At 37.2% G+C, this 54,496-nt stretch overlaps 3 protein-coding genes and 1 long non-coding RNA gene across 7 annotated transcripts; 1 reads left to right on the forward strand and 3 right to left on the reverse strand.

The window, feature by feature from the left end:
• Positions 1-1,032: 1,032 nt before the first annotated feature.
• On the reverse strand, positions 1,033-2,404 carry LOC121735842. Its single transcript, XM_042126799.1, has 2 exons — positions 2,314-2,404; positions 1,033-1,443 (listed from the first exon to the last, which is right to left on the reverse strand). Exon 2 carries the CDS (start codon positions 1,435-1,437, stop codon positions 1,093-1,095), a length of 345 nt encoding a protein of 114 aa, XP_041982733.1. The 5' UTR covers positions 1,438-1,443; positions 2,314-2,404; the 3' UTR covers positions 1,033-1,092.
• Positions 2,405-7,249: 4,845 nt separating this feature from the next.
• On the reverse strand, positions 7,250-8,757 carry LOC121735840. Its single transcript, XM_042126795.1, has 4 exons — positions 8,716-8,757; positions 8,557-8,600; positions 8,220-8,358; positions 7,250-7,483 (listed from the first exon to the last, which is right to left on the reverse strand). The coding sequence occupies exons 1-4, from the start codon at positions 8,741-8,743 to the stop codon at positions 7,302-7,304; spliced, it is 393 nt and encodes a 130-aa protein (XP_041982729.1). The 5' UTR covers positions 8,744-8,757; the 3' UTR covers positions 7,250-7,301.
• Positions 8,758-9,615: 858 nt separating this feature from the next.
• On the reverse strand, positions 9,616-15,923 carry LOC121735845. Its single transcript, XR_006036927.1, has 4 exons — positions 15,805-15,923; positions 15,407-15,447; positions 10,343-10,487; positions 9,616-9,987 (listed from the first exon to the last, which is right to left on the reverse strand). It is a non-coding gene; the product is annotated as an uncharacterized LOC121735845 (long non-coding RNA).
• Positions 15,924-18,013: 2,090 nt separating this feature from the next.
• LOC121735841 (vesicle-associated membrane protein 2-like) lies at positions 18,014-39,558 on the forward strand. Of its 4 annotated transcripts, none has more exons than XR_006036926.1 (8): positions 18,014-18,280; positions 26,294-26,415; positions 26,820-26,894; positions 34,510-34,589; positions 35,996-36,047; positions 36,771-36,841; positions 37,928-37,961; positions 38,174-39,558. XR_006036926.1 is itself a non-coding variant. In XM_042126797.1 (8 exons), coding segments are annotated over exons 1-6 (345 nt in total). In that variant the 5' UTR covers positions 18,017-18,278; the 3' UTR covers positions 36,785-36,794; positions 37,928-37,961; positions 38,174-39,558. The 4 variants fall into 4 exon arrangements, 2 of the variants coding, with proteins under 2 accessions (XP_041982731.1, XP_041982732.1); XR_006036925.1 differs by having other exon boundaries at positions 18,016-18,280; positions 26,294-26,411; positions 26,816-26,894; XM_042126797.1 differs by having other exon boundaries at positions 18,017-18,280; positions 26,294-26,411; positions 26,816-26,894; positions 36,771-36,794.
• Positions 39,559-54,496: the final 14,938 nt, after the last annotated feature.

Consider the following 54,496-nt stretch of genomic DNA (forward strand, 5'->3'; position numbering starts at 1 on the left):
ATTAGAGAATTTTTACTTTTATTATTTTGTACTGGGAAGATCAGCTTAAGAGGATTCCACACCGCCATTTTTTCCATACAAACGTTGTCCCCTGTTTCCTCCCTGGATAATGCTAGTAGAGTTATAATTTTTTTCCTGAATATCTACGGCCACTAATACAATGTCCCTATGTTTTCTTTTTTTTCATAATTTAATTATTAAATAAGATATGAACGTTCAAAAACCCAAAAAATGGCCAGATTTTCCACTGTGTTCAAACGTCCAGAAAACAGATTTGGATAGATTATACAAAAAAAGCAAAACATAGGAACACAGCTCAAGCCTTTTTTTAATCTTTAATGAAAAAAGTACTTAAATCGGTTAAGTTTTGGAGAAGGAATCAGGGGACAACGAATCGTTGATTTTCTGGATTTTCTGCAGTTGTCTCTATCGCGTTCTGCGGTATAGGCTTGAGGTAAGGGAGACAGCTATAGATATTACACGTACTTTTTTTTCATTTCTCTAGCCGCTGTGGTATCCTCTTAATGTCATTCTTGGTTCTATAATGTTTTTTTTTTGGTACCACAAAAACACCGTGATTTATAAAGTTGTTTTATTTTAACACTATAACTAGAAAACAATCTTATTGTATACGAGACAATAACTTACAAAAATGCACTTATTGTTCGAGATCACAGCTTCTTGATAAAAAAACTTAAAAATAAAATTTATAAAAAAATTAACCTAACATCACTTAAAACTGCAGTAGATACTTACGGTTCTAAACTTATTCTATTTCTATTGTTAACTTATCCTACTTAATCAATGTTTAATTTATATTTAGTTAACATTCCATTGTGTAATTTAATTTAAATACAGGTGACGTCATTAATCTTATAAACAGTTACACTTTTAAAATATTACACTTACGGCAAATTATTTACAAAAATTAAAATCTGCAAAGCATTACATATTAAATTTAAATAATAATTATTAAAAAAGTATAAAAAATAACTTATTATATTGTGTGATAAACTTTTTTAATATTTACAATAATATTTACAGGCCTGAAAATGTTAAATAAAAGATAATTTTAAAAATTAAAATTTCGAATCAGTGGTCGAGGAATCCAGCATGGCTGACGAGGTCGTAGATTTTTTGGCGCGGAATCTTCTCCGCCTCTCTTTCTACTACTTGCATCTCTTTCTTGGTGAACCATGACTCCTTGGCTAACCCTGCAGCAATGGATGGGTTACTGTAGAAGTCGTGTGACTTTAATAGCTCTGGAGGCAGCTGCGACTCGCTGGCAGCATTCAGTTCCACTGCCGGATGGGGCTGGACTCCATTGGATAAGGGTTCCGCATATTGGACTCCAGTTACCACTGGCTGGGAGAAGAGGAACCCTGGCTTGGCCTGGGCCAAACCCAAGAGCGCCACGAGAACTGATAAGTAGAGCATTTTGACCTGCAAAAATTGGTTTCATCAACTTTGGCTTTAGAACAAAATTAATTTGCTCTACCTAGTATATACACCGAATCTTTACATTTCCTACTAAGGACCATGTCACATTGAGATGCGACGCGGCGCGACTTTTTCAAGATAGTGACTTAAAATTGAACTTTATTTACTACATAAGAAGTACACTTTTGTTAAACTTGCGCCGATTTTTATACTGTCAAAATTCAACTATTTTACATCGAAACTTGTATCATCTTGTGTAGTAAATATAGTTTTAAATTGCAATTCTAAAAATAATAGTCTTGCTGTAACTTGCACTATATAATACAGGGTATAACAAAACTAAGTGATTTGGGTGTGTATGAGTCCCCTATCAAATTAGCAGCGCTGAAAGAGTAAATTTTTTACTTGCCCATGCTGTATACAAATCTCAAAAACCTTCATCGCTGCTATTTTCATTGTGAACTTTATACAAGGTGTAACAAAACAAAGTGACAATACTTAAGGGTGTGTACGTGTTCCTTGTAGAGAGTTCACTGTGAAAGTAGCAGCGCTGAAAGACCAAATTTTTTTTTTACTTTTGTATGGGGTAACTCGCGACATTGGGGCGCTTGCTTATACAAAAGTAAAAAAAGATTTGGTCTCTCAGCGCTGCTACTTTCACACTAACCACCCTACAAGGAACACGTACACACCCTTAAGTATTATCATATTTTTTATTACACCCTGTATAAGGGACACATTACACACCCTAAAGTATTATCATTTACTTTTGTTACACCCTGTCTTTCTCATTTAGAAACTCTATCAAATCACCAAAAACAACACTTATTGCACTATTGCTCCACATAACCTTGTAATAAACAAATAGATTACCAGCGCAAGTCGTGATGTCAACTGCGCGGGCGCCTGTAGCTGTACCTTTATATAACCATAGAGCAACCTTCCGTTCTGTTCCGGAACTTAGTCGCTACTCGCTAATTATTGTGATTGACAATCTTGTTAAATTTTTTTTTATGAAATAAGGGGGCAAGCGAGCAAACGGGTCACCTGATGGAAAGCAACTTCCGTCGCCCATGGACGCTCGCAGCATCAGAAGAGCTGCAGGTGCGTTGCCAGCCTTTTAATAGGGGAGGGTAGGGATGGGAAGGAAAGGGAATAGGGGAGGGTAGGGAAGGGAATAGGGTAGGGCATTGGGCCTCCGGTAAACTCACTCACTCGGCGAAACTCGGTTTCACGCCGGTTTTCTGTGAACCCGTGGTATTTCTCCGGTCGAGCCGGCCCATTCTGCCGAAGCATGGCTCTCCCACGTATATTCTATACCTGTAGCTTGATAGTAAGTGATGTTACAGACATATTTAAAAAGACCGAGCAAATTGATGACGACCTCTGTGGCTCAGTGGTGAGCGCGTCGGTAGCTCAAGCCGGAGGTCGCGGGTTCGAATCCCGCCGACGGAACAAAGAGTTTTCAAAGTTCCCGGGTCTGGATGTGTATTAAATATGTGTATGATATAATAAAAATCTTAAATATATGTATAGTATAAAAGTATTAAATATATTTCCGTTGTCTGGTACCTGTAACACAAGTCCTTTAGGTACTTAGCACGGGGCCAGACTGACGTGGTGTGAAGCGTCCATAGATATTATTAATTCCATGAGATCCATATTATTTCTAAGTAGTGTCGACACTGCAACGTTAAGGATTTTTGAAGAGTATGTTCAAAATTGAAATAATAAGCCCAATACAAGGTGGAAGTCTGACAACGTAATGTGTGTTTTCTTGTGTAGTAAATAAAGTTCAGTTTTAAGTGGTAGGTACATTTAAAAATGCATCGCCTCTTCACGTTGTAATGTGGCATGGCCCTAATTGTTAGTTTACGCTATTTAAAAAAAAAAAAACTTTATTCCAATTTTTAACATTACACAACCACAATAAACAAAAAATACAAAAGAGAAAAAAAAGTGTACATGAGAGAATGTGAAAACAAAGAAAGCACTATCCTAAAATAAAAGTAACAAAATTTGCATATTTAAACAACATAATATTTATGGCAGTGCAATGCCAAAAAATAAGGAAAAGGGGAACGCTCAGGTTTTGACAGCGACAGTCGCCGCTGTCCCTGGTCTTCCGCGAACCCCTACCCCCATAAATCAAGTTACGGAAAAGAAATAAAATATTATTTCTTTTCCGTAACTATTCAAAATTAAACTTTATTTACGACTCATAAGATGCACTATTCATTCCGAAGTTGGAATTACGAGGTTCACTCTATATACGAAGACTATTTTACCGAGATTAAAAAAGGAGGAGGTTAATATTCAAGTATAAGGAGTAATTTAGTACAAATAAAATTATAAGGCACAATATCAAAATACAATTTCATATTTTTTATTTGCAGAGTTTATTCAATATTCAGTCCAGACAAAAGAGTTTTAAAGGGCAAAGGTTTTCGAACTTTGCGTAGGATAAGATTCTTGTTAAAATAAATATTTAGAGGAAAAATTGTTTTATTGCTTCGTTATTTCTGTGAAATGATTATACGATTATACGGTACGGTATGGTAAATTATTATACCTTTTATCATAGACATAATATATACTGTCGTACGACAGTATATATTACGACAGTATATATTATGTCTATGCCTTTTATACGATTTTATCTAACGACTAGGAGACGTGCGCAACTCTGTTGCGACTTGCGCCGTTTATCGCACGGGGACCGTACATTTTTCTTTAACAAAAACTATCCTATTAGTCAGGGAGCCCTAGAACATTTTTTTATTACTATCAAGCTAATTTTTTGCAATTAAAATATGGAAAGGACCATCAAATCAAAGTATGAAATCCTTTCTATCTCTGTTAGCTACCACTTTCAAGATTTTCCCCAGAGAAAAATGTTGTTTGTGTTAAATCAAAATGAGGCTACTCACAAAAAATTCAATATATTCACAAATCAAAAATAATTTGTTATAGAGCTCCTGACTATATTATGTCTTTTCCACTCAAATACGTTAACACCAAATTTCAGCAAAATCAGTTCAGCCGTTTAAAAAGGTAACATCCAGATTCCAGACCGAGAAAAACACTTACGCGGCACTTTATTAAATGAATGATTTTTTTTCTAAAGTTAAAAAGTTAATTGTCGTAGTAAGGTAAACAAAGGTCAAATTCTATATTATGTTTCAAAACTCATGTTCGCTTTTTAATTGAGAATCTAACGTTGGTAACACCTCAGGGCATACACCTGTACGCTGAGGCAATGAATCATGAACCTTAACATCATAAAAATAAGATTGATAAATATGTGAACTGTCGACAACCATATAAGTTCAAAAGTTGCAGTGAATTATGAACGTTAATGCATTAAACATAAGGTTCATAATGTCAGCTGTCTTCGATCATATGAGTTGAACAGTTGCTTGCCTTGCACCGTTTCCGCCTTTGAGATCACTTCCTAGCGCCCACTTCCGTTGTATATTAGATCCCATATATCACGATTCTTTGTCGGCTTTAATCACGAACATCATTATCATTATCTTTGTGATGGTCAATCAATGACAAATATTCACATACAGCATATTAACCCATATGCAAGAACTATCACCATCAACATTTTTTATTCTTTATATACACCTAGCTTATAAAAACTCTGATTTGCCCCCCCCTGGCCCAGAACCTGGGTAATTTGCCCCCCCCCCTGGTCCAGAACCTGGGTAATTTGCCCCCCCCCCCCCCCTGGCTCAGAACCTGGGTACGCCCATGACCATCAACATAAGTACCTACTATATACTGTACTCGGCGAAACATGGCGGTAGCGGTCATTGACTCCCTGTCAAAAACTTGTCATTTTCTATACAAAGGCTCGATTGACAACATCTGACACTTCATTGTCAATCGCGGTTTATATAGAAAATGACAAGTCAATGACCGCTACCGCCATGTGTCGCCGAGTACAGTATATAATTTATGATCATGATTCATCATCGTTTTGACATCCATACTTCCATATCCTTATTTCCATCCTAATATCCTAAGTTTTATACTTACTTTCACTTTTATAGTGAAAGTGTGTCTGTCTGTCTGATAAGTCTGTCTGTCTGTTTGTTACCATTTTACTCCCAAACCACTGAACCGATTTTCTGAATGTTGGCATAGAGACTTTAAGTCGTCAAGAGTTGCGGTCGTCATCTAGTAAGGTACCCACTTACCTTTATATTTTTGTCCTACTATTTTTCAGAAGACTGCACATTGTAAAAGTGGACTAGATGATGATGATGATGATGAACTATTGCAATTAATAATTGAACGTGGTGTATCGGTTTTCTTCACTTTTCCCAATACTAATTGAAAGCATTGAAAATTGATAAGGTAATACCAATCAACCTTGATCTCAAGTCAGCTGTTACTCAGTTTAATGACATTTTATCTTAACGATTTAAAATTTAAAACAAGTCATTGAGTGAAACCACTTTTACATGACCCTCGGAAATAATCATTTTTCTATGGAAATACTTAGACCTTTGCATCCGTTGTGGATGATTTATACTATATCTTCTGAGCTAGTAACCACTTTTCAAATACTGTGGAGAATTCAAATGTCCGTATGGTTGCCCAAGCACATACGGTACTCTCACAACATAGTCGGCCTAGTCCAGAAGAATAACCAGGTCAATACGTCTGGGACTATACAAAACTATACTAGTCTCATTGGTACACGCGTCCACCCGGAATCGAACCTGCACCCTCTCGAGTGTAGTCTGTCTACCCACTAGGCAACTGACATCTCATGATGATGATGATGACGATACGAATCGCTAACGCAACAGTTTTATAATGGCGATGCGCCCTCATATACATGACTAGAATTAGGGTCACCTGTAATCACATTACTGATTCTCATTCGTTACATCTACTGAATTGTATTATCTCAGTACTATGTAGTTGACGCCTGTAACTCTGTTGCGCCAAAATTCATTTATCACATGGAAACCGTACATTTTCCGGGAGACAAAAGTATCCTATATCCTTTCCCGAGACTCAAAGTATCTCGATGACGATGATGATGGATTTGAAGGGGTAACAGACAGACACACACACTTTCGCGTTTACAATTAACAATATTATTAACATGGATTTAGTACCCTGTCCCTGCAACTTTAATCCCACTTTGATATAACTTGGATATAGTCCGAATACAACAACGATATACCATAACATTAGTAATGGTAACCACCCTGATCCGTTCAGTAGTTTTCGCGTACCAGCAACAAACAATCATTCTCATTTCTCACTAGTATTATTCGTAGTTTGTTGACATTCCTAGGGCGCGTAGGCGTTTTAATATCTTCGTACAAAATGTTTAATCTGAATAACTTGATATTTCGCTGTGTGGGCGTTTGTACATTGAATAGGATAATTGAAAAGGTTTCAGACATTAGAATCTTATTTTATAGTATTTTTCTTACTTTTTGTTGCTTTAATTTCGATACGATCTTAGTGGGTGAGGTAAAATTAACTATACATAATATTTTTATAAAAATATGATCAACTATTCGTGTACTCTGTAGATGACATGTAGATGCAATGGGGACTGTAGATTTTTTCCCTGATTAAAAAATTTATATGTTTATACCAGGACTCAAAAGTATTAATTAAATAAATTCGGTTCAGTGGTTTGGACGTGAAGACGTAACAGACAGACAGAGAGGTATTTTTAATAACTATTGTTATGGATTAATAAAAATTAATAAAAATATCCGTACTTATTTGAATAGTACAACATGTTTTATCATGTAGAAATAATAATGAAAATAGGAAACTTATTATTGATTGAGGCTGTCATCATTTTCTCGTTTCAAATGTTATTTTCCTTCATTATCTTTAATTATTCTGTAGAAATCCCTCGTTTCTCCCTTGGAAGTGGTTAACCATGTCTTAGGCCTGTCACAGTAGCTGGGAAAGTCGCAATCTTCTGGTTTAACATCTACTTTGTCAGTAATTTGCTCAGTCATTGATTCAGTAGTAGTAGTAGCCACGTCTTTTGCTATTGAAGATGTATTTTGTTTTTCTGTTGTAGTAGATGCCATAGCAGTCATATTTTTGTCTTTTATGGTCGTATTATTTTCATTGAAAGTTTTGTCTGTTACATTTCCAGTAGTTGCTGTATTTGATACATTTTTCTTAGTAGAAATTGGAACTGAAGTAGAAGTTACTAAAGTTGTATTACTTGCAACAGTTACATTTTTGTCTACATTACTGTTTTCGTTTTTTGTTACATTGTTTGGAATCATAGTTGTGTTTTGAAATTGAGAATTATTTTTTTTAGTTGTGTTACTTGCAACAGTTCTATTTTTGTCTACGTTACTTTTTTCTTCATTTGCTACATTTGGATAAACTGTTGTAACATCTAATGTTTGAGTGTTATTTTTTTCTGTTACCGTTTCTAAAGTTAAATTATTTTCCTTTGTACATGTTGTGATATTTGATACTGTCGATAGAGAAAATGCTTCTTCTGTTGTATTTTTAGTTGTTATAGCTTCTGCAAATGTAGTCATTTTGATTGTGGTAGTATTGATACTAGTAGTAGTGGTGGTAGTAAGGATGGTACCATTCATATTATATTGTTTGCTATCGCATAGATCGTAGTTACCATCTGACATATTTTGATTGCAATGATTAATTCCAGAAGTATAAAATTCTGAAAAACAAATATCGTTTATGATTTTTTCATCCTCTACCATAATCATCGAATAAATGTTAAAAATTATAACTAAAATTACCTGCTTTGCTGTCGCAATTATATTCGTATAAATCGCACTCATCCAAAAACATTCTGTTGCAGTTTTTGTTCTTGTCAAAGCCACATAAAGGTATACCACTGTGGTTGCACGTCATAGCCATTATGCAGTGATTTGGTGGCTTGAATAAAAAAAATGTCAAATTATAGTCTGTTAAGAAAGTAAAGAAATTAAAAAGTGGCAACATCGTAGTGTCATCCCTTTCAAATCAATCTAAGAAAAAAGGGATGACACTACGATGTTACCACTTTTTAATTTCTTTAGTTTCTTGACGGACTATACCTGGTCTGGTTTCAGATACTATTTTTTTTGGCCTTACCGGTACATAGTGCTCCTGAGTAAGCTTCCAAATCATAAATATTACTGAAAGTTATACAAATTATTTACAAATTTCTAAACTATGCGTACAAAATCTTATCTGCATAATTATTGAGTACCACAGCAAACAATTATTTTCGCGATGTTTCACTATACTCACCGTATAAGAGTAATTGTCGCTCTACCATCTTCTTCTCATAATAATAAAATTATTATTGGTTATAATTTGAACAACAAATCATAAACTAATTAAAAATCCCCCAGTGTTTAATTTCATTTCAAGTTTATAGCATTTTTATTGCAAGTAATATTTTCTCGACTATATATTTTGAACGTAGACCTAGAAGAACGAATATAATACGATGGTGTTTTCACTCTAGACGGCAACACCAGTGTCCAGTACACAGTAAACAAAAAGTTTTGTTCGACGTTTGACAACGTCAATATTCTGTTATGCCCATAAAGTTAATATACCTAGCGGAATAGAGAAACAAAGGCCTGAGCAAGAGAGATGTCACTATCAGTAACACTGCGTGGTAAAAAGAGACGTGTGATACATGATAGCAGCACTCTTTTTTTGACGTCCAGTCGGCACGTGCCGCACGTTGACAATTTAATCTCATAGAATTCATGTTCAATCATGCTTGTGTAAGTATATACGTACACATACTTTTCACTCATATGAAAATCAATTTCGGTTTCGTTTGACAGCTCGAGATTGTTGCTCTATTCCGCTAGGTATATTAACTTTATGGTTATGCCCTGTGCAACATGTCGGATTATTTACTGTGTGTGCTAGTAACGCTCACAGCTGCTCTGGCCTTTTGTAACATTTCTTATTCCCATTACTTTTACCAACGACAGTATTTATTATGTTAAATCCTTACTTAATATTATAAATGCGAAAGTGTGTCGGTCTGTCTATCTGTCTGTTACCTAAACCACCAACCCGATTACGGTGAAATTTGGTATTTAAGTAACGGAAAAGAAAGGATAGTGTATAATAATAGAGATAATTAATATTTTCTTGTTTAGATTATGTTTTGTTTGTAATATGCACTTAAAAAAACAAATGTTTAATTCTCAATGAAATCAGAATCTTTCGAAACTTTGCCTTTCGCTTTTCGTCTTTCGATAAACCCCTTTACTATCTTCATAACCTTTTTCCCATTAACTTCTATCTCTTCCTTTTTGAGTATAACAGTTCGCATAGTAGCTGAAGATTCTTTGTTTCTTCTGTTTCTGGGTTGTGGTGTGTATCTTCTTAATCCTTTCATCATGTGCTTTGGAAGGTTCACTCCTGGGGTTCTAAAGGTGGTGGTAAAGGGCTTATGTCTTCGCCGTTCAGGGCATTTTGGACACTCAACAGGTGGGCATTCGCTTGTGGAGGGAGGAATGTTAAAACAGTCCGAGTAGTTTATCATGACGTAGTCTGAAAATAGTAATAAAATTCAATAATACGATACGACAAAGGAATATAAGGAAAGAGTAGCGAAAGTGAGGCGAGGAAGGGAGCAAAAGAGGAAGCAGAAACGGGAGCGGAAGTGGGAGCGAAAGCGGAAACAGAAGCATAAATTGGAGCGGAAGGTACTGCTAAAGAGGAATCAGAAACAGAAACGGGAGCGAAAAATACAGCGAAAGAGGAAACAGAAGCAGAAACGGGAGCGGAAGGTACAGAGAAAGAGGAAACAGAAGCAGAAACGGGAGCGGAAGGTACAGAGAAAGAGGAAACAGAAGCAGAAACGGGAGCGAATGCGAGAACGGTAGAATTCCTATGCTATTGTTACCTCTAACATTGTCGCAGTTGAACTCATACATGTCACACTCGTCGACGAAGAGTCATCTCCTGAAGATGTTGTCCGGACTGTCGGAGCCGCATTCCGGGATCCAGGTGTGGTTGCAGATGTCTGCCAGGAGACACCAATGTAGTGGCTGAGAAATAAAGTCTTTTGTGGGTTCCATGTCCAAAAGATATAAGCTGAGTCTCTTAGAAACACGTGAAACCAACAATATAAGTACACGTATATAAAGTACACCACATTAACATTGGTACCAAAAACTGGCCACTATGCAGAGTTTCTAAGAGTGTCCAAATGTGTGTACAGTACTTATATATCATAAGCCGGGTACTTTTTTACCTTACAGTCTACAACTCTACACCATTAAATTTGTAATTCATACTTCCATACTAATATTATTGTACATGCAAAAGTGTGTATGTCTGTTACATTTTCACGCTCAAACGCTAAATCGATTTTGCTGACATTTAGTATGCAGAAGAGCCGGGAAAGGACATAGGCTTTTTATTCTGGGTTAATGAACGGTTTGCGCGCGATAAACTAAGAGCCAGTCCACACGGCGCGTTGCGTCGTCGCAACGCAAATATTTTGACGCATAGCCGACCACACGGGCGCTGCGAAAACGCAACGTTATTAAGGAGTCACGTCAACACCCCCTCCAGCTTCGTATCGGGGGCTGCTGTCCGTCATATGTGCGTTGCGACGACGCAGCGCGCCGTGGGAACACCTTGGTTATTTGTATGCAATACAACGCAACGGCAGCGCTGCGTCGTCGCAACGCTGACGCAACGCGCCGTGTGGACTGGCTCTAATTTTGAAGCAACATAGTTTCACACGTCATTAACTAAAGACGTTTTTAACAGTTTTTTCATTTGACTTGGAAAACTCTAAGCTTTTCCTAAAGGATGTTTAGAAGTGGGACGATAAATTAATCACCCAAGTACTCTCGAGAACTTTTTTTTTATGAAATAAGGGGGCAAACGAGCAAACGGGTCACCTGATGGAAAGTAACTTCCGTCGCCCATGGACACTCGCAGCATCAGAAGAGCTGCAGGTGCGTTGCCGGCCTTTTAAGAGGGAATAGGGTAATAGGGGAGGGTAGGGATGGGAAGGGAAGGGAATAGGGGAGGGTAGGAAAGGAAATAGGGTAGGGGATTGGACCTCCGGTAAACTCACTCGGCGAAAGCGCAAGTGCTGTTTCACGTCGGTTTTCTGTGAGAACGTGGTATTTATCCGGTCGAGCCGGCACATTCATGCCGAAGCATGGCTCTCCCACGTATGAAAAGAATATTCTCAGAACAACATTTAATAAACAAAATCTAACCTTTAGTAGGTATCACGTTTAATTTGTTAAAATTAAAACACGTAGAAAGTAAAAATATCTTTGACCTTTTATCTGTTGAATAAACACGACCTACGCAGAATAACTTATATAGCTAGATGTTTAAAAAATATTTTTTTATTCAAATAGGTATAATTAGTACAGGCGCGGACGCAGCCTGAAATTTTGAGGGGGGCTCTCACTCGCTAGTCACTACACTATTTTTTTTTATCTGCGCCCTCGGACGGTTCTGGGTTGACAGCTGTCTAAGGTCGGACGCAGTGGTGGTTAGGGCATAGCTAGAAATTTTCTTTTATTATTTGGCAAGATTTTGAGATTTTTCAATTTGACTGTGGCCGGGTCGCGTTGCGGCCAGGTGCGCGCGGTCTATGGCGGTTACATACTAAGGTATCTATTTCGGTGGCCACCGCGACCTGGCCGCTAGTGCGCGCCCGGGCTTAGAATAAACTGTAATGAGAACAAAATTGTGAACTGAAAATTCTTGATTCAAAAATTGACAACACAAATAGTGCCCTCATTCATAGTAAGAACTTTAATGAACAAAGTAAAAGAAATTTAAAAGTCTCGAGCAAGAAAGAATTGTAGAGCTCTCCAAAGTTAAGGGCAGTCTTGAGTTCTTGACACATTTAGTTTTCTTATCTCGCTTTTTATTTACCGAAATATTTTCGACATTTTTATATGGGACGAAACTTATCTTAGAGTTATCTTAGTAAAATTATTTAAAGTGAAATTTTCTTCAAGATTAAACGAGCAATAATTGCGGCAATAATTGCTCGGCGACACGATGGACCGATCTGAAGCAATTACTGGAGCAATATGGAGCAATTTCAATAAATTGCGGCAATTATTTCGGTGATATTGCTCCAGATATTTCATATCGCTCAACGCAGATACGAATTGACGTATATCCGATGGGCTTGGAAATTCCAGGCAATTGTATTGCGCAATATTGCTGCTTGTTGCTGCTTGTTGCCGCAAATTGCTTGATGTAGTCGTGACGTCATAGTTGACGAGAATTGACTGGAAGCAATTTTAGTTGCCCGTATAAGCGTACCTTAAGGAGTACAAAAAAATGTGTGTGGATTACTTATGTACTTTACACCAAAAAATAACAGTTAACTTCTAGATAAGCAATATATGTCTAGATTTTTTTTGTAGTTACTCTGATATTTTGTAAAACAACAGAAAAGCTGGTGATGATAATTATTAATCGTCAGTTTATCACATTGGCATTTATTTATCGGAAACCGCATCAAAATCTGTCCATGAATCGAGCAACTACATTCCACAGACATGACAAATCCATCTGTCTGACTGTCCTCATCATGCCCAAACCGTTGAACCGATTTTACTGACATTTGGTATGGAGATACTTTGAGTCCCGGGAAAGGACATACTTTAGATGAACTAATTTTAGAGCAACTGAGTTGCGAGCGTCGTCTAGTACTAAAATAAATCAAACACCTAAAACACCCTTCTTTAAGATTTAAAAAAATGTCTAGAATTTTATTGGCGGTGCACTTTTAAACTTGCAAAAAGTCAATATTTCTTATAACTTTCAAAGAATCTTAATTAACACTGAAAGTTTTCTTTTATATAAATCATTACATAAACTTCCGTTGAGTTTTATTTACACTGCGATAGCCATACTCAGTGAAGAAAACAGAAAACTTTAAAAGAAGTTATATTAACTAGCTAGGTGCAAAAACGCGTAAGTAATTAGATTAACGGACTCGCGCACGAAGAGTTCCGTACCATTATAGAGCAAAATTAGGCCATATTTTGTGTTTTTTGTATGGGAGCCCCTCTTATTTTTTATTAAATATTATTATCAAATATTAAAGTACACATAAAACTAAGGATTGTGTGAAAAATTCAAGTACCTACCACAACAAACGTGATCTTTTGGCCTTTTTTGCTCCATATCAATAAAATTATTGATATGGAACATAAAAGGCCAAAAAGATCACGTTTGTTGTATTGAGGGATATAGAGCCCCCCTTAAATATTAATTTTATTTTGTTTTCAGTATTTGTTGTCATAGCGGCAACATATATACTTATACACAATTTGTGAAAATTTCAACTCTCTAGCTATTACCGTTCTTGAGTGCCGTTCGTATGCCTGGAGACATACAGACAGACAGACGGACAGACAACGAAGTCTTAGTTATTACTAACGGGTCCCGTTTTTACCCTTTGGGTACGGAACCCTAAAAAATGCTGTTGTCAACTATCCCACTTAACCCATCAATCCCCAAGTGGCACCCGGCTGCCGCATAACAATTGAAAATCTATTGTGTCTGCGATACCCACGATGATGGTGCTACGGGCCTGTTTCACCACTTCCTGATAAGTGCTGGCTATCCACAACTTATCTGACAGACACTGTCTGTCACATAAGTTGTGGATAGCCCATGGAAGTTCCCCAATATTTTGGGTTCCTCAACCGTTACCGCATCCTCATAAATAAAAAAAAATCCTCTTCCGCTATCGCTTCCTCAAAATTTAAGAGGAATTTATGAGGAACTACATTGCACATGCGCGTCGCGTACGGCGTATCCAATCATGGCAACGCACACGCCAGAGCGCGAAAATTGTATCATTCACTCATCTTTTTTTTGTGTGCGTGTGTTGTGTATGTTACTGAACTCCTCCTTAACTGCCAGACCGATTTTGATGATTCTTTATTGTGTGTGTTTTAAGAATGATTTTGATTCATAGTTTGGTCCACTGGAAAATGCCCTGCTGGAACGCGCGGCGCTCCAACGGCGCTGCCGAAAAGCTTAACGATAAAACCAGCCATTATTTTTGTGTGATGTATAATGTACCTAGTTATGTACCAACAGACAGGACAAATGCTTTTGGGTTGGGTCCGCTACTATTTATAATTTTCTATCATGCTATTCCTCATCCGCTTCCTCATCCGCATCCTCTTCCTCAAAAAATGTTGAGGAAGCGATAGCGGAAGAGGATTTTTTTTGTTTTTATATATGAGCGGTAACGGTTGAGGAACCCAAAATATTGCGAAACTTCCACATTATGAGGAAGCGGAAGAGGAATCCTCAGCAACCCTATTTCCTGATAAGTGCCAGATGGGCTATCCACAACTTATGTGACGGACAGAGTATGGAATATCTGTCAGATAAGTTGTAGATAGCCGGCACTTATCAGGAAGTGATGAAACAGCCCCTAATTCTTGCTAATAAAACATCAACACTGTGTTTACAGACATATCGACGGTGGAAAGACAAAAGTTACCAAGTGACACTATAGGCGTCAAAATGAGTTTTTTATAATATAAGCTGTCCCGGCAAACGTTTCTTTGCCATATAAAGTATTTCGCCCGTATTAATTATTTAAGATTATGTCCTAGTATGGTCCTAGTCTGTCAAGCTACTTCTGTAACGTGTCAGACGTTCTACACAGTTAAAATATTTGTTAAACAGGGAACTTAGACGAATAGCATATATTTTAGCTAGTTATGGGTATCCAAGACAGATTTAGCTTGTCCCTCATATCAAAGGGTTTTCGTGGTTGGTACTTGGTTGCCACTGTTGATTCTGGCGACACAGGAGTTGCAGTGGTGGGAATGTGTGGTGGGCTTTTGCCCGTTAAAGAAAATATTTAGCTAGTTCCGATAGCGAAGTTAGATATCATAAATATTACGCCTCAATTATCATGGCGCTTGCAAAAAAAATAAATACTTACCCAGACAAAATGCTGAATCGAACGATACGGGATGCAGACAACTAAAATATTTAAAACGAATTATTAGAGCTTCTCTGCACAAATGGGCCACACCTAAAAATGGACTGTATGCTAACTTATTGATGAAAATATTTTATATTTACAACGTGAATACCATGTCTACTTGTCTTGGTCTAGCATATTGGAAACGTCAAAGACAAAGGAACTCGAATAGTTATACGCTGCATAAATTGTTATTAGTAAATGGATAAAATAGTAGGTAAAATATAATCTACAATATGACGTCCGGTCCGCTCCGTAGCACACTGACAAATAGACACACTTTCACGCTGATGATGGTATAGAATTTGCTTGCTTTTAATAATAAAAATCTTTAAATTTAAAAAATATAAACTCACCGAGCAGTAGAAAACAATATTTCATTGTAAAATCGATACATTATTTTTAGAGTTGTAAAGTTGGCCAATGTATAGCAATTTCTATTTTAGAACTTTTCCAATAGTTGGCTTATCTTAGATGTATGTGGTAGATTCAATGCACAATTTTTATACCTACTTTTTTAAGGAAACACAACGACACATAATATTATAGTAGTATGTTTTACACGTGTATCAATTTATTATTATAAAGAGTAGGGACTTTTATGTTACTCTGATTTTTCCCTATTGCAGAGCATAGAATTCGTGAAATATAGAGCGGGCACGCACAAAAAAAATTGGCTTTTAGTAACAAACAAAAAAAACTTCCTGTATAAAACATAGGGACTTAGCCAATACGTTTTCTTTATTGCTTCTTTGTAAAATCTCCGATCAAAAATGTATAGAATTGTCAATTAAAGCGTTCGATAAAATGAAGTCGACATTCGACTCATATCCTAACATTATGTCATATCAACTCCATACATTTTGATCCATCGTTTCTATAAAGAAACGATAAAAAACACGTGTTAACTATAGGAGGATAATATAATACAGGAGTATTTGTTGAAACAAACACACAGATGTAATTTAATATATTGTATGAATTCATCTAATACTTATATAAAAATAAGTCGGGTTTTCCTTCCTGACGCTATAACTCCAGAACGCATGAACAGATTTCCACGGTTTTGCATTCGTTGGAAAGGTCTCGGGCTTCGTGAGGTCTATAGAAAAAATCAGAAAAAACTTCAAGAGAAAAGCAGGAAAACAGGAAAAACCATTTTACGGCAAAACAATGTTTGCCGGGACAGCTAGTTTTGTATATTTAAGGGTTGCTTACCCCCAAAAACGAAACATTTTAAGTGTGCCTTTAATGTCTGGCTGACGGATTATATTTTGTATTTCTCACAATGAGTTTCTAATAGTAACATAGAATATCATTGATTTCTCATATCAACAACAATTTTATTATATTGTATCATTACATTATTTATTCATACTCAAATAAAATTGGAACCTCGTGTATCATTTCCGAAGTATACTTTTTTTTTATCTAGTTTGGGCCGTCAATGGACTATTCGCCCATATCCTTTTTTGCTCTCTTTGTATATAGGTTTTTCGAGTCCATCACGCCATGGACTTTGTTTTCTTTTTAATATATTAATTTTATATTAAATTATATTATATACTGTCCCGGCAAACGTTTCTTTGCCATATAAAGTGTTTCGCCCGTATTATATTTTTATTGAAGTGACTAAATAAGTATGTGACCATGGCAACGTCCATCGCTATCCCGTCGCACAAACAATGGTCGCCGTCAGTCTCGAGTTGTAATACTTTACTATTATTTATTCAACAAATGCACTTATCAATATAAAAAGTACCCAGTAGCCGATTCTCAGACCCACTGAATATGCATATAAAAGGTTAAAATCAGTAAAGCCGTTTCGGATGAGTACGCTATCTAACATTGTGACACGAAAATTTTAAATATTAGAAGAAGATATTATATTTCGAAGTATTATTGAAAAAGAGAATTTTTCATTTCACTTATAAAGTCGCGGCTAAATTATTGTTACAAAAGCAAACTGTTTAATTACCCCTTTACAAATAAGCAAGTCAGTCTGACTGTCTGTCTGTTACCTGTTCACGTCTAAACCACTGAATCGATTTTGCTGATATTTTGCCTTGAGTCCCAGGAAAGGGGTAAGGACATAGGATATGCGTTGCGGGCTCTCTTATAACTTTATCCAGGGTCTGTTTGTCCTCGTCTGGCGCGTTAGAAAAGGCATACGACAGACCAACACAGCGAACAGTTGATAGTTATTCGCTGTGTTATTTATTGCTATTTGACTTTAAAAAAAAATCTCAAAATTAAAGCCTTTAAAAAATTCCAGGTGTCCGTAACCTTTTCTCAGAGATACATGTTTTTGCCGACATTAACACTAATAAGAGTGGGATTGTCGCCAACGCAAATTCATATATTACGTAACGCCCACCCCAGAATTGATTTTTGTGGCGGCACCCGCTTTCCGCGCATGCGTCGATCATATATGCACACAGCTTAACACTCACACATACGCACTTTTGACCTATTGATTTTTAACTTTGTAGCCTTGTATTAGAGTTTATTTTCATGTAGCAGTAACTTCGGTATTTTTAGACCGTACGTATCTATTGAGGGACAACACAGGCGCCCTCTCGCCATTCAAACTAGGCTCTGTCACGGCAGCTTTTCATTTCTGCCTGTATTTTCTTAAATATCACATACTATACGCTTTCGGGGCTATTTTTATGTACGGTGAGCTTCGGAGTTATTTTTTGAAGTTTTTGACGAGTTTCCTGAGCCCTCTGGACTTCCATTCATGGACGCTTTCATAGTGTGAACGTGTAGGGGTAAAAGTGAATGAACGTTCTGTGAATAGTTCTAGAAGAGACTTGTGACAGCAGAAATGTGAGTAACCGGGTTATAATATAGCATTATTTAGCACTGTTTATTGTAAGTGTATTAAAGTTAAGAAATTGATAGCGGTTTTCAGTAATTTCCACCAATGGCCGATTTCATATGACAGGTCAAACGGGTCACATGACACGAGACGTGACTTATATTTAAATGTATTTGTCTGTCTGCCTTTACGCTTAAGCGACTGAACGTATGAAGCTTGGTATGTAAATAACATTGATCAAAACAAGATAACATAAAGAATTAAAATTTTATGTTTAAGTATTTTACGGCTGTCGTGCGAGAAAGTATTTTTTTTTACTTCAAACAATATGATGAAAAATTTGTTAGAACTTCAAATTATCAAAATCGTTTCAGTGGCTTAAGCTTAAGAGCTGACAGACAGACAGACACGTAATAACTAAGTATGTATTATATTTCTTTATCTTAAAATAATATACATTATTTTTACTATATTTTTAACCTCTTAAGTAGCTTAGTTCTGAATAACCTCCTTTTTTTAAGTCACTTAAAAAAGGTTCAAAATCAATGACTACAATATATTTATCATTAAGTTCCTTATAATATAATTATTGTAAAGAATAATTATTTATTAATAAATAATAATATTAAATTATTAATTAATAATATGCGACATAAAGTCACATACTGAAAATGATTCAGTAAATTGCAAGCGAATTTAGTACCTGCTATTTTACTTGTCTAGAAATATAATTTCATATATTTATGTTTATTCCACCATTTCGGCCTTATCTGATTTTATTTAATTGAGGTACTCGCTTTATCGGGCACTATTAAAATTTTAAACTCCTCTTGTGTTGAGAGTATAAAAGAGGCAAGATTAGGTAGGAGAGTTGCCAATATAGAGAAAAGAAGCTATCGCGACTTGACGACCTCTGTGGCTCAATTGGTTGAGTGTATGGCAGCTCAAGCCAACAAAAAGTTTTCAATGTTCCCGGGTCTGGATGTGTATTAAATATGTGTATGAATTATGAATATGATAAAAATCTTAAATACAGGGTGTAACAAAAATAAGTGATAATACTAAAGTATTATCACTTATTTTTGTTACACCCTGTATTTAAGATTTAATTTAAGACCCTAAAGGGTGTGTATGTGTTCCTTGTAGAGAGTTCACTGTGAAAGTAGCAGCGCTGAAAGACCAAAAAATTTTTTCACTTTTGTATGGGAAAACTCGTGACGCTCGGGCCCTTGCCCATACAAAAGTGAAAAAAAAATTCGTCTTTCAGAGCCGCTACTTTCACAGTGAACTCTCTACAAGGAACATGTACACACCCTAAAATATTATCACTTATTTTTGTTACACACTGTATATGTATAGTACAAAAGTATTAAATATATTTCCGTTGTCTGGTACCTGTAAGACAAGTCATTCGGGTACTTAGCACGGGGCCCGAGCATAAAGTTAATATACGAGTACCTAGCGGAATAGAGCAACAATCTCGAGCTGTCAAACGAAACCGAAATTGGTTTTCATCTGTGTGAAAAATATGTGTACGTATACACTTACACAAGCATGATTGAACATGAAATCTATGAGATTAAATTGTCAACGTGCGGCACGTGCCGACTGGACGTCAAAAAAAGAGTGCTGCTGTCATGTATCACACGTCTCTTTTTACCACGCAGTGTTACTGATGGTGACATCTCTCGGGCCTTTGTTTCTCTATTCCGCTAGGTATATTAAGAGGATTCCACACCGCCCTTTTTTCCATACAAACGTTGTCCCCTGTTTCCTCCCTGGATAATGCTAGTAGAGTTATAATTTTTTTCCTGAATATCTACGGCCACTAATACAATGTCCCTATGTTTTCTTTTTTTTTCATAATTTAATTATTAAATAAGATATGAACGTTCAAAAACCCAAAAAAATGGCCAGATTTTCCACTGTGTTCAAACGTCCAGAAAACAGATTTGGCTAGATTATACAAAAAAAGCAAAACATAGGAACACAGATCAAGCCTTTTTTTAATCTTTAATGAAAAAAGTACTTAAATCGGTTAAGTTTTGGAGAAGGAATCAGGGGACAACGAATCGTTGATTTTCTGGATTTTCTGCAGTTGTCTCTATCGCGTTCTGCGGTATAGGCTTGAGGTAAGGGAGACAGCTATAGATATTACATGTACTTTTTTTTCATTTCTCTAGCCCCTGTTGTATCCTCTTAACTTTATGGGCCAGACTGACGTTATGTGAAGCGTCCATGGATATTATTATTACTATTATCGCTTACCAATAGTTCTGTGGTTTTCTAGTTCATTCCACAAAGAGAATATTTACTTACCCGTTCTTAAATGAAGACAATAGGCATGATGACTATTTTTTTTTTCTTATCGGTAATTGAAAGACACATAAACAATAGAAACATCGTTGAAGGAATGACTCTGATAGCTTAAAAATTCACCAAGATATGATAATTCAAATATCTCATAAAAAAGACCTGTCCGAAACGCTCCATACAAAGTGCTACGAAAGTATGACGTCAGTCTTTCGTAGTTTGTACGCATCGGGAGACAACTTTGTTCGACAGGTATATTAAGTATTGCGTTTATGAAAGTGGTTTCATAACAAAAGTTGCTTTTAATTGCATAAGTTATCGAATTGTATACAAATATTAAGAAATTTAATTGAAAAAAAATTAGACTTGAATATCCAACTTTGAAGGCGCATAACAAAAAAAATACAAATGCTATTAAGCTGAAACTTTGGGAACACTTATTTTTTACCGTGATTTCTTTATTTTATTAACAAAATTAGCTAATCTTTGACTTTGTCATCATCCCTATTAGTTTGTATTTAATCCGAGTTGTATGGTTTCGTATTCACCCCTTTACCTACTTGTTAATTAATGACGTGAGTGGAAGATCCAGATAACTTACATTTTATAACATAAGGACAATTACGCATTCTTATCTTATAATTTAAACAAATCATTATAATAATATCATTTTAAAAATATCCATTTTTAGGGTTCCGTATTCAACAAAGAACCCTTATAGTTTCGGTCTGTCCGTCCGTCTGTCCGTCTGTCTGTCTGTCCGCGGTTTTTCTCAGAGACTAAAGAACCTACAAAGCTGTGATTTGGCATGAATGCACACATTGGTGATGCCGACAAAACGGTACACGAAATCTTAAAAAAATATTTTTTATGGTACCTTCCCTACACATCAAGCAGGGATCAATTTTTTTTCGCGTCCATCCCATCGTGTGGGGTGTCGTTAGATAGGATTTAAAAAAAAATTAGTATTCATAAGATCATTTTCCGATTTAGGGATCCGTTTGTGAAATATAAAGTTTTAAAGTGGAAAAAATCGTTAGAGTCATGTGTCCCTGCTATGTTCAAATATACTGAATTTAAAAGGAAAACTATCACGGCTAAGAAGACTTCATAAGTTATTGAGTAATAGTCGATCAACTAAAAAAAATGTATTCGGCGAATTATAAGGGATCTTTTCGTTCAAATTTATTTGAAAGTAACTGAGATGATGTTGTCAGTAGTATAAAACACGTTATAAATGTACATTCATTGACCATACAAAAATTAAAAAAAAAAATGCGATACTACGGAACTCTATATTGCGCGTGGCCCGACACGCACTTGGCCGGGTTTTTTTTTTATTTCAAGTAATCTTCTCGGGCCTACAGCCTCAATTTATGCAAAAAACCGGCAAGTTTTTATTGTTACTTACCTGTTTCTTGCAATCATGTCTTCAGACCGAATTAAAAAAACTACATGAAATAAATCATTTGTATTAAGTTGTAAAACCAAAATAAAAACATCCATCGAAGGTGTATTTATGTTTAATCTGTATCTTGTCAAGCTTAAACCGCTGATCTGATTTTGATGAAACTCGCTGTTGAGAAAATTGGGGCTCAGGAAAAACTAATATTATAATAGTTTTTACAATTGCTTTGTTGTGCGGTTTTCGCATAATAAATCGCATAATAATCTATGCAGACTAAGTTGATGGCATTGACGTGTAAAGTTTTGCCTCAAGTAAAAAAAAATCTAGTCTGACTCGCGCACAAAGGGTTGCGTAGAGAGCAAAAATAGGCAAATTTTTTGTTTTTGTTACGAAACTCCCCTTAATTATTTTAATGTTATTATTAATCAACAAAGTATAAATACAACTTGAATTGACGTGAGTATTTTGTGAATATAAATGAAGTGCCTACCTGTTGCCATTATTGATATCAAGCAAAAAGATTTAGAAAAATCGGAAAATCATACAGACAGACATCGAAGGCTCAGTAACAGGGTTTTTAGCTTTTGGGTACGGAACACTAAAAAGCATTTTTTAAGTATAACTATAAATACTCGTAAGTTCTCGAGGTAACAGTTTTCTCGGCTATGAAATCGGTCGCTTTAAAAGCATTCAGAACTTGAATTTTGCGATAATGGTTTAAAATATTGTATGAAAGCCCCAAATAATGGACGCCTTTTAAATATTTTCTGGAGAGTACAATATAATATTTAAAGTAAAAATAAGACAAATCAAAACAAAATAAAACATGAGAAAATGTGGTGCATTTCGAAATAAGTTATTTAAAATTGAACTTTATTTACTAAGAATGACTTATCTGTGTACATTGTACCTCAAAGTACGGACGTATAACATAGACAGACCACTAAAAAGTTGTATCATCCTGCCAGTATATATATTTTATATATACGTACAAAGAGCGTTAATAATTTACATAAGGTATAATAAGTAAAATAATCTTTAACCTAAAAAAATAAGAGCAACACACATCCATACAGCTAATGTCTAAACCGGAAAATTACTTAATTAATTACTAATTAGGTATATTAAATCGGTTCAGTGATTTAGGCGTGGAGAGGTAGCAGACAGACAGACACACCTTCGCATTTATAATATTAGTATGGATATTGGATACCTTATTCTTGATGATGATACACTATCAAGTGTTTCGCCTGCGTCGTCCTCTAGAGTCTAGTCTACTTAATCATGTTTGCCCTACTTGACGAGACAATTTCAACGCGCGTCATAGCCCACCCTATAGTTTCTTATTACACATACTGGGTATAGAGTTGATCTATTTCTAGACTAAGGGCCTATTTCAGCACTTCCTGATAAGTGATGAATAGGCTATCCTAATAAATAACTTATCTGACAGATGGAGTGTGGAGTATATGTCAGATAAGGACCTGTTTCACCACTGATAACTGTCGGATAGGCTATCCACAACTTATCTGACGGATACTCCATACATTATATGTCAAGTTAAGTTGTGTCTATCCGGCAGTTATCAGGAAATGGTTAAACAGCCCTAAGTTTGCTAAGTTTTCTGATATTTATCAAACATTGTTTCAAAAAATTTTGCAACAAAACTATCCTATGTCCTGTCTTGGTTCTCATTATTTTATACCAAACTTCATCTTAATCGGTTTGTGAAGAGGAAACGGACAGACAGACGGACACACTACCATTTATAATATTAGGTCTATAGTAAAAAGACGCATGACCTAAAGACATCTAATTTCGACATTGCATCCGTGGGCAGTTGTCGTATGCATTGGATATAATGCAAATTGTTATTTTCGTTTTAAGTAAAAAATGTATGCGATGTGGTAGTACTTTATTAATAAATAAATAGCCCCTAGACCATCAATTGTATTGTGCAATTCACGCTTCAATTTTATTTAACAGTTTATTTGACAATTAGATAAGGCGCGCGATGTTCAATTCAACCCTAGACGGTCAATATTACGTAATATGTGATATTGCGCCATAAAATTGCTCGTCTAGGGGCCCGCTAAGACACAATAAGAACATTTAAAAATGTGCATAAAAAATGTGAATTTGCTCATTCTGAGTGAAGTGCTTTTGTGTCAAATTGCGACCTGGCAGAGGCCCAGGAGAGGATTGGCCCAAATTTTCGAGTACCACCGGGCAAATGAGTTCACATAACAAAAAATAATTCACTATTACCTATTAACTCAATACCTGTACTGGGTGAGTCAAGATGAGTCTTTATCTTGACTCACTGTCTTTATGGAATCGCCGATTAAAATGTATGGAATTGACATAAGACGAGTCGAAGCTCAACGTCATTATAAACGAACACTTATGTTAATTCCATACATTTTTCGGCAATTTCACACTAATTTCGGAATGACTTCTATCTCATGTCTCTTATCAGACAATTGCAGGCTGATCACCTGATTGTCAGACAAGAAAAATTATCCATACTTCGGAGACCCATTGTTAAAGTTTGTCCTGCGCCTGATCTCTCGCCACCACTCGCCAGTCGTGTCGGTATCTGTCCCATTGGGTTATGAGAGTAAAGGAATAGAGTGCATTTATGTACTGCGCGCACACTTAGGCAGTATAAAATTACTCCTGAGTAATTTTATACTAAACTTGAAAATTTTTAGCTGTTTCAACGTGAGAATCAAAGCCCGTTAATAGAAACCGAACCAAAAAAAAACCTTCGAATTTTACTTATAAAGCAATTTATAACGTAAACTACAAAAATATATAAATCACCATAACTTATATTTTCTAAGGCATCGTGTAAGTCTGTAAGATGCTAATTGTAAGCAAATTACGGATGTCCGTCGCCAACACTTCCATTTCCACGGGAACATGTAAATTTTCTTCCCTTTTCTCGTAACGGCGAAAATCACGTTCATAATGTATTCCAGATTAAAAAGTTGAACGGTTTTTAGAGAGAGTTCAATATCTACCTGCCTTATTACTAATATAGAAAGCTATTTTAGGACGAAAATAAAAACCAACTTCAAAATTAAATACATGCAAATAGGCGGCTTTACTGCTGGAAGTAAAGCCGGCGACTTGTTGAGTTTCTATTAAAGTTAAGTAATAATTTAATCGTTAACGATCTTTACATACGGACGGCCTCGTGTCGGATAGATCTTTTCGATCGGTCGCTTATGAACTGTAAGGTAGTTTTAGGGAATGCATTTTTATTCGAATGCCCGGTAACATTAAAAAAGGTACTCAAAAATATACAATATACATACTTACGTTTGACTTACGTTTGTTTTGATGACGGCCAGCCATGGTTGTGTTATATAAGGCAAGCATGTTTTCTAAATGGCTGTTCCTATATTAGTTTCGATGCACTAATTATTTATAATTAATAAGTTAAGCAAACATTTGGCTTATGAAGCACGCAAAATTTGTTATTTTAATCGCAAATTAACATCGTGAGATTATGGATAGTAACAGTGATCGTATATAAAGAAAAGCCAGACTTTAGCTCTAATATCAAGCCATCATAATAAGGTCAACTTTAATTTAGTTCGTGATACTATGGGTATAAATATAGGGGCCGATTCACACTGGTATGGCAGTAATAAGAGAGTTTCAAGTGAAGTAAGCGCCGTGATGCTCACAGCCAATTGTGGTCGCTAAACTCCTAAAATGGCTAATGCTAAACCTATCGCTACTTGACTCTGTAAAAAAAAATAATAAAAGGTTCCAAATGAGTACTCACACGCTCTTTTTCAACCGACTTCAAAAAAGGAGATTTCGCAATTCGAATATAATTTTTTTATGTTTGTTCGCGGAAAACGTCGCCGTTTGTGAACCGATTTTGTTGTTTTCATTCGAAAGAGGATACTCCACAGGTGGTCCCATGATAAGGAACTGGTATTTGAAGAAGGTTTTTTTGTTGTTAAAATTATTTCGTCTGTTAAGTCCTAAGTCTATAATACCGCGTAATTCACTCTTTAGCTATTTTGAAATTTTGATGCCATTCGCTAGAAAATCGGAAGACACATCGAATATATGCCAATCAGTAACACGTATCGCTTAACAGAAACTCATAAAATAATTAAATAGTAAACCTGCTTTAGTATGATATTTGTACAAAAATATCTCTCTGCAAACATAACAACTTTTCAGGAGTAAAGTTGTTATTTTTGTCTTACGCGGTGTTAGAACTTAAAGGCCGATTTGTGTCATGTGAGCGCACCCTAACATGATGTGATGTCAGGGCGACGGAAGGAGGTCTGGCGCCGGGCGGCGACGACATGCCGGTGGGCGGGCCGAAGACGCCGCAGCAGATTGCCGCCCAGCGCCGCCTACAACAGACGCAGGCACAAGTCGATGAGGTGGGTGGTTTTTTTTAATATTTTATGTGGCAAAGGTTGGAAGAAGTAGCTTTTTTACGTCAAATTTTTAGTGGTAAAGGTCCGAAGATCAAATTTTTGGTAGCATTTTATGATAAGACGAAAATTTAAACGTGTTCTTTACTTTTTCACGCAAAACCTATTGAACTTTTGATCGAACTTATAATATAAGTAAATAGACTCTGGATTGACATATATCCCGAAAAAGTACAATATTCTCATGTCATAAAAATATTAAGCACTATTATGTACCAAGTATGAGTACTTAAGAACATACATACCAATTATGTTCTTAGGTCATACAAAACCTATTTCTAAATAATTTTCCGGTTCATAAAACCTACCTTCAAAGTTACTTTGTATGCATAATCGGAATTCGTTTCCAGGTAGTGGATATAATGAAAACCAACGTAGAGAAGGTGCTTGAGAGGGATCAAAAGCTGTCCGAGCTGGACGATAGAGCAGGTACGTGATACTTGTATATTGATATTTGCCCTAAGATGCTTAATAGTTAATACAGGTACGAGATACTATGTATGTTGCTTGCACTTAGCACAGGTGCGTTTTGATACTTGTATATTGGACGCTGTTAAGCATTCGTGTACTACTGAGAAGAGGTAACACTATTGTCTATTATGTACTGACTAGATAAGTTGCTTCATTCATGGCGGACTTATGTCAAACCCAGCCGACAGATCGTAATTCATAACCAATATTGAATTGAAATAATCCGACCAAATCAAGACCAAATGGCGTAGGTCGATCTGCCTGCGAACAAAGAGCGGCTCTGCAAGCCGCCGTTGGAGATGATATCTCGCTACCAGTGATCGTACGTGCGATGCTGAGCAGCGAAAATTCCTGGAGAGCCGTCGCGACATTTGCCGAGGAGGTGATGTCAGCGAAAGAGGAGTCAGAGCGTAGGCGCGAGGCGGTGTCACTCGACCCTCGGAGGAGGCCAAGGCGTAGGCAAAGGGTCAGACATGGCCCCGACGTCCCGACTTAACTGGGGAGCTCGAGGTGACGCCGTCGCCCAACATCACCGAGACCCCGAGTTGTCCGCGATGCGCTAAGTGTTCCGCGCATCGCGTCATAGTGACAGTGTGGGCCTAACAGCCATGCACTGAAGCCTTTAGAGGCATCCGCTGGCAGAGTCGCGGTTGTGTATTTCGCGTATCCCGTGGCTCTGCCTTAAGCGGAAGAGCAGGAACATCATTGGGGTTTTAGTGGGTATGCCCGGGCGTGGCCCTCCGCCCCCAGGGAGTCCCACATACCCCGGTAGCCCTCCCCAGACTGCCGGGGATGCGAAAAAAAAAAAAAAAGGTCGATAATCTGCCTATGAATCAATTTCTTCGATGGTACCTTACTAAGAAGACCGAGTCTTGCTAGGAGTTTTTAATAAAGTAATTAGAAATCCACCTTTGAAAATTTTTCTACCTAGTGGAAGAGCCATGCTTCGGCACGAATGGGTCGGCTCGACCGGAGAAATACCACGTTCTCACAGAAAACCGGCGTGAAACAGCGCTTGCGCTATTATAAATGATTTAATTAATAATAGCGCAAGTAAGTAATATATTGTTACGGTACATGGTATACGGACACGTGGTGCGCAAGTACATACTCGAACCTTCTAAAAAGGTCCAATGTTTGTTTACGTGTTTACCCTTTATTTGTTAGCGTGTTTGAATTTAGACCTTATGACTGAGTACATAAGGTCTAAATTAAATTCAACTTACTGCACTTATCGCAAGGACGGCAGTTTTATTGTGGTACATGCCCGAGCCACCTAGAAATTTCCCACGGTTGTTTACTTGTTTACGTGAATCGGGAAATTTCTGGAATTCGTCTCGCCATATAAAAAGAGCCGCAGGCAGGCCTGGCAAGTGAGTTCAATCAGAGCGATCTTCAAGGCGACATCAAGTGATCAATAGTGAGTGAACCAGTGAAACCTGCGACTTGGCTACGACCTAGGACAGTGATAGTGCTTAGTGATTGGACCTAGTGATTAGTGTTTGGACTTAGTGCTAAGTGTTGTGACCTAGTGTTTAGTGCAGTGTTAATAAAGTCTTCAAGAGAGTCACCAGGTCTTTCTCTCCAAATCCTCGAACCCTAGCACGTAACAACTGGTGTCAGAAGTGCGATTTGGAGATGCCATTGACTCCGAGAGAGGACTTCAAGGGGAGTGTCAGGACAAGGGCGCAGCGAGCTGCTGCCATTGACTCCGAGAGAGGAGTTGCGGAGGCCACACCCACTGGGGACCAAGCTCCGCCCACTGAGGGACAGGCCCCACCCACTGGCCCCGCCCACATGGCTCCGCCCACTGGCCACGCCCACCAGGCTCCGCCCACTTTGGTGGAAGCCACGCCCACTGGCTCCGCCCACCGGGACACGCCCACTGGCCACGCCCCTCAGGCTCCGCCCACTTTGGGCATGGCCACGCCCACTGGCTCCGCCCACCAGGCCACGCCCACTCAGGCCACGCCCACTAGCTCCACCCACCAGGCCACGCCCACTCAGGCCACGCCCACTAGCTCCGCCCACCGAGCTCCGTCTACTCAACCTCTGCCTACTGGCTCCAGCCACCATGCATCGCCCGTAGCTTCTGCGGCCCCTCAAGTGGCTCCCCAATTACAAAGCCTAATTGAGTTAATTCAGGCTCTGCAAGAATCACAAGACCGCAAGTTCGGCGCTTTACAAGAGTCACAAGACCGCAAGCTCGGCGCTTTACAAGAGTCACAAGACCGCAAGCTCGGCGCTTTGCAAGAATTTCAGAAGGCTGAAATCAGAGCGATTCGAGAATCACAAGAGCAGCAAAAAGACCTCCAAGAAAAAGCGCTTGGAGCTATAAAGGATGTTAGTGACACGGTGACTAAGCTTCGTAAAGATGTCGACGTAATGGACGAACGCGTTACCGGGCTAGGAGTGGATGTGGAAAATGTGAAAACTGGCCTCACAGAACTACAGAAGTGGAAAGTGCGCGTGGAAACCACAGGAATCGCGACGTCTAGTGGAACTTCCGTAGTGGTACAAGGACCAAGAGTTAAAGTGCCACCATACGACGGTACTACTTCTTGGAACGCTTATCGTCAGCAATTCCAGACGGTTGCTTCTGCCAACGGATGGAATGATGAACAATGCCTGACCGCTCTCACAGTTGCGCTCAGAGGGCAAGCTTTGTCGGTCCTAGAAGCGCATACAGGAAATGGGTTTAAAGACCTGATGGAGGCACTTGAATCCAGATACGGGGAGCGACACCTGGAGCACGTGTTCCGTGCCCAACTGCGTGACAGAGTCCAACGCCCAGGAGAAGGACTACAACAATGGGCGTTGGAAATAGAAAAACTGGTCAAGAAGGCACACCCAGGAGCCGATTCCAAGATGATCGACACGAACATTGTGCAAGCATTTGTCGACGGAATCAGGGACCTAGAGGTCAGAGCTGCAGTAAGGCTACGTCACCACACCTCGCTTAAGGAAGCATTGGCGCATGCTTTAGAGGTCGAGGCTGTTCGGCGTGACATACGGCAGACATATAAGATCCGCGAGGTCTCTAAAGAAGTCAAGGAGGTTAAGGCTCCTATAAAGAAAAGTTTTGGAGCCATATGCTACAAGTGCGGCGAGAGGGGCCATCTTCAGCTCAACTGCCTACAGAAGGAGATTAAGGCTCCTACGAAGAGAAGTTCTGGAGCCATGTGCTACAAGTGCGGCGAGAGGGGCCATATTCAGCTCAACTGCCCGCAGAGGGAGACCCAGATGGCAAGGATGAAAAGGCTCGAGGAACAAGTAGAGGAGCTGAAGAAGCAAGGAGCCGAAGAAGCAAGGAGCTTCGTCCCCTGCCCGGGAGCAGGGAAACGAATAAAAGCCAGGACTAAGGGGCGAGTGCTGGCTGACACGGAGGAAGCCCCAATAACGGTTGTCTCCCAAGCAAGTAGCGGGAATAGTCTGGTGATTCAGGGGACTATTAACGGGATGGACTGCAAAATGACTCTAGACACAGGAGCCTCTAGAACAATAGTGAACCCAAATTTGATAAAAGCCGCAAGGAGGCACAAGAGGAGAATTAACTGTCGGCTTCTTACCGCCTCCGGTCAGCCAATACCCGTCCTGGGAGAAATATCAGTTACGATTAATGTAGGGGGATCCTCATACCCTCATGACGTTATCGTGGCTGAGATTATGGATGATTGCATCTTGGGTTTGGATTTCATGAAGAAGCACAACTGCAGAATTAATGTCGCCGACGGAGTGTTCAAGTGTGGCGAAGAAGAAATTTTCATCCTTGGAGGCGCCTGCGGGAAAGTTGAATGTGTAAAGAAAGTCATAATACCTGGACGTGCGGAAGCTCGGGTGCTGGTGAAACTACCGCCAGCTGGAAAGAAGAAGTCAAACAGATGCGTGTTAATCGAAGACACACCTACCAAGACATCAGCGCATAAATTGATGACGGCAAGAACCCTTGTTAGTGGAAGCAGTAACGCCGTGGTCAGGGTTTTGAATCTTGGTGATCGCGAGATCTGCTTGAACAAAGGTGACGTCATTGGAAAGTGCGAGGAAGTTGTCTGGATGAGAAAGTGTAGTTCGATCACAGGCTCAGACTCAGCAAACACCAGCAACTATGGAATAGTGACTGAACTACTCGATGACTGCAAGAGTAATCTGACTTATTCGCAGAGCATGAAAGCTAAGAAGTTTTTACAACGCCACGCGAAAATCTTCTCCAGTCAGGAAGGCGACCTTGGAAGAACGTCGATGGTTCAGCACAGGATAGATACCGGAAGCGAGAACCCAATTCGTCAACGAGCAAGACGGATACCCATTGCAAAGGAAAAAGAAGTTGAAGGCCTTTTGGAGGACATGAGAAGGAATAAGATAATTGAACCGTCTGCAAGTCCGTGGTGCTCACCGGTTGTATTAGTGAAGAAGAAAGATGGCAGCACAAGATTTTGTGTGGACTACAGACGTCTCAATGATGTCACTAAGAAGGACAGCTATCCATTACCTCGAATCGACGACACTCTGGATACCTTGAGTGGCATGAAATGGTTCTCGACCCTGGACCTGAAATCTGGATACTGGCAGGTGGAAATTCATCCAAAAGACAAGGAGAAGACAGCGTTCTCCACCGGTAAAGGTCTATGGCAGTTTAACGTCATGCCCTTTGGATTGTGCAACGCACCTGCCACATTTGAGCGACTCATGGAGTGTGTACTGGCAGGCTTAGTTGGAGAGGCTTGCTTAGTCTATTTAGACGACGTCATCATTGTTGGCCGCGACTTCGAGGACCATTTGCGAAACTTAGAACGAGTTTTCGCCAAAATAGAGGGGGCCAAGTTAAAGTTGAATCCGAAAAAGTGTCGTTTATTCAGGAGTAAGGTGAACTATCTCGGCCATGTTATCTCCAGTGATGGAATTCAGACGGACCCGGAGAAACTAGAAGCAGTCCAAAATTGGCCAACCCCTAAGAACAAAACCGAAGTGCGGGCATTTCTCGGCCTATGCTCCTACTACAGGCGTTTTGTTAAGGGATTCTCAGAGATAGCCAAGCCATTACATCGGCTGACAGAAGATAAACGACAGTTTATTTGGGACGAGACTTCCGAAGATTCTTTTCAGAAACTAAAGAAACATCTGTGTGAAACACCAATCCTGGGGTATCCACAACCTGAAGGTCAGTTTATAGTCGACACGGACGCAAGCAACACGGCCATTGGAGGGGTGTTATCTCAAAAACAGGGTGAAAGAGAAGTTGTAATTGCATATTTCAGCAAATCTTTATCTAAGCCAGAGAGAAACTACTGTGTGACAAGAAGAGAACTCTTGGCTGTCGTAAAGACGCTACAACATTTCAGCAAGTATCTCATCGGCAGACAGTTTCTACTGCGAACTGATCACGCAGCCTTGAAGTGGCTACTACAATTCAAGAACCCAGAAGGCCAAGTAGCTCGATGGATAGAACAACTCCAGGAGTATGACTTCAAGACGGAACACCGCAGCGGAAAGTCGCATGGGAATGCCGACGCACTCTCACGAAGGCCGTGTTCGGAAGACTGCAAACATTGTGTTAAGCAGGAATCTAATGAAGTAACATTAAAGTTAACGAAAACAAGTCCTTTGGGTCCATGGGAGAATGATGCTATGAGAGAGGCTCAAGAAAGAGATGACGACCTTCGACACATCATCACATGGAAGAAACGGGATGACGTAAAGCCAATCTGGAGTGAGGTTGCACCCACTGGCGCTGTCACTAAGGCGTACTGGGCGCAATGGGACAGTCTAATTCTTCAAAACGGAATACTTTACCGGAAATGGGAGAAGACTAACGGTAGAGAGTTCCATCTTCAGATAGTGGTCCCAAGAACGAGAGTACCGGATGTTCTCCGTGAAATGCATGATGGCGTATCAGGAGGTCATCTAGGAGTAAAGAGGACGTTAACAAAAGTGCGAGAACGATTCTACTGGTTGCATTGTCGAGACGATGTACAGGATTGGTGCCGCAAATGCACTACTTGCGCTGCAGTGAAGGGACCACAGACAAGGAGCCGTGGGAGCCTGCGCTTGTATAACGTTGGCGCACCGTGGGAACGAATCGCAGTTGACGTAGCTGGGCCATTTCCTGTAACGGAATCAGGAAACAAGTATTTCATGGTTGTCATGGATTACTTCACCAAATGGCCCGAAGTGTTCGCCATACCAAACCAGGAAGCTACAACAGTTGCTTCTAAGCTAGTCGAAGAAGTAATATCTCGCTTTGGTGTGCCTCTAGAAATCCATTCCGATCAGGGCAGGAATTTCGAATCGCAGGTCTTCCAAGAAGTGTGCAGAATTTTGGGAATGCATAAAACGAGGACCACCGCGTACCATCCACAGTCTGATGGAATGGTTGAGAGATTTAACCAAACCCTTGAGAGGCATTTGGCGAAATTGGTAGATGACAAACAAAAGGACTGGGACAAGTATATACCGCTCTTCCTTCTGTCGTACCGTACCGCCGAGCATGAGAGCATAAAAGCTACCCCGGCGTATGTCAATTACGGTAGAGAACTACGAGTACCAGTAGACCTTTTGACAGGAGGATCACCGGAAGAACCAAAGACCGTACCAGATTATGTCTGCGATTTAAGGGAAAAGATGCGTTATATACACGCCATGGTTCGGGAAAATGGGTTACAGTCAAGTGAGAACATGAAGATCAGATACGACCGGAAATCGAATACAAGCGGCTTCGAAGAAGGGTCACTGGTGTGGCTGCATAACCCAACTCGCCGAAAAGGCAAATCTCCAAAGTTGCAGACCAAGTGGGACGGCCCATACAAAGTGGTTACCCGATTGAATGACGTGACTTACAGGATTCAAAAGCAACCAAGAGGGACATTCAAAGTGGTACACATAGACCGTCTGGCGCGTTACCATGGCAGTAACAATGATGCTCGGGACGAGCATCTCTAAGAGGGGAGTAGTGTTACGGTACATGGTATACGGACACGTGGTGCGCAAGTACATACTCGAACCTTCTAAAAAGGTCCAATGTTTGTTTACGTGTTTACCCTTTATTTGTTAGCGTGTTTGAATTTAGACCTTATGACTGAGTACATAAGGTCTAAATTAAATTCAACTTACTGCACTTATCGCAAGGACGGCAGTTTTATTGTGGTACATGCCCGAGCCACCTAGAAATTTCCCACGGTTGTTTACTTGTTTACGTGAATCGGGAAATTTCTGGAATTCGTCTCGCCATATAAAAAGAGCCGCAGGCAGGCCTGGCAAGTGAGTTCAATCAGAGCGATCTTCAAGGCGACATCAAGTGATCAATAGTGAGTGAACCAGTGAAACCTGCGACTTGGCTACGACCTAGGACAGTGATAGTGCTTAGTGATTGGACCTAGTGATTAGTGTTTGGACTTAGTGCTAAGTGTTGTGACCTAGTGTTTAGTGCAGTGTTAATAAAGTCTTCAAGAGAGTCACCAGGTCTTTCTCTCCAAATCCTCGAACCCTAGCACGTAACAATATAATTTATAATTTATATATTACATAATTTATAAATTATTTTGTATATTAACTAAATATATTACTCTTTCAATTACAGATGCACTACAACAAGGCGCCTCACAGTTTGAGCAGCAGGCCGGCAAGTTGAAAAGCAAGTTTTGGTTGCAAAATTTAAAGGTACTAACTTACAATTTTTTTACTGTTGTAGCATTGTAGGCAATAGTTCATAAACATAGCATTATAGGCAACTTCATAATCCTAGTAATATCATCATGCCCATAGGCAAGACAACCATCGTCGTTGCATTCGCAAAAAAATTATCTGCAGCATTAATACCGTCAACGTACTTCACTCTTAGAAAAAAAAACTATAAAACACTCATAGCTATAGTAATTCTCGGCGTAGCACTAGTAGTACGCCGTAGTAGGTAAGAGTTAGTAATGCCGTAGCACTCGTTAGTATGAGTTAGTCGTCGTCGTAGTTACTGATAGGCAAGAACTAGTTCTCGCCGTAGCAACTGTAGGCAAGATTTAGTCATCGTCGTAGCGCTTGTAGATAAGATTCAGTCATCGGCGTAGCACTCGTAGGCAAGATTAAGTCATCGGCGTAGCACTCGTTGGCAAGATTAAGTCATAGTCGTAGCGCTTGTAGATAAGATTAAGTCATCGGCGTAGCACTCGTTGGCAAGATTAAGTCTTCGGCGTAGCACTCGTTGGCAAGATTAAGTCATAGTCGTAGCGCTTGTAGATAAGATTAAGTCATCGGCGTAGCACTCGTTGGCAAGATTAAGTCTTCGGCGTAGCACTCGTTGGCAAGATTAAGTCATCGGCGTAGCACTCGTTGGCAACATTAAGTCATCGGCGTAGCACTCGTTGGCAAGATTAAGTTATCATCGTAGCACTCGTAGACTAGAGTTACTTGTCGTCGTAGCACTCGTAGACTAGAGTTACTTGTCGTAGCACTCGTAGACTAGAGTTAGTTGTCGGCGTAGCACTCGTAGACAAGAGTTACTTGTCGGTGTAGCACTCGTAGACAAGAGTTACTTGTCGTCGTAGCACACGTAGACAAGAGTTACTTGTGTCGTAGCACTCGTAGACAAGAGTTACTTGTCATCGTAGCACTCGTAGACAAGAGTTACTTGTGTCGTAGCACTCGTAGACAAGAGTTACTTGTCATCGTAGCACTCGTAGACAAGAGTTACTTGTGTCGTAGCACTCGTAGACAAGAGTTACTTGTCATCGTAGCACTCGTAGACAAGAGTTACTTGTGTCGTAGCACTCGTAGACAAGAGTTACTTGTCATCGTAGCACTCGTAGACAAGAGTTACTTGTGTCGTAGCACTCGTAGACAAGAGTTACTTGTCATCGTAGCACTCGTAGACAAGAGTTACTTGTGTCGTAGCACTCGTAGACAAGAGTTACTTGTCATCGTAGCACTCGTAGACAAGAGTTACTTGTGTCGTAGCACTCGTAGACAAGAGTTACTTGTGTCGTAGCACTCGTAGACAAGAGTTACTTGTGTAGTAGCACTCGTATACTCAAATATGAATTTGAGTTCATTTGGTATTTGTTTTTTTTTTTCAGATGATGATAATTGCAGCGGTCATTGGAATCATCATTTTGGCGCTTATCATCGGTGAGTTACCATTTTTACCGTCCTCCCCATTAAAAGTATTGTGGATATTTCCTACCCCCACTTAAAACCTCACAGTTACGACACAAAAATACTCAAGTCATTAAGTTTATAAGTTGAGTACTCACAGTAAATCCAAATTCGGTCCAAAAAGTTTTAATGGACCTTTTCAAAGTACGAAATAACTAATACCTACTTCATACTATAATTATTATTAAGAGAGTACAGTAAAATTAATATAGGTAGGTTAAATACTCCACAATCTACATACTTTCGCGTACATACATTCGACAAAAAGATGCGTTTACACAAGTGCAGTGTTTTGTGCAATTCAAATACGTTATTTTTTTAACAATTAGTTTTTTAAAAATTGTGTAGTATGTTGGTGGAATTTTAAATAATAAGACTAAAGGAAAATGAAATTAGATATTATTTACTATTCAAAACTTGAATGTAATCAATCAGAAAACAGTTAAGAATACTGTTCTATATTCCTATATTTTATCACAAACTTATTGGTTTTTGATAACTTTGTAAAATTTAATCTCTTTTTTGTCAAGAAAAAATGCACGTCATTTTTTTTATTTAAATATTTATAGACAATACATATAATACAAGGTTTGGTGTGTGGCTTCACCATTATTATTACAAAACGATTGCGCAAAACATTGTCAGTGTAACGGCACCTTTAGATAAACATTCATTTTTTCTTTTTCACATTTTCAGCCAACTTTGTGTGAACAAGTTTCGGTAACCGAAGTTATATTTAGCAGTAAATAATAATAGTTACAAAATACGTATGTTTTATTTTGATTATTATACTTTTCTAAGTTTGTTTTGGTAAGTGGGTCGTGTCGTTAGCCACACAATATAATTTGTGTTAGATTGTAATTCTGTATTCAAAATTTTCTAAATAGCCATCTTTTATTTTATATTCGAATTTTAAACGTTCACTATGCATAGATAATAATATAGTTTTTTTCTAAAACAGAATTACAATTTATAAAATAGCCAATATATTGGGCTTATGTGTCGCTTTGTTTGTTCTTTTGTACTTCGTTAATCTTTAAAGATTATATTTTCGTGCCTACAAAAGCGGACCTCTACCTTCAAATTCATTTCCCAAGTGGTTTTTCATACAGTTTTTATTCACTGTTGTGTCAAATTGTAAAAAATAAAGACACGTTCAGTGGCATAACTATTTTTAACAAACGTGTTTTGATTACCAATACTCAAATTATGGTACAACACTAACAATTTGACAGAAATTCTGTATACAAGAAGTTACTGCATAGTCGTAAAGACATACATACCAATGTCAAAAAAGGCATACTCATAAACAATATCGAAGTGGAGCAATTAATTTCACCACGCCTTTAGTCTCGTCATGCCAAGTTTAAATTGTTATTGAACGTCCATGTTTGTATTTAAACTAACTACACGAAATTAAAATGCCACTGATCGTTTTAATCTGCATAATAATAATATTTACTGCAATATTCTATCTTTAAAAAAAATACAATGTGAATACATAATTGGAATCGTTATTTCTAAATTCAAAATTTCTTTTTTTTTATTTCACCAGTGTGAGACGTCAGCTTTTATATACTCAGCTTTTTCTGCCACTGTGATTTCTTGTCTACTGTGTCGTTTCTGTCTATATAGAATAAGAAGACTTTCCTCCAAGAATGCAATGCTTGCCCCCATGTCCCTAGTTCTACTCTAACTTCTTTACAACTTCTGAAAAGTTTTGACGAACCAAGCAATCGACTAGCAATTATAACATCCTTCTTAATTGCTTCAAAGAAAATCTCTTACAATCTTAGAAAATGTTCTTTTAGTTATCTAATAACATAAAAATTACTGTTTACTTTATTTTTCAGGTTTTTAAACACCATCAAAATGAGTGGAGCCGAGGTGAGTTATTACTTACCTAATGTTAATAATTTAATAACTTCGATTTTTAGTTAATTTTAATAACATAACTTACTGCTATCCACGTATTGAAATCAAGATGATATTATAACATTTTTTATAAAACAGATAAAGATTAAAAGTCGGTTTATTCATCGACGTTGCAATGTGAAGTAAAACTAAGATTTACAATAAAAAAAAACTTTTTATTTCAGGTACCTATTTCAACAGAAACCATCAGCGCCATGATTTTAAAGTTTTATTAGATTTAGTGTTGTTGAATGTATTTTATCGATAATATTTCAGACACTACGTATTGCATTTCTTATCAATGTTTTAACACACGTCCTATAATCCTTTAGTCACTATCTGCTGTACCTAAAACGAAAATTAGTGTATTTTTAGAAGATCTTTCTTTATAACTGAAATATATTCTTACAAAACAAAAATGCTATTTGCTATACATTTTAGACATCTAAGGCTTATCAAAATACCTAACCATATCTCAATCTTTGAATTGTGTTCAGAAGAAGACGTATAAATATTTATTGATTTATTTTCTCCGTTTGGACCAAACGTCTTAAAATGTTAGTATCTGTTTATTTTTATACTCAGTGTATTTTGTATTCTGTCGTCTAGGGAGGGCTGTTAATACATGTCGTACAATTTTCTGATTCGTTTATATTAAAAAATATAGTCCCCGCTTTAAACCCGACATGGCTCCCGTAGCCCGACGCAGCCTATACAGTCTGTTGATTTTGATAATATAGTATGTACTTCGTTTGTACTATCGCTTATATTTTTGTATAGAGAATACCTTTTAGATGTTGAATAGGTACATAGGTTATTTGTAACGCTGGTTTTGTAATAGATGTTATTAATGAAAAGGAAAATTCATCCAAAATTTCGATAATCAACATTTTAACTCTTCTAGTTTATTTTTTTTTTTAATTACACTGATGGTTAAAAATTAACAACTTTGCGGGTTTTGTCCTGTTTGAACAAATTTTATCGATGAATTTCAGTGTATATAATAGCATCAAAGTGTTAGGACCATCTTTAAATTGAACTTTTGTATAAATTTTCCATTTATGTGAAACACTTAGAGTTTTTCTTATAACGAATATTAAATGTATTACATAACGAATTTGCTACGTTATATTATTGATAGAATTTGAAATTGATATCTGTATTTAGAAAATATTTATATGTGTGTAAAATTGTAACCGAAGCTTGTATTAGCCGATGTACACCGCTTTTGTAGAGATAATCTATCTACAAGATAAGATATTATCATAAGTAGAAATAGTACGAAATATATAGTTGTTTAATAGTACTGAACATCTTAAACTATTTAATCAGAGTCACAAATAATGTACTGGAAAAATTATCGATGCAAGATGTCCGCATCACTATGGACTTGATATTTTATTGACTTTACGGATTATTATTACTATGCATGATAGTTTCTTATCTTTCACTTTAGTTAATATTGATTAAAATTAAAATTAATTCATTAATAGAGTTATGTAGAGTATGTTATTGTTGAATTTTTAGACATAGAATGTTACTATATTTAAATGTGTGAGATATTTAGCTATTAATTATAGTGACCTTCCTTTTTGAAACACTCAAAAAATCTAACTCTTCATTCATAGAGAGACCGTGTCTTTAGGAATTCATTAATTTATTACTTATAATATGTTTTGTAGTATCAAAAAGTAGGTAAGTTTACCGAGTAATTTAATTTCAAGATTTCATTCATTTATCCAAAATTAATAATATTTTTAAAATTATAAAAGCAACTAACTTTTTTTTTATTTAATAAAAAATAAAAGGCAATAAGGTAATGGAGCCAAATTATCATATTGCCGTTTATAACAAAAATTTAAGCGTTTCAAAAATTAAGGCTTAATTCACTGTAAGGTAAAATAAAATACACCAGTTCGTCTTTTTTGACATAGGCTAAGTTGGATAAAGTGGAAAAGTTTGCAACGGCTTACATTAGTTGTAATAATTAAAAAATTTGGCCAAATTCCAAAATATTTACTTCCTCACGTGGAAAAAAAACTAGAAAACTTCAAAATTAAAAATACTCGAAAATTTTAATTCCGAATGCAGTATTTAATAAATGCCTATTGATTATTGCCTAATTATTAACATTTTATTTCAAATTAAGGACGTTGATGCTTTTCCCTTTATTATCTATTATTATAAAATTTAAGTTATTATTGATTAAGGTACGTAATGTTTAATAATCTTTATAATTAAAATCTATGTTAACGTGTTTTATTGTAAAATTACAAAATAACAAGACATTATAAATTGGAATCCAAAATTGTATCAGTAAAATTATTAAAATTAAATATTTTGTTACCTTTGAATAGTGAAGTTACAAACCAAGCAAGAAATTAGATTGATTTTTGAAACCTACATAAATGTTTAAAATACTGACACTCATGGGCGTACCGAGGGGCAGGGGGGGGGGGGGGGGGGGGGTCATGTTGACATCCCTATATTATCTAGTACTTTTATCTATAAAAATTAAGAAAACGAATTTTTGCCATTTGTTTGCAATACAATATTTTTACAACAAAAAATTATTAATGTTTTATTCTTTATAAGCACCTAGCTTATGAAAAATCAGATTTGCCCCCCCCCCCCCCCCCCCCTCCGGCACCAGAACCTGGGTAATTTGCCCCCCCCCCTGACATTAATTTTTAAATGTTGGTACTTAGTGGTGTCAGATGTGGAAAATTAGAAAATTCTATTATTTAAATTTTCAAAAAGAGCCTAAACGAATAAAATGTTAGTGTTCTAATTGCTCTACCTTAAAGCTAACAATTTAAGTACTACAAAATTCAGAGACAAATAGGAATCATATTTTAGTTAAAATATTACGAGAAAAAAAAACGCTTGTTATTACAGATTTCTTTTATTCGAAAAAAAAATGTTTTACACGTACAATGTTAGAAAAATTTTGAAAATTGGAAAGCGTCCCATATTTAAATGCTACGATGTAGTCACACATAACATATTGCATTTATATCTGTATATATTTGAATTGAATATCACGTATGTATTTAAATAAGTGTAGAATACAATATTAATCTAATACATAATCAATATCTACATGATACCGGTGTTTTTGAATATAGATGTATTAAAAATTTGAAAATAAACTTTGTGTATTTAGTGTAATACTGTAATTATTGCTTGACGGAATTAAAGCAAATTATAAATTATAGTCTTATTATTTTTTTATCCCGCATAACGAAGCTTAGGCACTGGGGCAGAGTTCTAATTTATAATCTAAGTAGGTACTTTCTGCTGCGAAAACATAATATATTGGGGGCAATGCATTACCTTAAAATCACAATGCCCTACCTTAAAAATATCAAAACAATAGAAAATCACTCAATTATGATATATTTTTTTACTTTCACCCTACCTGTAGATAACCAATGCTGCCGCAACCTACCTCAAATCTGACTCTAGCTACAGCTAGCTACAGCCCTGAGCGCGCGTCGAGGCGCACATTCACTCATCAAATCTTTCATACTTTGTGTGAGTTTCAGAGCCCTAACCTACTATTCGGGATAGCAGTGCCTGACAGAATTTTGGTATCTACCTAATCGATGCAGTATCATCAGTGATATTGATTCATAGGAGATCGAGCATCCGTGAATCGCGGCCGCAATTCGCACCGCGAGTGTGGAGCCCGCATTAGACGTGCCTCATCACTCATGCCTGACGGCTGGGCTTGATACCCCACCAAATTTTATAGAATCGCCATCAGCCTATGAATCTATTCCTATGATAGTGTAAGAACTGATTGTTAGTTCCTTACGTTACAGGTCCATAAATGAAATACAGAGTCCAGAAATACTTTTTCGTTTATTCACCACATCTTAGCCATTGTCACAATTATTCACAAGTTATTTCACTATAATTAAGTTCAATACAATTTATTATCGCCAGAATACCGCAAGAACATCAAAACGTAAAGAAAACTCAAAACATCAAAACTAACGTCAACATTTGAAACCCGAGCTTTCGCGCACCTTTATTTTTAATTTCGACTAAATATGTACCATGAAGTTCCTACATAAGGAGGATGCATGCATGATAGAATAGAATAGAATAGAATAGAAATCATTTATTTGCTGAAATAAGGTACAATATGATGTTAAAGTAATATGATCGAGCTCTCTTATTTTGCCTTTGGGTGGCGTGCAAATTTTATACATTCTAATTTATAATTTATTTACTTATACTAATACTACTTATAATTATTTGTCCTTTTATCTTATTATATTTTCAAGTATACTATTTCTAATACTTAAATAATTACTTATTATAAAGAACTTAATACAATAATATTATGTCAATTTGTGCTTTTTTTACATAAACAATTTAAATTTTGGATAATGAACAATATTTATGTCATGAATTATCATCTTATTTTATTTCGATATGATTATTATTATTATATTCTAATATAGATATTAATATGTCAATAAATTAATTTGCATTTATGGTTTCAAAGTCAATGTCAATAGTTATTAATAATAATAGTAATCATAATAGTCATCATTACATAAATTTCATTTATTTATTTAATTTATTTATTAATAAGTCATTACAAAATACATATTTTATAACTTTATAATAATTCCATTAGATACTACGATTCATTTCTTTATCATTAAAGTATTCATTGATTGTGTAATAGCATTTTTTTATAAGTAATTTAAATGTCAATTTATTAAATACTATACAATTTTTATCTTTAAATTCATCAGGTAATTTATTATAAAATTTTATTGCCATACAGTATGCACTATTAGAGAATATATTCTTTTTCTGAGTAGGGACCAGTAGTTTCTCCTTCCTTATTTGTCTTTGGCTCGATAAATTGTTCTCAAATAGATGGTAATGTTTCTTTACAAATTTTAACATTTCGAATATATAAAGGCATGGTAGCGGTAGGATACCATACTTTTGAAAAAGTGGCTTGCAGCTGTCTAATCTCCAAGCACCACTCATTGCTCGTATACAAGCTTTTTGTTTAATAAAGATTTGGTTGGCAGTTACAGAATTGCCCCACATAATTATGCCGTACCTCAATATAGATTCGACGCATCCATGATAGGCTATTAAAGCTGATTTATTGTTTACATTGTGATATAGTGTTCTAAGCACATACGTAAACCTATCTAGTTTGTTGCTTATATGTTCTGTATGATATTTCCATGAACATATGTTGTCAATGTTTATACCTAAGAAGTTTGTATTATTAACTACATTAATATTGTTTCCTTGAATTGTAATATTAAGATTAATTTCATTAGTTTGTTTCATTTTAAAGTTAATTAGCATAGTCTTATTTGTATTTATTAGTAAATTATTAGCTTTCATCCAATCCATAATCTTTTTTAAACATAATTTTACATCTTCTTCTAACCTCATTTTATTTTTATGTGCTATAATTATTGTTATATCATCTGCGTACATTACAGTTTCGTCATCTACATAGTCAGGGAAGTCATTAATATAAAACAAAAATAGTAAAGGTCCTAAGTTACTGCCTTGCGGAACACCATAGGGATTATTCTTTTTATATTTAGCTTTTATGATTCTTTTTTTATTTTTTAGTGTTTTTGTAATGTGTACAGTTTGTTTCCGATCTTTAAGATAACTTGCTATCCATTCTAAAGCCTTACCTCTTATTCCGTACCTTTCAAGCTTGGCTAGCAAAGTTTTATGACATATTAAATCGAAGGCCTTAGTCATGTCTAGAAACAATCCAATCACTTTGTCGCCTTGATTTAGTTTCTCTGTAATAATTTTATTTAGTGAAAAACACGCCAAACCTGTACTTGAATTTTTTCTAAATCCGTATTGTTTTGGGCTTAGTATATTTTGCGTTGTTATAAATGTGTTTAGTCTAGAATACATGATTTTTTCAAATATTTTAGAAATGTTAGATATTAAGCTAACTGGTCGATAATTATTAATATCGTTTTTGTCGCCTTTTTTATGTAACGGTTTTACAATTGCGTTTTTAAGCATATTTGGGAAAATTCCTTCACTAAGCGATAGGTTTATTATATGCTCTAATGGTAAACTTACGATATTTGCAATTGATTTTAATATGTCTGTTCTAATATCATCAAAACCAGTTGCGTTGGTATTATTAAGAGATTTTATTGTTTTTATAATTTCTTCTGGTGTAACAGGTGTCAAAAATAAAGTTTTTATATTGTTATTAATTTTTTCATAATATTTTATTTGATTTCTTTTTAATAAATTGTTATTTTTGTTAATTGATATGAAATGTTCATTAAATTTGTTAGCTATGTCAAATGCATTATTATATATTCGATTATTTATTTTAATTGATTCAATGTCATCTTTTATATCAGGTTCTTTTACAAATGAATTAATGATTTGCCATGCTGCCCTAGTTTTATTTTTCGCTTGATTTATAAATCTGGTGTTACCATGTGACCTAGATGTTGCTATACATTTTTTTAAAACCTTAGCATATTTTACGTAGTGTTTTTTGTTAATTGTTTTATTTGCTTTTTCATTTAGATATTTTATGTAAAGTTTTCTTTTTGTAATACACGATTTTTTTAATCCTTTTGTAATCCACTGGTTGTTTTTCTTTTTCAGTGTTATTTTGACCATAACTATTGGGAAACATAAATTGTAAAAAAGAGTCAGATCCTCGTGAAATATATTAAATGCTGTATTTGTGTCGTTTTGTGCATACACTTCACTAAATGAGAGTGACCTAAGGCATTCATGAAATTTTATAATGTTGTTTTTTGAATAGTCTCTTCTTTCAACAAAGTAATATTGTTTTCTATGATGTGAATTTTTGTCATTAATTTGTGCAGATTCAAGTGTCAATGTTTGTCCAGTTTCATGATCCGATAGACCTAACAAGTGGATTTTAGAAGTTACATCTTTTAAATTACTTATGATAAGGTCGATGCATGATTTTTTTCTTGTGGGATTATTAATATGATTGTTTAAATTAAAATTAGCGAGTAAAGATAAGAGTTGTTGCGATATTTTATTATTATCTATAACGTTGATATTCCAATCTCCGCATAATATCACCTTTTTGTTTGGGTTAATTTTTAATTTTATCAGTAAATCTTGTAGTTTTGCAAAGAATATATTAATATCAGACTGTGGTGTCCTATAGATACATATGATTGTTAGTTGTAGTGACACTATTTTGATCGCACAATATTCAAAATCATGTTCTACTGGTGTAATATCCTTTTGTAAGTTACTTAATGATATAAAGTTTATATCATTCTTTACTAGTATGCAAACACCCCCTCTCTTTTTATTGATTCTAGTAAATTGTGACGCTACATTATAATTTTTTAGTTTAAGGTTTGCTTCTGAGCCCTTTTTGATAAATGTTTCTGTCAGACATATAATACTTACGTTTAAGTTTTCTTCCTTTTCCAATCTATCTAAAGTTAATTCAAATAGGCTAGACTTATTCAATATACCTGCTATATTTTGGTGTAGAATTGTGTATTTTTGTGTGTTATTAACGAAAAAGATTATTATTATTTGTAATTTTATTAAAGTAATATGGAATGGTGCCTTTTATTGAATATTTTTTTAATGTTTTGTTAATTTCTTTTTTTGACGCTAAATGATTGATAATTAGATCTTTATTATTTATGTATATTTTTTCGTAATCTGTACTATTTATTTCAACGTTTAGTTTAAATGTTAATGTGTTTAGGTAACTATCTTTTCTATGTGTATCTATGTTGTAATATTTATAATTATATATATCAATAAATGTACAGTTTTTGTAATTTTCACACAGTTTTTTTAGTTGATAGTTCATAAGCTTTACATTGATATGCCTATTATACTTAATGTTAATTAAATACATTTTATTGTCCTTAAATTTAAGCATTGTATTACATAACGTGGCACATAAGTTATATGGATTTTTGTCATTAGTACCTAATCCTATTATCAATATATCTTCTTTTTTTATATTACTGGAGTCGCAGTTGCTCAATATTTGTTCGCAGTTTGCTCCAGGTTTTATTATTGATGTAATTTTGTATGTATCGTTCCAATTGTTACATCTTGTAGTCCGCATTTTCTGAGACAGTCCTCGAACTTGTTCGTCTCCTAGTATTATAATATTACGAGTTTCCTTGTTAGTGAAGTCATTTTTCTTGCTTTGTTCCCCATCTATTGATTTCTTGCTACTTGTGTCCTCTATTATTAATTCCTTGGTTCTTTTTTCATTAATATTTTTTTCTACTGTATTACCTTCGTTATTTAGCAACTCAGGTGTGGTAGGATATAGTATATTATTTGTCATTTTAGGTGTTAATTTTTGTGGTGTTTTTGTTCTTCTTCTAGATGGCGTTAGTATATAATCTTTATGTTCTCCAGCAATCTTCAGCAATAATTCAATCTTTTTATTTTTCTCCAATAGTGTTTTATTCAATGAGGTGATTTCAGAGTTTAAATTGTATATTTCCTGATTTGCTACGTCAAGTTCGTCTTTTAGTTCTTGTACTTGCATTTTTAGTTCTATTAGTATTGTGTTGTCGAGATCATTGTTATTATCCGTAATTGGTAAACTATTTGTCGATAAGTCAATAATTGTGGAGGAAGATAAATTTGTATCCTCTGATATCTTGCTCACATCGCAATCAGATTTCGCTTTTCGTAGCTTACGTCTGTATGTTATGTTATTCATAATTAATATGTACTTTTAAATTTTTATTGACTTTATATTTTTTTTGTCGGTGCCGTGTGAATGTGCAATGTAAAAAAATAAAAAGTTGTCTATGACTACTATACGTCAGATGTCACTTGTCATTTATCAGCTGTTGATAATTGCACTCTGTGTTTTTAATTTAATAATTTCAGTTGTTTTTTAAATTTATTTAAAAATACTCTCTATTATAACGTTGTGTTTGTTATTTTGGCAACGGAATGTATGATACCTGTATTGGTTTGTTTATATGAACAGGTAATTGGTGTAATTTTTCTTTAATTTAAGGTCAGTAGTTACTGCCATGAAATATTCCTTCCTTATTTCTTAAATCTTACAGCTTATTGTGATTTAAAAAGTCCTTTATTGCCAAAACTTTGTATGTGATCTACTACTTACAGTTTTCGAAGTTCCACTGATTATTTTCGGTAAAAAACACTGTGTAGCACTTGTCAGGTTAGTTATAATTTTCTGGGTAAATTTCAGTTCACAAAACAAAATATTTCTATTTTTAAAGCCTCTTAATAGTTGCAGGTGCTGCCACATCACTCCCCTGCCGAGACCGGTTCACGGTCGATAGTGTTTTGGAAAACGTACGTGTCTACCGCTTCGCGTGACCTTTTCTTTTTCAGGTGCTGCTGGGACAACTGGATTGGATGGAGCGGTTGCTGCTGGTGGAATGACTGGATTCACTGGAGTGGCTGCTGCTGCTGGAATGACCGATTTCGCTGGAGCGAATGTTTTTGGGATAAGTATATCGCTCTTTGCGCTATCTTTGCTTGGCAGGTAAGCTGGTTTGATTCTGTCTATTGTGACTGTCATCTCCTTACCTTGCACAAGTAGGTTGAACGTCTTGGGACTTCTGGTCATAACTTTGTAGGGCCCTGTGTATGGTGATTGTAATGGACGCTTTTCAGGACCTCGGCGCAGAAAAACATATTCTGAAGACCATATGTCTTTTGGAATATAGAAAACGCGATTTCCAGCGTGATTCGAAGCTGGTGTTGGTGCAAGGCAAGTGAAACATTTTCGTAGTCGTTCTACGTAGTCTGACTGATCCAGTACCAATGCAGTTGATGGGGCGAAAAACTCTCCAGGTAACCTCAATGGTTCGCCATAGAGTAGTTCTGCTGCGGATGCTTTTATGTCTTCCTTCCAGGCTGCTCTCATTCCAAGTAGGACCCATGGCAGTGCCTCTGACCAATCTGCCGTATTGTGACAGACCAAAGCTGCTTTCAGCTGTCGATGTAGCCGCTCCACCATTCCATTGCACTGTGGATGGTATGCTGTGGTGGGGCGATGTTCGGCACCTATTATTTCGGCTAGGCGCTTGAAGAGCTGTGACTGAAACTGCTGACCTCGATCTGTCGTGATGGTGGCGGAGCATCCGAATCGTGATACCCATCCGGAGACGAAGGTTTGTGCGCACGTCTCGGCTGTGATGTCAGCTATTGGGTAGACCTCGGGCCAGCGTGTGTAGCGGTCTATGGCGGTCAAACAGTACCTGTAACCATTAGAATAAGGTAGTGGTCCTATTAAGTCGATGTGGACTTGGGAAAAGCGTTGGGAAGGAATTGGGAAAGAGGATAAAGGAGAGGATGTGTGGCGGGTTATTTTGGAAATCTGGCAATCCGTGCATTCTTTTGCCCATATACGGCAATCCTTTTGCATTCCAGACCATACAAATCTTTCTCCGACCAGTTTTGCAGATGCTGATGATCCAGGATGGCCCAGCTCATGTATTTTTGAGAAGATTTGCTTCCGGTATTTTGGTGTTATGTATGGCCGGACTCTCCCTATAGAAACGTCACAGTATACATCATTGTGTTTTTCAAAGATTAGAGCTGTTGTAGTCTTCAGCAGATTTTGCAATTCAGGATCTTGTTCCTGATCTTTTGCAAGATCTCTGTAGTTGATAGTTTCTGTGATCTCCTCTATTCTCGATAATGCATCTGCAATTACATTCTCGCTTCCAGGTATATGTCTCAGGTCTGTAGAGTATTGAGCAATAAAATCCAGATATCTAAATTGTCTCGGTGAACACTTTTCTCTCTTGGTTGTAAATGCGAAGGTAAGTGGTTTGTGATCGGTGTAAATAGTAAATTGTCTGGCTTCTAGCATATATTTAAAGTGTTTGATTGCTTCATATATGGCAAGTAATTCTCTATCGTATGGGCTGTACTTTTTCTGACTAGGAGACAATTTCCGAGAGAAAAACGATAATGGCTTCCACATATTGCCTTCCTTTTGTTGCAGGACAGCTCCAATGGCTTGGTCTGAAGCGTCCGTAAAAAGTGCCAATTCTGCATGTATATCCGGGTGAGTAAGCAGCGTGGCATCTGCTAGGCTTTTCTTGCATAATTCGAAGGCTTCTAACATCTCCTTCGTCATACTTACAGGGGCTGCTCCCTTTATATTTCCTGTTAGGGCGTTATTTAAAGGACCTTGTATATTTTCGGCCTGCGGGATGAATCTTCTATAATAGTTTATCATTCCTAGGAATCTTCGGAGTTGTTTCGCTGTGGTTGGAGGTTGCAGGTTTTTGATTACTTCAACCTTTTCATCTAGCGGTTTTATTCCTTCAGCTGTTACTTGATATCCCAGGAATGATATTGCTGGTACGCCAAAAACACATTTCGCTGTATTTATCAGGATTCCATATTTGGAGAGTCGCTCAAACAGTCCTTCCAGGTGTTTTCTATGTTCCTCATCTGTGCGTGAGTAGATTAAGATATCATCTATGAACGAATATACATTGCTCAAGCCCTGGAGTACTTCGTCTATGAACCTTTGAAAAGTTTGTGCTGCGTTTCTCAATCCAAATGTCATATAGGGAAATTCATATAGGCCGAAAGGTGTAGTGATTGCTGTCTTAGATATGTCTTCCTTGGAAACAGGTATCTGATTATAAGCTTTGATTAGATCTATTTTTGAAAATATTTTGGCTCCAGAAAGTTCGTATGTGAAATCATTAATGTGACGTATAGGGTAGCGGTTTGGTATGGTTCTTGCATTTAGGGAACGGTAATCTCCGCATGGTCGCCACCCATCATCTTTTTTCTTTGCTAGGTGTAGTGGCGAGGACCATGAGCTTTCAGATCGTCTTGCAGTTCCATTTTGTAGCATCTCGTCAAATTCCTTCTTAGCTATCGCCAGGCGGTCTGGAGCTAATCGACGGGGGCGGGCATATACGGGTGGGCCTGGAGTGGTTCGTATGTGGTGCTTTGTCGTGTGCTTCGGTTCCACAGGTGCTCCGGCGGGTCTCGTGATGATGGGAAACTTCTTCAGCAACTCGTGGTATGGCGAGACGCCCGCCACGGCCTTGACGGTAAGTACCTCTGTCTCCTTGGCACAATGTGGGAGGGCTATTGAAAGAGTCGTGAGGTTGTCTACGAGTCGATGGTTGCGGCAGTCGACTAATAAATTATAGTGACTTAAGAAGTCGACGCCTATTATAGGTTTTGCCACGTCAGCTACCACAAACCTCCACACAAAGTCCCGTCGTAATCCCAAATCTAGATGCAGTTCTTCGTAGCCATATGTCGATATTATGGAGTTATTTGCTGCATACAGTTGAAACTCCGTCTTATTACGGTGTCCTCTAGTCGCTTTCTTAGGGAATACACATAAGTCGGAGCCAGTATCAATTAAGAACTCCAACTTGGTCTTCCTGTCGGTGACGAAGAGGCGGCCGTTGCATGCATAGCAGTCATTTGCCGCCACTACTGACTGCCGTCGGCATTTCCCGTGAACGAGCAGGGGCGGGTGCATTTAAATGCCTTGTTGCCAAATTTATTGTGGTAATAGCACATACCGTTACTCCTCGATTGAGATCTCGAACGTGACCTGTATCTCTGCCTGCCGAATCTACGACGTGGTTGTCGCGACTGGTGTGTGCTGAGTTCTGCTACCTGCTTGGTCAGCTGCTCGATCTGCCTTGCCATCGCCTCCATCGCCGACCACATAGAGTCACTAGCTGGTGTGCTGCTGCTGCCAGGTGTTGCTGCTGCCACCTGGAGTGTCGGTTGTGCGATGGCCGTTATCTTATCTACCAACTCCGCTAACTTGTCCAGAGGCATGTCGCCCTGCGAAGCTATAATCGGTTGCACGGATACAGGAAGTCTGTTGTACCAGGTAGTTCTAATGAACTCCTCTGGTATGTTCGGACCGGCGAGGTGCTGCAGGTGACGCAAGAATTGCGACGGCTTTCGTGTGCCAATGTCCTCACTCATGAGGAATTGTTTGATTTTTTCTTCGCGCGGGGCGGTCAGGCGACGAATCAGTTCGGATTTTAAAGTTTCATATTTCCTTTCTTTGGGCGGGTTCTCGATGATATCCGCCACCTCCACTGCATATTTGTGTTCTAGGTTTCCGCATGTCGTGTAAAATTTCGTTGTGTCATTGCTAATTCCTGACAGCAGAAACTGGCCCTCGAGTTGCGCGAACCACAGAGCTGGGCGCTCTGGCCAAAATGGGGGCACTTTAACTCCGACTCAAAATACTTCCGTCGGCGCCGATACTCCTTTGTTCGGAAAACTCACGTTCGGGTTTTCTTCGTTATTAGTCGCGGCGTTTTCTTGCGGCGTAGCCATTTTTATTAAAATTAATGTGCACTTTTGTTTCTAATAATTATTGTCTTTGTGAATCACTATATTTTATCACGTCGGGGTCACCAATGTAAGAACTGATTGTTAGTTCCTTACGTTACAGGTCCATAAATTAAATACAGAGTCCAGAAATACTTTTTCGTTTATTCACCACATCTTAGCCATTGTCACAATTATTCACAAGTTATTTCACAATAATTAAGTTCAATACAATTTATTATCGCCAGAATACCGCAAGAACATCAAAACGTAAAGAAAACTCAAAACATCAAAACTAACGTCAACATTTGAAACCCGAGCTTTCGCGCACCTTTATTTTTAATTTCGACTAAATATGTACCATGAAGTTCCTACATAAGGAGGATGCATGCATGATAGTTGCAGGTGCTGCCACAATAGTACCATCGAAGAAATTGATGAATTGGAGTGGTCCTACTTCATTTGGTCGGGTCATAGTAGACAGAACTAGTGTCCGACCGAAGCTTCGGCTTCGGCTTCGGCCGCCTTCGGCCAAAAAAACCACCTTCGGCGAAACCTTCGGCTGCGGCCTAAAACCCGGCCGAAGCCGAAGCTTTGCCGAAGGTCCGAGCAACCGTCGAAATTGAACGAAAGGCTGAGTGAACTTCGTGAGAAAGCGCCGGACCGGTCGGCGGTCGTGTATGCAGAGGCCACTGGGAGTCACTGTCAAATACAATAAACAAACACCTTCTTAATAATATCATTTAATTATTTATTAAGAAGTTAGTATTTGTTTATTTTATTTATTACTCTAGTTTTAATCTTGTCGAGTAAAACAAAGACTGATTGATTGATCTTATTATTGTTATTTGTGAAATAATAAAGAAATTATTATTTTTTGCTATAGTTCAGTCAATAAAGTAGTTGTGGAATGCGTGAGCGGGAACCTCAGAGATTTCTGCTGGAACTTATTCAGGGTGCTTAGGGACAAAACATAATAAAAGTTTAGGAGGTGAGCTGGAGTGAGGGAAGACTGACAAAAGTCTCAATTTTTGGTTTTTGGCCTAATAACTAAAAAACGATGCGTTGTAGCAAAAAACATTCTACGATGAAAAAAAAAAACTTATTCAATTCTCTTTATTTTTGATTCTATGCACTTTTTCCGAATTATCATCCGTTTTCAAACTACACATTTATGTCACTCCTCAAATTTTATTAATTACGAGCTTTTGCCCGCGGCTTTGCTCGCGTTAAGAAGTATTATATACAAACTTTCATCCCCTATTTGAACCCCTTGGGGTTGGAATTTATCAATATCCTTTCTTAGCGGCTGCCTTCGTCATAATATCTACCTGCATGCAAAATTTCAGCCAGATCCGTCCAGTGGTTTTGGCTGTGCGTTGATAGATCACCATGTCAGTCAGTCACCTTTGAGTTTTATATATATAGATTTGTAGTCCACAAATTATTAAGTAATAAATAAATCACGAAATCTCAAACTTTTATTACCATCTCTAAATCAACTTCTCTATGAGACAGTCAATATGTAAGGTAAGCCTTCAATATTGAAGTTTTGAAATATTTAATTTGTAGAGTGTAGACATATATCACATATTGAACATTTAAAAAAATAAAACCGACTTCAAAATTATACGTAATTGAGAATTAAAACTCCGTCAGTATCTCCAAAACTACTGACCCATTTTGATGAAACTACTACTTGCAGTATTCCCTAAGTTGAACAATACCTAGTACAAAAAAAGAATTACTGAAATCGGAATGGTAATTCCAGAGATATGCGAACACAAACATAAAAACATACATACATACGTATCACTTGTAATTTGGCACATTTGTTCAGACGCTGATACAGATTACAGACGATAGATACATAGAGATATCATATACAGAATAGATACATAGAGAGATTGATACAGACAGAATATATACGAAAATTGGGCAGTCTGGAAATATTACATACATACGCGTCGAATTGATAACCTCCTTTTTTAAGTCAGTTAAAAATTAATTACTGAGAGTCGAGCGATTAAGATTATAAACCTTCGGCTTCAGCTTCGGCTTCGGCCAAAAATAGACCTTCGGTCGGACACTAGACAGAACGGAGTACCTCGACTTCAAACAAACGGACGAATCTACGGGAGTTGGCGGCGAGTATCACTTTCATCATATTTCATAATGCTGAGTTAACGCATTAGTACGGCGATGGTACGGCGCGCGCAGGCCGATATGTCATACTAGTTACGTCATAGGTATAAACGAGATCTCTTCTGAGTCGGCCTACTCGTACTCGTTAGTTCTATTTACTCTGGTCGGATTATATTACCTGCCGCTATGGTCGGATTATGTTTGACGACCTCTGTGGCTCAATTGATTGAGTGTGTGGCATCTCAAGCCGGGGGTCGCGGGTTTGAATCCCGCCGACGGAACAAAAAGTTTTCAATGTTCCCAGGTCTGGATGTGTATTAAATATGTGTATGATATAATAAAAATCTTAAATATATTATGTATAGTATTAAATAAATATATTTCCGTTGTCTGGTACCTGTATTACACAAGTCCTTCAGGTACTTAGCACGGGGCCAGACTGACGTGGTGTGAAGCATCCATAGATATTATTATTGTTATTGTTATTGTTTGGCTGTCTTTGACATAACGTGACCAATTTACGTAGGTCCGCCATTTACCTAAAATAAACTTCTCTGATAATGCATTAATTGTTCATGCATTCTTGCTATTCTAAAATGGCAGGCGTAATTAATAAGTTATAATAGGTAGCTCTTTACTCTTTTGTGTTTTAGGGCCCTGCATTTAATTCCTACTTATGCTTAGGATAGGTGTATCAAAAGTTCTCTTAACTTGCACTACCAAGGACCCTTGTACTATTAAAATGAGGGTAAAGACGTCATAGTTGAAACAATGGCAACGCACTTATTTTACTCATTTTAGTCTTGTATTGCAGTTTCTTAGGCTGGTATAGATAGTTAGTTCTTAGGATGCATCTCGGTCTCAAGACACGGTTCAGGCTCTGTGATTGGTTGGCTGTCAAAATTTGGACCAATCACAGAGCCGAACCGCGTCTTGAGACCGGGTCGCATCTTAAGTACTGACTATTTATACCGGCCTTAATTAGGTTTTATCATAGATAAATATAATTGCAAAAATCACCT

Source organism: Aricia agestis, chromosome 18 (assembly GCF_905147365.1).
Source record: "Aricia agestis chromosome 18, ilAriAges1.1, whole genome shotgun sequence".
Lineage (NCBI taxonomy): Eukaryota > Metazoa > Arthropoda > Insecta > Lepidoptera > Lycaenidae > Aricia > Aricia agestis.

Bases quoted from the DNA above. Each gene is read 5' to 3' on its own strand.
- LOC121735840 (XM_042126795.1), bottom strand. From the start codon at position 8,743: ATGGTAGAGCGACAATTACTCTTATACG. The intron at 8,601-8,715 runs GTGAGTATAGTG...TATAACTTTCAG, and splicing joins GCGACAATTACTCTTATACG to TAATATTTATGATTTGGAAG. The intron at 7,484-8,219 runs GTAATTTTAGTT...CATCTTCAATAG, and splicing joins TAATTGCGACAGCAAAGCAG to CAAAAGACGTGGCTACTACT.
- LOC121735842 (XM_042126799.1), bottom strand. From the start codon at position 1,437: ATGCTCTACTTATCAGTTCTCGTGGCGCTCTTGGGTTTGGCCCAGGCC.
- LOC121735841 (XM_042126797.1), top strand. The intron at 26,412-26,815 runs GTGGGTGGTTTT...ATTCGTTTCCAG, and splicing joins CGCAGGCACAAGTCGATGAG to GTAGTGGATATAATGAAAAC. The intron at 26,895-34,509 runs GTACGTGATACT...TTTCAATTACAG, and splicing joins CGAGCTGGACGATAGAGCAG to ATGCACTACAACAAGGCGCC.